General features: G+C 41.6%; 2 protein-coding genes across 2 annotated transcripts; both read left to right on the forward strand.

Annotated features, from left to right (window-relative positions):
* The first annotated feature begins 405 nt into the window (after positions 1 to 405).
* On the forward strand, positions 406 to 4,909 carry IL22 (interleukin 22). Its single transcript, XM_025926931.2, is given in 5 exon segments — positions 406 to 591; positions 1,027 to 1,092; positions 1,217 to 1,360; positions 2,263 to 2,328; positions 4,802 to 4,909. Coding segments are annotated over 5 exon segments (570 nt in total).
* Positions 4,910 to 21,733: 16,824 nt separating this feature from the next.
* On the forward strand, positions 21,734 to 38,824 carry IL26 (interleukin 26). Its single transcript, XM_025927037.2, has 5 exons — positions 21,734 to 22,117; positions 22,203 to 22,259; positions 22,438 to 22,572; positions 38,235 to 38,300; positions 38,391 to 38,824. The coding sequence occupies exons 1-5, from the start codon at positions 21,947 to 21,949 to the stop codon at positions 38,475 to 38,477; spliced, it is 516 nt and encodes a 171-aa protein (XP_025782822.1). The 5' UTR covers positions 21,734 to 21,946; the 3' UTR covers positions 38,478 to 38,824.
* Positions 38,825 to 72,089: the final 33,265 nt, after the last annotated feature.

Consider the following 72,089-nt stretch of genomic DNA (forward strand, 5'->3'; position numbering starts at 1 on the left):
GGTTTAGAAAACTTCTGGGATTTATCTGTAAAAACACCTTCTGGGCCCTAATAGTGACGTTTTAGGGAAACACTCACATTTCGGGGTGGGAGAAATAGGAGGTACCGTTTTGTGGGCTCTTCTGGTGGTTAGGTAGTTCTCAGAAGACAGTACTGGAAATTAGATAATCGCTGATGTCATCTTTTTCACAAAAAAAAAAACGTGTTCTGGGGGCTATAAAAGCAGCAGCTTTTCCCTTTCCGTCACAAGCAGAATCGTTGAAACAGGTAAGTGTTTCAGCAAGCTTGGTTTGAAATGATAACTTCTTGGTGCCTCATTGTTTTCCCTTGTAATCTTGCTTCTTGTTCTCTCCACACCAGGTTCTCCTTTTCTAGTCGCCATCTGTTTAAGTTAGAGGTGTCTGCGATGGCCGCCCTGCAGAAACCTGGGAGCTCTTCCCTTATGGGAACTCTGGCCGCTAGCTGCCTCCTTCTCATTGCCCTGTGGACGCAGGGAGGATTGGCTGTGCCCATCAGTTCACACTGCAGGCTTGATGGGTCCAACTTCCAGCAGCCCTACATCAACAATCGCACCTTCATGTTGGCTAAGGAGGTACTCATCTCAAACTCTCTCTCTCTCTTTCACATCTATCTACTTGGAACCTGAGAGTTCCAAAAATTTTCTCCAGGACACTACTAAAATCTTTAGGAACCCATCATCTATCCTCACTGGTAGACCAGAGATTATTTTCTATGTCTCTTTAGAGAATTTTTGGAGATTGGGCTTTACCAGAAGACCTTCCACTTTGGCCTTGAGGATATGTAGGTTGAGCTTTACTCCAAAAAATCCATTCATTAGCCCACCTGACTTTTGTTTTTCCCTTTACTCCTCTGTGCATTATTTTAAACTCATGCACACATCTGAATTCTTTCTTTAGTCTTCCTGGGGCTGCTCTGGGGAACGTGGATAGAATGAATGCATCTCTACTCACAGACTTTTCTCCTATCTCCCTGACGTCCAGGCACTTTGTCTTTTCTTCTCTTCCAGGCTAGTTTGGCAGATAACAACACAGATGTTCGTCTCATTGGGGAGAAACTGTTCTACGAAGTCAATGTAAGTCATAGTCATGATGAGCAAGGCAATGTGTCATCCATGGTTTTTTGGGTGGTGGTGATGATGGTTTGGATCTTCTGGATGCCCCCTACCATGACCCCTGCTGTTCCACTTTTGCCTGCAGATGGGAGAGCGCTGCTATCTGATGAAGCAGGTGCTGAACTTTACCCTTGAAGAAGTGCTGCTCCCCCAATCTGATAGGTTCCAGCCCTACATGCAGGAGGTGGTGCCCTTCCTGGCCAGGCTCAGCAACAAACTAAGCCAATGTGTGAGTTCTTCTCCTACCCTACCTCCACCCACTCCTAGCCCGCCTTCCCCCCCTTCTTCCCTTTAGAGCCCTTCCACGCCAACCCTCACTGCCCCTACCCAGGCTGGCAGCAAGAGATGCCTCAGCAACACCATTATAGGAGTGATTTGGAGTCAGAGTGTTTGTTTTTGCTTTAATTGAGTCACATTTTGAATTTATGGTGATGGGGGTATCTGAAAGACAAGAGCACAGAAGGCTCCTCTGTTCCTGGGAAAAAGCAACTTAAGTTATGTGAGAAGAGAAAGGTGTTGGGAGCTGTAGGAAAAAATGCCGAGATGTGGAAATGGTTCCTCTGTGTAGAGATGGAAGGGATGGGAAAGTGAAAGGGTAATGGAAAGATTTAACATTCGGTGCTGGGTGGGCAAACATGGTTGCCCTTTGGATGCTGCAAGAAGTGACCGAGTCAGAGGTGTATGACCTTGATGGCTCTGAATATTTACAATTTTGAAAAAAGATTGGGGTGGACTGGGTGGAGCGACGGGACTCAGTATTTATTAAGGAGGGCCTACTGTTCACCCAAGACATACTTTATGTCCGTTTCTTGTTCTGAGCGTGCATTTTTCGTGAGGGAGAGTTAGGGTTTTATTCTTCACAGAATTTGCATAAACCACTCCACTCTTTCCACACACTTAAACCTCAGTAGGATTTCCCAAAGGTGGAGAGAGGTCCCATGTAAGGGAAATGACTGGATTTGGGTGTCCAAGGGAATTCAAGAGCTGTGCAAATCTAGGTCACTGGTGAAATCTGGGTCATTGTGGGCAAAATTGCTAAGAACTTTAATTCCAGGTGCATTGTAACGCACCTCGGTTAGGGACACTCAAGTTCATAAAGCTAAAATAAGTGTTTTGGTTTTCATTTTGTAGCATGTTGACAGTGATGACCAGCATATCCAGAGAAATGTGCAAAACCTGAAGGACACAGTGAAAAAGGTACTACTAATAACTATTAATGCTAAATTATTAAAGAGGAGAGACACGTGTCACTTTCTTTTTCTTCCTTTTCTTTCTTTTTTCCCCCTATGGATAATTTTTTTACTTGATTCGCCTACCATTGGGTTGATCATTTAGGTGCATATACATAGATGTGTCTGTATATTTATAAATAAGCTTCCCAATTTTGCAAATCCTAGAATCCTAGAACCGGCTGGGAAATTAAGTCTTCTAATCTCATCACCCCATGTTCTGGGCATGGCCAGTAGCAAAGCCAGGGCTACTAGGCAGATCTCCTGAATACTCTATGCAACACTATTTCCAGCAGCAATTTGTGTTGGTTTTAGTTTTATTAATTCTTTAGGAAATTTGAGATTCCTACTAGCGTGTAATCTGAATAGGCACCTGTTCAAAAAACAGAAAAGCACCTGGGGGAAAATTTATTTGAGGTGATTTTTGAAGTCATTGATTTGATGGTTTAAGACTTGGAGAGAGAAGCCCAGAACAATCATAATAAAAGAGCTGGGCTTATGTAGGGGATGAATCTCTGGAATGACTCATGCTTATATTTAATCATCATTGTACAATACCCAACAGCTGTAGATTTTAATTTAAAAGCAAGAGTGAGCCACCCCTAATTTCTTTTATACAGTTTCAAATAGAATGAAATGTTAGTAATGGCTTTCATATAGCGAATGAAAGTCTGAACTGGGAATAATCTTTTCTTCCTCTCTCTTTCCCCCTTCCTTTCTGGTCTCCTCCTTCCCTCAACAAATTCCCAGTGAACATTTATCTTATGTAGGCTACTGTATATTCGAACAGTGAATGATACTGTCACGTGGCCTATTTGGGGAAAAGAACAATAGTAGAAAGCTGAGACTAGCAGTTGTGACTCATCCAAAAACCAGTGGAATGATTACTAGCAGCGAAAGTGATGCTTTTGCAGACAGGCACAGTTATACCTCAGAAGCACGAAAGCTCTAGCCGATGGAATTTTCACTAACAGGTGTAACCTAAATTTTCTTTTCCTTCCCACCTTGATGTTTCTTAAAAAAAGGATTTCTTCCTGATCATGATTTCACGAATGTGTCTGTTTCTTCCTTGGATAGTGGAAGGCTTTGTAGCCTTTCATTGTGAAGATCAATTCTCTTGTCATATATCGATTACCTCGATGTGGAGGGCTGGATATTAGCATGCCATTGCAAAGAAGTGCTTTGCACTTCTGGTCTGAAAAATTCCTGATGTCAGTTTACTTTGTTGGCTTTAGAAAAATGCAGGGTGGGAGAGAAACATCTGACAGTGATCCATGTGGGGAAACAAATTTTAAAGCATTTTTTTAAATGCATTTTTTAAAACAAATTTTAATCCATTTTGGGAGAATCAACTCTTGCAATGGGGTGCCACCTAGAAGAGCGGTTATGGTATTTTTGTTTTAACCCTGTAGCTCCAGAGAGCATAGGCAAGAGAGGAACATTACCCAGAGGAAGCTCAACGCCAGAGATAACTGTTCAACACTGGCTGAAATGGGAGGGCGGTCTTGGAGGTGTTATGTCCCTGCCACTGCAGGTACAAGCAGAGAGCAGGCTGTGGTAGAACGGATGATAGACAGTAGGGCAAGCTAACTTCAAACATTCTTTATAGTCTTGGCAGTCTTTGAGATATAAGAAATATCACTTGGCATTATGTCAAAGGAAGTATGGAAAGGTGGAATGATGGAAGACAAGAGGAAGAGAAAGGAGAACAAAGCAGAGAGGACAATGACGGCTTACGGGTTTCCTTGAAATACTCTAGAGCACATTTAATAGATTAGATGAATTTCAGAGGAGAATGCTTTGAACTTGAATCTGAGTTCTCTCTCTTACGGAGTTTGAAAGCCTCATTTACAGCCTACCCGGAAGGAGGAGGAGAGAAGTGGTGTTATAATGTGTATCTGACTTTCTACTAATTAAAGCAACTGGATGGGACTTATTTGGTATTTTCCCTACAGAAGTGAAAACCTGTTGTTGTTTTCCCCCTTTGTTAAGGAGGTGAGAACAGAAGAAGCTCACGTGTATTGGTAAATGTATAGTTTTGGTACAAAAGAGTGTGAGCTGAGCTGTTATAATTAGGTGGTCATAGACTGTAGTGAGGCTATGAGGGAGGGCAGAACATAGTGGGGGCATTCAGTCCTGCAGATGTCTGCACAGCTCCCATCCGCTTGCTCTGGTTAGGAAGTGGCTTTAAACAGCTTCATTAGTGTAGATACAACTGAGATTTGATGCCCGTTGGTGCCTTTAAAGTTCAGTTAACCATAATTTTAAGCTCTATGGCAAATCATGTTATATTCCGCTAAAAAGGGTATTCTTATTAGTCTTTTACAAAAGGCAAAAACTTGGTTTTTGTCTCCAGCAACCCAACCATCTTTTTCTAATTTGTTCCTCTTTAAAAAGTATGGTATGAATGCTCAAATACTCATGTGTTCTTATTTTTACAGCTTGGAGAGAGTGGAGAGATCAAAGTAATTGGAGAACTGGATTTGCTGTTTATGGCGCTGAGAAATGCCTGTAATTGAACAGAGCAAAGCTGGAAAATGGATGACTAACCCTTCTTGCCCCTTAGAAATAACAAGATCCCTTAAAGGTTTCTTTTACCAAAAGGAAAATGGGAAGCCAAACTTTTTAATCATGGGTGGATTCTAAGTAAACCGCTGCTTAGCTTAAAAAAGAGAACAATGTCACCTGTGTCCACAGGATCAGAAGGTAGACCTTCCATGCTTAATGAGAATTATTGATAAAATTTTATTGTGGTTGGTGTTTTATACCCAGAAACTTATTTTTTTTAAAACAATTGTCTACTCCCATAAAAAATATTACTTCCCATTCCTTTAGGGAAAAAAAAAGCCCTAAATAACTTCATTTCCAGAATCAATATTTATATTTATGAATTTATTTATTGTTGTAAGTACACATTTTATTTATGTCATTTTAATAATATAGATTTATTTATAGAAGTATTACATGATATTGCTACTTAAGTACAAAGCTAATATTTATGACAATAATTATGGAGCTATGTTTATTTGATCTCAATAAACACTTTGATATCCTAAATCTTGTGGCTTTGTGATTTGTTTCCCTTTAATATCATCATCATCATCATCATCATCATCATCATCATCATGTAAACATTCTCATTTGCTAAATGGGCCAAGAACCTCATATACTTTTTCTTGAATCTAAGCCAGTTCTGTAGCTGTTAGTATTATCTCTATTTTAAGGATGAGAAAATTGAATCAGAGACATGTTAAAAAAAACATTGGGTAACTTTAGTTGACCTGTATTGAGCTAGGTCTATGGGATTTCTGGGCTTTCTTTTATATTGCCTATGTAGATTTATTATGTTGATTCAGCATGTAATTCTGAAAGGAAAACAGTAAGACACAGAAAAGGATCCATTGGCATCATTACCAGTTTGTGGATAAAAGAATGGGGTGATGTTGCTCGCAGAGAAATACACATAGCCCCTGGTGCTATGGAGGAACTAGATTGAATCTATTAAGGAAGGCATTCTCCAGTTTTCCTGTAAGTCAGGAAACAAAGTAAAGGGGAAATGGACTAAGTTCGGGGACTCTCCCAAATTTGTGCAATGGTTCAAAAAACAGAAAAGAAGTAGAGCTAGTTGGATGAGCTCTATCTAGAAGAATGGACAAATGACACCAGCGTTGAGGAATATACAGTTCTTTCCACAGAAGGTGAAAGCCAGTGGTCAGGAGAGGTCAGTGTGTCAGTGGTTGACTGTTTACAGTATTTCCTCCTCTGAAAAGTCAAGAATCCCAGGTTTATTGTATAGGTCACTCACCAATCATTTGCCAAATTCTTGCAGGGTTAGGTCAAACCTGGTGGTGACTGGTGAGCACATATGTAAATTGTAAGTTCACTCACAGGTTAATTGAAGTTAATATTTTTGGGTGTGGGCTGCAAATACTAAGAGGTACCCCAGCTAAGCTTTTTAATACAATTATAGTTACTTCTGGGATAAGCTGGAGTTTTGGACTTTTTCCTCTCTCCTTCCAAATGAATCTCAGGGTAATAATTTGAGCAAAATTTGGGATTTTACGTATTTTTTTTGAGAGAGAGACAGAGAGAGAGAGAGAGAGACAGAGAGAGAGAGAGAGAATGAATGGGGGAAGAGCAGAGAGAGGGGGACAGAGGATCTGAAGTAGGCTTTGTGATGACGCAGAGAGCCTGATGTGGAGCTCAAACTCACGAGCCATGAGATCATGACCTGAGCCAAAGTTGGACACTTAACCGACTCAGCCACCCAAGAGCCCGTGATTTTACTTATTTTTGACCAATCTTCTAGGAATTAAACCATAAATGGAAGAATACCCTTAGAATTGGATTCATGAATGCTTCCATCTAGGGCAAGGAGTCTAAAATAAAGAGATTGAAAAAATTCTGAATGCTGAGGAACATAAAGCAGAAGGTACCAGGATCTTCTTCAGTTCTCAAGGGCGGTTCTGGCAAACTTTGCAGCTGCATGAGATAGTCCAAATTTCCCACAGGGAGTCTTGACATAATCCTTGGTACTTGCTGTAACAATTCTTTTGCATTTGGCTGGCACTATGAGCACTGCTCTTACTCTTGGCGTTGGCAGAGGCCATGGGTGTTTCCTCCCCCAGTAGCAGATGGCAACACCTGGGTGTTGGGGAGATTCATCTGTGAGGTTGTATGAGACACAAGCCCCCAGAGACACTAACCAGCATTCAGGACTGATGAGAAGCCACTAGAGAGTTTCAAGCGTGGGAAAAACTTGATATGACTCATAAAGATCGCTCTGGTATTGGATGGAGACTAAGTTTAACAGGGGTAAGACTAGAAACAATGCCAGCACAATAGTTTAGGGAAGAGGTAATGATTGCACTGGAGTGGATGAGAGTAGAGCCAGGGAAACTGGTGTGTGACCCTCTCTGTGACACTTAGTTTGGATTGCTTAGGAAATAAGGGCTCTGTGTAGGTCATATACATTAAGAGGAAAAGTGATCTGTTAGTTCTTTTTTCTGGCTTTTTATTTACACTATATTATTCGCTAGTATGTAGTTCTCCAGATAGGAATGGAAGTAAAGACAGACAGGTGATTTTGTTCTGAAAAGAGGTCAGGATTTTAAGATTTGAGCGAAGACACATATCAGATGAGAAGCAGTGATACCAAGGGTTGAAAGCCGAGGTCCTCTTGTCTCTGAGGCAACCACAGCTACAGTGACTTTATCTTTAAAATGTACTTTCAGGGGCGCCTGGGTGGCGCAGTCGGTTAAGCGTCCGACTTCAGCCAGGTCACGATCTCGCGGTCCGTGAGTTCGAGCCCCGCGTCAGGCTCTGGGCTGATGGCTCAGAGCCTGGAGCCTGTTTCCGATTCTGTGTCTCCCTCTCTCTCTGCCCCTCCCCCGTTCATGCTCTGTCTCTCTCTGTCCCAAAAATAAATAAACGTTGAAAAAAAAATTAAAAAAAAAATAAATAAATAAAATGTACTTTCAGTGAATGCTTATTGTTGATTCCAATTTTCCACTTTCTCTCCAGCTGCTTTTGGGGAGGGGTGATTTTCCCATATTCTCTCCTCTCCTCCCCCCCCCCCCCCGCTCCCCGCCACCATCTCCATCCTCTCTTTGCCCGCAAAAGCACCTCCCTGACTGCCTGGCTTCTCGCTCCCCAAGTTCACCCCTCCGCGCTGCGTACCTGCTGAATTCTGTGGTTCAGGTTGTGCAGATTGTTGTGTTAATCCTCCAATCAGTTTTCTAGGTGTGCAGGATGGTTTAGTGTTGGTCTGGCTGTATTTCATGGATGCAAGACACAAAAAACTTCCATGCTGTTCCGCCATCTTGGCTCCTCCCCAGGGAATGCTTATTGTTGAAATAATAGGTGGAGAAAACTGAGATGATGGATCCTTGTCAGTAAGAGAAAATCATACTGCCATTACACCACGACTGCTGGGTAGACTGTAACTGGACCAAAGGTATGGACTAGATTGTCTTGTCAATTCACTCAATAGTCTTGTCAATGGAAAACTACATCAACTGGAAAAGACAGGATCCTCAAGAACTTCATTTCCATGGCAATGAGGTTTTAAGTCACTTTACCAAGTGAAGGACCCCATCCAAGGGAGGTGCAGGCAGTGGGTAAAGGAAAAATGGAATGAGTGGTAGAAGAAGGAATTCACAATTATTAACGTAGGTCCTGTGAACAGCTATAAAAATAAGAACTATAGCAGATCTGTTTTCCATTTGTCCTTTTTTCCCCTTTTCCCTTTCCCCCACCTCTTATGTGAAGAATACGGTAGAAGTTATTCTAGTTTGCAAGTGGGAATATAACCACATTGATATTGTCCTGTAACTACACAGTGGTTGATGAGATTCTAAGGGTTTCCTGCGCTGGAGACCTACATTTTTCACCTCAGCAAATCCAAGAGTGGATGCTGAAGACAAAAGAGATGGGTTGTGCCAATCTGGCCATCCATATCCATCTTCTGTTCTCTTGCACTCTCTGCTCTGTGCTCACAGAGGCTGACGTATACGACATGCTTCATATATGTGGTTGTTCTCTGGCTTTCGATTGCATGTGGCAAGTGGGAGAAGTTAGCTGGAGATTGAAGAAGGGCGGAATACTTATTCCTCTGGGAATTCCTGCCAGATTTCTACGCAGGTTGGTTGTATACTTCTACCAAATGCCGTAGTTCCTTGCAGATAGCTCTCTTCCATGTTGCTTTCTTTCCTGGTTTTGGAAATTGCTCTCAACCCTGTTTCCCAATAGGCTTCCAGCTATTTTTAGCTTTAGGGCATTGCACTGCTTCTTACGGAGTTCCTTAAACTCTTTCTACACCTTAGAAAAATTAATCCCTTATGAAACTCTTCTCTATTACCCAGTTTGAATGCAACATGTTTTCTGCTGGGATTCTGATCTATATATTCCTTTTCTCTCTTCCATTCTCTCCCGAGTCACATAGCAGCAAGATGAAGTCTGTTAATTTAGGTATCATCCATGGACAATAAAGAAAGCCAGTTTTTGGCATATCTGAGTGGTCTGTAAATTTTGACCCTGCAACAAAGCAAAATCAGAAACAATAGTATTTTGAATTCTAAAATCAAAACACTTTCTCTAATTAAAAAAAAAAAAATCCTATTTATCCAACAGATTTCTCCATGGGGGAAGAGAGGCACTTGCGTCAACATGCAGGAACTAAAGAGCTCTCTCCTTCCCTCTGGGCCAGGAGTGCTCTTGTTCCTTTGGAGTCTTTCTCCTCTCCCCTGCTTTCATGCCAGACAAACAGGGGTATCTTTAAATCAGGCTACTACGCCAGCTAGGGGAAGGGAGAATTATTACACTTGAGTAATTTCCACGGCTCTCAACCTTGTGTTTTGGTTGTCTGTCCTGTGTGCGGCCCCTTCTCTCTCCTCTTTTGATCCAAGATATTCAGGGTGACCCTACATGCCTATTTTAGTCACAGTCTCTCCTTATTTCTATGGGGTTTAACTGTCTGGCTCATTCTCTGCATCCCATATCTTACTTTAGCGATGCGTGTGCAGGATAAGCTCAATACCATCAAGAAATCTATCTGTTGTGCCCTTACTAGCCTGTGCTGTTTCTCTTTGAAACCTGCATGCTGTGAGATGCTCTGCTGAGCTCTTGTTTCATCTATGACATTTTCCACTTGCGATTGCAGCAGATGCTATTTTTAGGCACAGTGATTGCCCAGGAACTTTATGATTCTTACATTGCTGTTTGACTCAATAACACCCTCAGACGTTTCAATTCAATTTAGTTCCGTAAGCAACTGTTGAGATCATAGGGTAGCAAGATCCTGGACTAGGGACTATGAAAATAGAAGGTTAGATATAATTTGGATGCTGTCCTCAGGGTGCTGACAGCCTCGTGAGGAAGACGAACAAATAACTGCTCAGGCACAAGTAAAGGCAAAATAGTAAATATTTTACGCTTTGGAGGCTACATATTATCTCTGTTGCATGTTTTTTCTTCACTTCCATCTTCCTCCTCCTCCTCTATTCTTTGAAAGTATAAAACCATTTCTTAGCTCCTGGGGTTTATAAAAACAGTCTGTGAGTCAGATTTGGGCTGTAATTTGACAACCCTTGGCTTAGATCATTCATAGTTCATTTTCCAGCATTAGGCACAAAAAAATTCGGCCAGCAAGATTAAAAGGGAATGGTTTCATGGGTAACTAATAAGATCTGCTCTGAGTGACAGGATGGCAAATGAATTCAGCATTGAGTATAAACCAGAGTCAACAAAAATTACACTTAAAATTAAATTTCCCTATCAACTACAAGTTGTTATAGCAAAACCATGAACTGTAATCATTACTATAATAATGTTTTATCTTGCTACCCATTGAAAAAAATAGACTTTATTTTGTTAGAGTTTAGGTTCAGAGCAAAATTGAGAGGAAGGTATAGAGATTTCAAATATAAGCATATATATCCCCCCCCCCGCCCGACATGCATCAACTTCCCCAATATTGACATCCCCAACAGAGTGATACATTTATCACAACGGATGATCTACTTTGTTGTTAGCTATTTTTGATAACAATGAATTTTTTTTTTTTTTTTACAATGGAAAGTAAATCTCTGTAAACACATCTTATGGGTCATCTCAGATTCTCTTGTTCTCTCTTGTTTTCAACTGCTACTGCAATGATCATTTCTGGCTCCTTCTGTCACTTTGAACTCAGAAAAAGTGCTGTGGGGCAGATTGTGGTGTCTGCTTCCCCTGAAGTGCTGAGGGGCCAGAGGCATGAGAAGTTAACTCTCTATTAGGCAAATCTTCAAGGGAGGATGCTGGCATATAATTTTCATCCTCTTCTTCCCTTCCTTTGGTCTGATCCCAGGCATAGTGTTTCTATACAGCCTGTTGGAGACACCCAACAGACTGGCCCTCTTCATAAAACACTGGCCAGCTTACTAGTGACCACCATGAAGGTGCTGGCCATCCTTGTTGGCCTCATTTTTCTCCCTTCATTTCACTGCTCCTAATAAAGGATCAGCACTCAAGCTTTGCTTCAAGCTCTATTTTCTGGGAAACCTGGGTTAACAAGATTCTTTTTTTTTTTTTTTTAATTTTTTTTTTTTTTTTAACGTTTATTTATTTTTGGGACAGAGAGAGACAGAGCATGAACGGGGGAGGGGCAGAGAGAGAGGGAGACACAGAATCCGAAACAGGCTCCAGGCTCTGAGCCATCAGCCCAGAGCCCGACGCGGGGCTCGAACTCACGGACCGCGAGATCGTGACCTGAGCTGAAGTCGGACGCTTAACCGACTGCGCCACCCAGGCGCCCCAACAAGATTCTTTACGAGAATCTAGGCATCATGATGTTATGGATTTTGGCTTATTCTGTTCACTGCCTACATGTTACCTGGCACATAACATGTGCTCAATATATATAAGGTACTTCTCTCTCTCTCTCTCTCTCTCTCTCTCTCTCATATGTAAGATCTGCTATGAGCAGCAGAATGGCATATACATGTATACATATACGTCATACATGCATATATGTGCCATATATAGTACGTGTGTGTGTGTGTGTGTGTGTGTGTGTGTGTGTATATATAATTCTTTCAAGACATGTTTTGAAAGAATGAATGCATTGATTCAGGGCGGAACCTCTGGAAGACACTAGCACAAAAACAAGTTTGTGGGAAGGATAGAGACCTCTTATTAGCTGATTCCTGCCTTCAGAGAGACCCAGGCCTGCAATACAAAAAGCACAGATGTGTTTAACTGCAGGCAAGTGAACAGCTGGTGTGTAGGGAGCGACAAGAAAAGATACAGAACAACAAGGAGTAGCTGGCATCACTCATCACAGAGCTGCATGAGAGGTTCCTGTCCAGCCCAGACGGGCAGCTGGTCTGATATCTTCTGTAGACTTCTGGTTTGGCCTGAAATGCAGAGGAGAGACAGGAAACAATACAGAAGGCAGGGGAGGGGATACCCACTGTGGGCTCTGCAGAGATCTTCTAGACAGCATTAGAAGATAAAGAGCTGCTTGTGGCTGCCCAACATAGCTCAGAAGTGGGTCAAGAAGAAACATTTAGAAAGGCCCTCCCAAAGCAGAGTTATTGTGCCAGCGCCCAAATCTCTTCCTCCCTCTTCCTTCGAACCCTGACTGCCCTTTGGTCTTTTCTCACCTCCCAGGGCACTCAGTGGTGATCACGTTGGGGCGTAGTATTTATTGAACACATACTCTGTGACAGTCACTGTTTAGAACAGGTGTAACAGCAGTGAGCAAGAAGACAAAAATCCCTGCTCTGATAAGAGCATAGATTTTTAGTGAAGGAGGTAGTAAACAAAATGCATAAATAAAATATGTCATATGTTAGAGAATGATAAGGGCTTTGAAAAAAATAAAACAAAAATGAAAAAGAGGAGGGGGGGGCGTGTGGTTAATTACTCTAATTTCCTGGGGCTGTGGTAACAAAGCACCACAGGCTGACTGGCTTAAATTACAGAAATTTAGGGGTGCCTGGTGGCTCGGTCGGTTGAGCGTCCAACTCTTGATTTCGGCTCAGGTCATGATGTCACAGTTCATGAGTTTGAGCCCCACATCGGGTTCTGTGCTTGACAGTGTGGAGCCTGCTTCGGATTCTCTGTCTCCTTTTCTCTCTGCCCTTACCCCACTCATGCTCTCTCTCTCTCTCTCTCTCAAAATAAATAAACATTAAAAACAAAACAAAATAAAGCAAACCAAAAAACCCCAGAAATTTATTTTCTCACAGTTCTAGAGGCTGGAAGCCTGACATCAAGGTGTCAGAAAGGCTAGTTTTTCTTGAGGCCTCCTCCTTGGCCTGCAGATGGCCACCTTTCCTCTGTGTATGTCTGTGTCCTAATCTCCCTCTTTTTATGGAGACACCAGTCATAGTGGATTAGGGCCTACCCAGAGGACTTCGTTTTAACTAATTACCTCTTTGAAGACCCTATCTCCAAATATGGTCACCCTCTAGGGGAGTGGGGATTAAGATTTCAACGTACGAATTTGGGGGGAACAACATTCAGCCCATAGCAGATATCCTGGGAAAGCCTTGCTGAGAAGGTGGTATTTGAACAAAGTCCTCAAAGATGTGAGAGAGCTGGCCATGCAGGTTTGTAGGCGGAAAGCATTGGCCCCGAGACGAATGTGTGCTTCGTGAGTTCCAAGAGCATCAGGGAAGTGTTGTGGCTAGAGCAGGAGAGCAAAGGGACAGCGGGAGGAGCTGAAGCCAGAAGTGGAAGGGGAACAGGCAAAATCAGGCAGGCCCTCAGGCCATGGAAAGGACTTTGGCTTTTACTCTGAATGTGAGAGCAAGTCCTGAAGGGGGACATCATGTTGCTGGTGGCCTGTAAGTTCAGGTTCAAATGCATTGCTCAGTCTGAGTAACTGTCTACTAGGTGTTTATGCTGATTGCCATAGGTCCCCAGGGCTGAAGAGAAGGACAGATGATTGATCCATTTTGATGGAAAAGGCACATCTATTTCTGTGACTCTCACAATCATGATTTCTAAATTCTGTCCCCAGTCTTGCTGTTATTACTGCAAACCTTATTTCTAATGCACTTAGAAAATGAGGTACAAAGGCTGTCTTGTGGTCATATGTGCTCTGACAAAACTTTGGAGGATGCTTGGATTTGTGCATCGTGTATCCTTTCTCTCTCTTCTGCTGGTCTGAGCGAAGGGGACAGCTGTGGAGATCAGTTTTCTGTTCTCCTTTGTGGTGGGTTAGTATAATCGGCTTCCGATTTTTTTAATTTTTGAAATCGTGGTTAGGGTGTCATATTTTCGGCAGGACTTATGGATGATGTGCCTTTCATTGCCAGAGAATGAATGGCCAATGTGTCTGGTACCAATGTGTCAAAGCCTACAGAGCTATGAAAAAATGGCTATACAAAAAGAGCTCTTGGGATGTATGATAATTTTTTAATAGTAGCTTTATTTTTACATTTCCCACCAGAAGATCTTGGAGTCATACATAAATCATGTTTACTTATAAACCCAGGCAAAATGGTCCAGCAGAAATGCCATTGGGTTTGTTTTCCAAAGACCCCCGGTCAAACCTAGGTTGGCCACTTCCTGGCTCCGTGCTTTCAAGGAAGTCATTTAACCTCTTTCCATCTCTGCTCTCCCACCTGCAAACTGCAAAAAAAACAAAACAAAAAAAAAAAAAACAACAAACACAAGTCCTCCTTTCCCTCTTACAGAACCTTGGGGAGACCGAGTAAAGGAGTACTTTGTGAAGTATAACGTTAGATACTTTTATAATGTATATGTAAGGGCTGTAAAATACCATAAATAATTGTTTTACTGTTCTTGAAGTGTTTTTCTTCTTTTTCCTTTTTCCTTAGGTCACCGTGCCATCTCTTATTTTCTGTAGTGTCCCTCACAACCTCAGATAGTCCCTATGTCCTGCTCTCCAGTGCGGTGGGAGGCCGCACGGGCGGTGGGAAGCACACGGGCTTTGGGGTCTTGTGAGCACGGATGGAATCCTCCGCCTTGTTGATCTAAGGGTCACCTGGGCATATGATTAAGCTTCCTTGGATTCTGTAAAATGGAGCGGTGCCAGACGCTCTGAAACTACCTAGCCTCCAGCGTAATGAGAAGCTCTCTCTCTATTTTCGGGTATGAAAGGGTTCTTCTCCCAACCAGCCCGTGGACTATTAAGTGCTCACATATGACAGTCAAGGCCTGTCTGAATTCCACCGATTCTCGGTTGCAGCAGAAAAACAAGTAGCCAGGTCATGATTTCACCTCTTAAAAAAGCATTCAAACAGATCTAAATATGTTTGAAAAGGTGGATGAGGTAGGAGTTTCTTCTTAAAAATGTTTTTCAAGAGCTACTAAAATGTTCACATAGGCAACGTAGTTAAAAAAAACAATTGTCTGGGGGTGCCTGGGTGGCTCAGTCGGTTGAGCGTCCGACTTCGGCTCAGGTCATGATCTCACAGCTTGTGAGTTCAAGCCCCGTGTCGGGCTCTGTGCTGACAGCTCAGAGCCTGGAGCCTGCTTCTGCTTCTGTGTCTCCCTCTCTCTCTGCCCCAACCCACTCGCATTCTGTCTCTGTCTCTCTCAAAAATAAATAAGCATAAAAAAATAAAAAATTAAAAAAAAAACCCAAAAATAAAAAACAATTGTCTTCTGGATTAAACAAGAAGGGAAGGGCCAGGCCCTCCCATAAAGCTCAGCAGAGCTATGCCACAGCCGTAGCTTCTTTTCTGCTGCACCAGTGGCCGGGCTCTCCTTACTTCTATCTCTCTCTCTCTCCCTTTTACCCCCTTTCCTTCTTTCTTTCCTCTCCTTCCCTCCCCTTCCTTTCCTTTCTTTTCCTTTCCTTCCTTCCTTTTTTTTTTACCCAGGTGAGATTCACATAATATAAAATTAACTACTTAAACATGAACAATCCGTCGGCATTTAGTACATTTGTAGTGTACTGAAACCCCACTTCCAACCAGTTCTGAAACATTTTCATCACTTGCAAAGGGAGGCCTGTACCCATTAAGCAGCTACTTCCCCGTTTCCCCTTCTCAGCCCTGGCGACCATGAAGCTGACCTCTGTCTCTATATTTTCCCATCTGGATGTGTCACAGAAGTGAAATCATTAATATGCGACCTTTTGCACTGAAAACAGCGTACTGTTTTCAAAGTTCTTCCGTGTTGTAGCATATGGGCATCAGCTCTACATTCCTTTTTATCACTAACATTCCACCGTATGGATGTATCACACTTGGTTTATCTGTTCATTTATTTCTGGGTATTTGGTTCCTGTTTCCTTTTTAAAGAACCTAAGTCAGACAATATAGCTCCTTTGTTCAAATATCCCACATGACCAAGGGTGGAAGCTGAGGTCCCACTGATAGCTTTAAAGGCTGTCACTTGGGGACGCCTGGGTGTCTCAGTTGGTTAAGCATGGAGCCTGCTTGGGGCTCTCTCTTTCCTTCTCTCTCTGCCCCTCCCTTGCTTGCATGCTCTCTCTCAAAGTAGATAAATAAACTTAAAAAAGAAATAAAGGCTGTGACTGTGTCCACATTTCCTCTTCTATCTCACATTTTTCTACCCTCCTCCCTTGCTCTAGGTTTGATCACACAGGCTTCCTAGGTGTATGGAACACACCGAGCGTGCACCTTCCCTAAGGACTTTGCATTGACTGTGCCTTTGGACTGAAGAGGTACCTCTGTGACTTGCTCATCGCGTTATTCTACTGTTGCTTAAATGTTCCATCGAACCTTCTGTGATCATCCTGTTTACAACCTATCCCCATCCAAGCACCAGCACCCCCCTTATTCTATTCCATTTTCTCCAAAGCTTCATTTTCCAACTGTACATAACTGGCTTGTAGCTTACATAAGTTATATCTATTATATTTACTTATTGTCTGTCCTCCCCATCCTCTACTATCACGAGGATGTTTTATGAAATCAATCATTTTCCGTTCTGTTTATTAGTGCATACTGAGCCCCAGGAAGCCTGGGAGATAACAAACGCCCAAAATACATTTGGTGAATGAATGAATGAATGATGCACGGGGAAGACATACAGAGTATAAGTCACCCAGCATAGAACCGGGAACACAGGCTAAGACGCTCAGAGGGTTTTCATGCACTTTTCCTCTTCATGCTGTTCCATGAATCCAGGTTCCAGATCCACTTTCTTCCCCCTTCAGACCGTTTAGAGCCCTCTTCATTCCTTCTCTAGCCTGTTCTCATCCATCCCTCTGATGACATAAACATAAGATAAACATGTTTCCTGGGTGGAATTGTCTGATAGAGAGGGACCTACCTTTTCTGAAAGGACAAAACCCAGATATCATTGTATTAAGTATATTTATCAATCTATGACTATTTCTTATCTCTATCTTCTGGCTCTATCCTGGAAAAAAAATATTGGGTTTCAGGGTTTTTTACAAATAGAATGACTAGTTTAAAGTAGATCCACCTACTTCTTATTTATAGCTATGTAGAGTTTAGGATTTCTGATCCTTAGGAATTATGCCAATCACTGAGGTCGTTAAACATCATATTTCAACAAATTTAAGATACCATATGATCAAAGCTGCACCATTATTTTATCACTAAGAAAGGAAATAAGTGCTTCTGATTAAGCTATGATGCAGTGCTTGCTTAACATTTAGCACTTGGTTGTTGCCTTGCAAGAAAATATGTAATTTTGGTCATTCTTCCAAAGACAAATACTTGCTTCTCTAATAGCAGATTTGCATCCCACTGCTGTTCTGTGCCTTTCTGTGAACACATTAACTTTCATTTCATTGCTGAATCATAGTGCAATCTTTCTAAAGATATTTGAACAGCAATTCAACTCAACACACGTACTAACAGCCATGCACACAGTCTGAAGTGGGTACATGACTGGCGACTGCACAGGGAAGGACAACTGTGTATGGGCTGACTTGGTGATGTAATTATAAGACGATGGATTATAAAACGGGTTGTGATTTCAGAGATATTAAGATGTGGGGGAAAGAAAAAAGCCAAACCACAAATGTGTCTTAGAGTCAACTAAATCGTTTAGCAATTAAGGAACCCGATTTAATTTTTATTAAATTAAATTAAATTAAATTAAATTAAAAAATTTTAATTTTAACTAAGGAAACCTTTAGCAATTAAGGGTGTTGTTTTTTTCCTCCTACAGAGGAGAGGTCTCGAAGTGAGCTGTGATTCTCTGCATGAAACCCATTTTGCTCATTAGATATGCTTGACCATCAGAGGGCGCTGCTAGCATTCTTTTGGGTGTGTGAGGGTGGAGCTGAATTTTAAGGAAAATGGCTGCCATACCGGCATTTGGGAATTGGGGTAGCCAGCTGTGCTTTGGGGCAGATCAGTTGTTTAAATGTTCTCCTGTACATTATGTAGGAGTAGCAGCCTTAAAATATCCACTTAATGGCCCCGGTCTGCTTTCTGGATGTGTGTGGGGGTGAATTGAATTCCTCATGCCTGCATACTCTTTGAAATATGGTCAGATCATTGTTCATCCTTTGCTTTCCTCACTTTCTTCAACCATTTCTCAACACTTTTGAAAGTTTGTGAGAGACTTAAACATTATTCAGAGTATTGCACATGCATTTTGCTGTGGTCTGAATGCTTGTGTCTTAGATTCATATGTTGAACTCTAGACCCCAAGTTGGTGGTATTAGGTGGGACCTTTGAGAGGTGGTTAGGTCATGAGGGCAGAGTCCTCATGAATGGGATTTGCGCCTTTATAAAAGAGGCTCCAGAGGGATCCCTTGCCCCTTCCACCATGTGAGGACACAGTGAGAGGCTGGCTGTTTGCAACCCAGAAGAGAGGCTTCACCAGACTGTGACCACGCGGACATGTTGATCTGGGACTTCCCGGCCTTCACGTCGGTGAGAAATTAATTTCTGTTGCTTATAAGCTATCTAGTCTGTGGTATTTTGGTATAGTACCTGGACAGATTAAGATACATTTATTATTTGAAAAATAATAATGTAATAGTTACCACTTGCAGGGTGCATCTGTAGCTGCCCTTGTGCTCAGCATTCTATTGATATTATCATATTTTTTGCTCATGACAGCCGTCTGAAGTAGGTACAATTATTGTCCCATTTTAATGACGACAAAAACTAAAGCTCAGAGAGGATTAGCAACTTCCGCATGGCTATACAACTAGTAGGGTAGTTGCATCTGAGTTTCAAAACCAAATCTCCTTGTAACCAATAGCCATTTTTATGTAGTTCTGTATAAGGAACTTATAAAAGTGACATAATAAAAATACATCCAAAATGAGAGAGACTTGTGTTTCAGCTGGTGCCCCAAGGACATCACATACTTATTCTAATGGCTCTTTTGTTACTTGGGGGCACTTTTGGAACCCCCTGTCGGAATTGTCTTTAGGACCTGGGTTTTGAGTCTCCTTTATCACTTGTCATCCTTTGGGGGCCAGATTGGACTTTTTTTTTTTTTTTTTTCAATGTTTATTTATTTTTGGGACAGAGAGAGACAGAGCATGAACAGGGGAGGGGCAGAGAGCGAGGGAGACACAGAATCGGAAACAGGCTCCAGGTTCTGAGCCATCAGCCCAGAACAGCCCAGAGCCTGATGCAGGGCTCGAACTCACAGACCGCGAGATCGTGACCTGGCTGAAGTCGGACGCTTAACCGACTGCGCCACCCAGGCGCCCCCAGATTGGACTGTTTGAAGGACCCTAATGAGGCTGATGTGCCAACTAAGATGTAGGATGACTATGGTCCACAGGGAGATACGGTTTTCAGACATAAGGAAATGGCCAGTTTTCTGGAGTTGGTTGTGAATCAAAGCGGAGGCATCCCTGGGATGTTATGATCTTCCTTGGGTCCTGATAGTTTCAGGGACATGAGACATTTATGTAAATGCAACCAGCAGGAGTTAAATTCGTCAGAACACATATTCATTTACCAATATTAGCGATTCGCGTTGCACTTAACGTTTTGTTGCCGCACACCAGGGACCCCCAAATTAGCTGCTCAAGGCAGTGTACAGCTCCTGGAAGGATTTTGTGTGGTCCTTTTAGTGCACCCACACGGTGTGTTTACAGGCTGTATAATTAGGCAGATTTTAGGTTTGGTGGCAATGTAAGCAATTTAGTTCCGACTGTCCCATATGCGTTTACCCAGGGTGTTTATGTTAATCCTACACCCTCTGAAAGCATTTGGGCTTTTGATCCCTGGTAGTTCATACTCTTTTCTATAAAGGAATTTTGAATAGTAGGCGTCACTCTTCTCGAAAACAAAACAAAACAAAACAAAAACACCACCTTGGGATATTCCATGTCCCAGTTCAAACACCTTTAAGCTACTCCTAGCTAAAAAAGAATTCTTCCTTTTCCTGAATTTTTGTAAAATTTCTGTGAACTCCCTTTGTGCTCCCAATCAGCTGTCTTCTGCTGTAGCTCTTTGTGAACATTCCCATCTCACCTCAGAGAGTGTGTCTTTCACAGCAGAGCTGGTCCTGTGGGCATAAACTTCCGGTGTTGCAAAATCTACCTACTTTTTGAAGCAGCAGGAAATATTCCCCAGTGTTTGGACCTCTCACTCCTACTTTCTCTTCGCTCCTTTGCCAGCCTGGTGGTCTTTGATTTAGACATTTGTCTTGAATTCTGAAGTCTGTAACTGACTAGTTTTGAGGAATCTCTTGCTCACAACCAGCTTCCAGTTTTGTTTTGCTCAAGTACTACGTTAACTGCGCATGCTAGGCTTTGGTGCCTTGTCTTTGCTTCTCCTTATATGATTCTAGGCCACATCCACTTCTTAGCTTGGGGCTACTCCCTCACATGGACCATACCTGTCACCACTATCAGAAGAACTGGGGCAGAATTGAGGATGGGATTCCATGGACCATCTGCCTTTATAGTCCCCCTGGTACCTAGCACAGGTCTCTGTATAGGCAGATCCTCGACAGAAATTTGTTGATGGAATAAAAAAACAACACAGTTACAGTAGCATTTTGTGACGTAGAAAGGAAAGCATTTATTCAATGAACATCGGCTGTGCTTCCTTAGATGAGGCGTCATCTGGGTAGGGGCTAAGGATTCAGAGATAGAAAGGTTGGTCTCTTTCTTTAAGAAATGTGCATGCTACTCGAAGTCCAGCGCTAGAAGCTGGGCAGTCAACTTGGACAGAGATGATAGAGAATTTACTAAACCGTGGGCCTTAACCCCAGGTCCCTATGCCAAACAATCTTGAGTATGTTAGGGGAGTTACAGTTTCTGAGCTGGAAAAATTCTTGAGAAAAATTGGAAAACTCTCTTGGGTCTTAAGGCTGGCTGGCTAAAGAAAGGTGGCTCCTGAGAGAAGAGAGGGAGCCTGGCGAAGGACTCTGCAAGGGATATGTGTAAAACCCATAGGAGATCATGAGCAAGTTTCCCAGCGCTCTCCACTCTACCTGTGGTTAATTTTGGCGGGGGGTGGGGATATTGGCTAAAAAGGAGATTTTATTTTTCATATGGACATTAAAAAAAAAAAAAATCACACGGCCTCCCGGAGATGAGTCTCCCTTACTGGCATGTCATGAACCTGTTTAAAACAATGCATCTGTGGGGCGCCTGGGTGGCGCAGTCGGTTAAGCGTCCAACTTCAGCCAGGTCACGATCTCGCGTTCCGTGAGTTCGAGCCCCGCGTCGGGCTCTGGGCTGATGGCTCAGAGCCTGGAGCCTGTTTCCGATTCTGTGTCTCCCTCTCTCTCTGCCCCTCCCCCGTTCATGCTCTGTCTCTCTCTGTCCCAAATAAATAAACGTTGAAAAAAAAATTTTAAAAAAAGCAAAAAACAATGCATCTGTTGTGATAGGCAACTGAGGTTCTGACTTGACCTTTTTTTTTTTTTTTTTTTGAAAAGGGGGCCCTAACCTTCCCAGTAAACTTGTGCTTTTTCTTAGTGCCACAGACAGTGCGGTCAAAGCTTTTTTCGGTTATGAAGCAAGCTCTAAAAAAAATAGAACAGCCGGAGTGATCTTCCTCTCTGTAAACTGTAAGTTATCTACCACAGGATCTCATTGAAGAGGTGGCCTTGAGGGCTTAAGTAAGTAGGTTATCCGATCATCGAACCAGCGCAAGAAACTGTCTGGCGAGCGACAGGTGCCCAGAGTGGGGTGGAGGGAGATGCAGGCGAATTGCATTTTGAGGTCTGGGTTGCTGTTTGCCACTCTGTCTCTTGTCATCGCCAAGCACAAGCAATCTTCCTCTGCGAAAGGTTGTTACCCAAGGGGCACACTGTCCCAAGCTGTTGACAGACTCTACGTCAAGGCGGCATGGCTCAAAGCAACAATTCCAGTAAGTATCAGGCTCTGCTTAAAATGATGACCTAACGGACATTTGTAATTCTGGATAACACTTATCTCCTTTTGTTTTATTGTAGGAAGACCGCATTAAAAATATACGATTATTAAAAAAGAAAACAAAAAAGCTATTTATGGTGAGCCAGAGGGTTTTTTAAATGTTTTTCATCTTTCTACTTGTTTGATGCTTTCCCTCTTGCATTTTAATTTTTCCAGGTGGTCATTACGTCATAATCAGGTGGGGATTGCAATGACATTTTACAAAAACTATATCCCACGGTTTACTTTATGCGATTTCTCATATCTTATTTATAGAAAAACTGCAGATTCCAAGAACAGCTTCTGTCCTTCTTCATGGACGATGTTTTTGGTCAACTCCAATTACAAGTCTGCAAGGAAAGACACTTTGTGGAAGAATTTCATAGCCTTAGGCAGCAATTGAGCCGCTGTGTAAGTATGCACAGCAAACACAGTGAGTTTGATCCTAGAAACCTACCTAGAAAACAGCATGTAGGGAGCTGTCTCCACAAGCAAGGGTGAGTAAAAGGGACTTTCTAATTGGTGGCTTGTGGTCCAAATGGAGAGTTTATCGTCGGTGAACCAGCACTGAATAACCACGAGTAACTCATAATGCCAATACTTATTGTTTCTTTTTTTAATATTTATTATTCTTAAGGAGTGGCACATACGACATCTTGGAGATCTAAAATACCACGGAATGATCCTCAATATTTGTTTATTTATTTGTTTGTTTACTTATTGTTTGCTCTGTATATGAGTCCCAAGTGATTCATTCACTTATTTAATAAATATTTCTTAAGCACCAACATGTGCCACACACTATTCTAGGCTGTTATTTCCTTCTTTTCTTTCTTTCTTTCTTTCTTTCTTTCTTTCTTTCTTTCTTTCTTTCTTCCTCTCTTTCCTTGCCATATTGATGAGAGCTTTTAGATTGCTTTTTTCTTATTTACCTAATTTTTTTTTATAGCTATACCCTTTTTAAGGCACGGTCTCAGTCCAAACTTTATAAAAACAGGGGTATGTTTTCTTTGGCCCTTAAGTTATTTGATGCTGCAGTATGGCCACTGTCACCACAAGCAATGGGGAACTAATTAAGAAGGTTAAAGTGACCACATTTCTCTATAAACATTCACAGTAAGAAAGACCGGTGCAGAACAATGAAACAAAATGAAGCAAAACAGTTAAGCTGGGATCAGTGCAATATTAGTCGACTTGCCTCTGTGGGGGATGGTAAATCTTTTCTATGATCCTGTTTGGGTTCCAAGCATGCTTTCTCAGCCTCTTATGATTGTACCTTGCAGGCGGTGTGAAGGGGGGGTAGTGATGATTATTGCAGTCCTTGGATTGCTAGATGGAAACGAATTCTCCACTCTTGGGCATTATGGTCACTGAGACTTCAATTCCGGGCAGTTGCAGGTGGAGTTTCACTTAAGAGTTAAGATGTGTTTTCCTTGGGGTCTGTCAAAGTGTTCAGGATCTCAAATTGCAGACCACAGCACAGAGGCATTATATGTGGGTGAGGTGGTCGGTAGGTAAAAAATTTCACTGAATTTATCTTCTCTTTTTCTTTGGTTAGTTTGTGTTTAAGTTATGTCCTTGTTTGAAGCTAGAGTTGCATGGTGTCTTATAAACTCTCCGATCCCATTCATGTATCTGCAACATAAAAATTACAACCTGGTGCCTCTTTATAGAAGAGAGAGAATGCCCTGGGCCAATTCCCTTGCCTAAACTAATGGAAAGATCCTCACTTCTCTTTGGCTTTTTTTGTACTTTACCTTTGAGGTCATCTTGTTAAGATAGTGAATAATATAAATAGCCTCTTAAATTTAAGTTGAATTATTATGTAGTTTTATATTTCATTCCCCCTCCCGCCAGCCTATTAGGTTATAAGTAAGAGCGTTTTCGCGCTAAAAGATTTGAGGAGGAGGAGACTACCTCTTGAAGGACTTGATATAGGGGAAATAATGAGACCTAAGGCACCCACTGTAGCCTGGGGTGGAGTTCAAACGAACAATCGAGCTGCTTCCATTTCGGTGTCTGGAGACCAGGATCCTCTTCAGCCTGTTTTTTTTTTTTTTTTCCTTTTTCTTTTTCTTTTAAATGCATCCTGTTTCTCTTCACTTTTTGTTTTAACCCCGATTCCTCTGTGTAGGTGCTATTCATTGCATTAGTCAGTCGATTTCATATCATGTTATTTCAAATGAAGTTGTTAATGGTGGTGAGGCACTAGAATAAATTCTTGCCTGATACTGTAGAGTGTATCTAGACGCCTGGAGCCCCTAAAGGTGTGTCTATTTTCCCATCAGTTGGGTTTCCTCGGCTCAAATAGCTAGAGAACTCAATGATGGCTATAACCAAGACCATGAAACGTTCTAGATGAAAAATACAATTATCTAGGAACTCTGGTTTGCCTGGATTTATTTCTGGAGAAGTTTTTTTCCCTAACGAGATCTGTCAAAAAAGATACTTCTGCCAATAGAGATGTTTCTTTCAGGGACTTGGGTCACACGGCCTGTGGGAGCAGTGGGGTACCTCCGGCGCGGGCTGTGACTGCGTACCAAAGTGGCTGGCTCCCCCTTGTGGCCAAATAGGAGCACACACGTCCACTCAACCTCCCTGAGCGCCATCTAATTCTGGGCTTTCCTTCTTACTTTCTCCCACCTGAAGTCAAGCGTTGCTAGCCCCCAGTTAATTTGTCTCACAGACTTTGGAGTTTATGCTGAGAGGTATACCAACCACCTCTGCGAAACTGAAAAAGAAAATCAGAGGATTAGCCTGAGTTTGGAAAGCCTTCGCAGACATTGTGTCGGGGAAATAGGTGCTTGCGTCTGGCTTAATCTTTTGGCCAATCATAATTTTGTATTTTTGGTAAGAGAAGCTGGTATCTGTTTAATATAAATTTACTGAGCACCTGCTCTAGTCAGTGAATGATTTCTTCTTGTGAATATAGAACTTTCCTGCAAATGGTGTTGTAAAGACAAATGAAAACCCAATCAACTGGAACTAAATGGTTAAAAGAAACAAGTCAGTTTTGTAAACTGAGTTTTTGCAAATTGGCTTACAGCAGGTGGCCTACTTCTGTATTTTCCAGGTTCTGTCCTGGGTGAGAAAGACCAGTCTGATCAAGTCCCCGGTCTCTGGTGCGTGTACTCTTCTTACCGGCAGAGAGATGTAAACAAAGAAGGCCAGTGAATCATGAAATGTGACATGTGTGATGCTGAGTTTTCTGTGTGACCCGGTCACTGTGGAAGCACAAAGGGGGGGGGGGGTAGTTAATTCTGTCCACCTTGAGGTTTGGAGGGCAGGTATTATTGAAGGAGGTGATGACTGCATTCGGTTTCCTGGGGAATGAGGGGGCAGGAATGGCGGGGGGAGAAGCTTGAATAAAGCTTGATGGTGTGAAATGACATATCATATTCAGGAAACAGCAAGTAACTGAGTATGAATGTAGAATGGCTTGGGGAATGTCTAGAGGAGGCTGGTTGTTTAGATTTTAGCCAGGAGATGCTAATAAAGGGCTGGCTAAGAGAGGCATGATAACACCGGCTAAGGATAAGGATTGTCCTGCAGAAAAATGTAAAGCCATCGAAGGGCAGGGCAAGATCACATACTCTTATGTTTCAGAGAAAGCTCTTTGGTGAAGGAGAGGGATATAGGTGGGGGGGGGGGTGAGGCTCTAGGGAGAAAAAAGTATAGAAAAAGCATTGCAATAATGTGGCTGGAGTGAACACACTCGGGTCATAGGGAAGGGTGAGGAGAGTCTGAGGAAGAGAGGAGAGTCTGGGATGAGCCTAAGGTTCTTACTTGGGGGGCTGAGTGGGAGGGGGTGTCATTCATTAAACAGAGAAGGAGAAAGCTTGGAGTAAGGTAAATGAGTTGCTGTCAGACCTGCTAGAAGTTTCAGGAGTCCCACGCATCAGAGTAACCATAAGAGTAGTATGTAAGCTTTCCATATATATTTTGGGTATGTTTAATATTTATGATGTATTTATTAACAGATTTATTGAGATATAATCAACACACGATTAACTGGACATAGTTCAAGTGTGTAATTTGGTAGTCTTGACATGCGTATACCCTTGTGAAGCCATCGCCACAATTAAGATAATGGACATATCCATCACCCCCAAAAGTTTCTTGGTGCCCCTTTGTGATCTGTCTCTGTCCCCAGGGAATCACTGATCTGCCTTTTGTCACTGTAGATTTTTTTGCATTTCCTAGAATTTAATGTAAATGGCCTATATGTTACACTCTTTTATGTCTGACTTTTTCCACCCAGCATAATTATTTTGAGATTCACTCGTGTTACTGAGTGTATCGGTCATTTATTCCTTTTTTATTGCCATGTAGTATTCTATGATAATGATGTAGTACAATTTGTGTGTTTGCCTACTGATGGGTTCTTTTTCCCCCCAGCTTTCAAGCTATCACAAGTAAAGCTGCTATGAATATTTGTATGCAAGTCTTTGGACAGGTATTTTCATTTCTCTTGGGTAAATACCTAGGAGTGGCATAGTTGGATCATAAGTTAGGTGTATGTTTTGTGAGAGATGGCCAAACTGTTTTCCAAAGTGACTATCCCATTTTGCGTTCTCACCAGTAGTGTGTGAGAGTTCACTACTCAGGATCCTTGCTATCGCTTAGTATGGTCAATGTTTACACATGCCAGCCAGTGTAGTTGTGGTATCACATTGTGTTTTCAATTTACATTTCCCCAGTCATTAATGATGTTGAGTATCTCTTGATTTGCCTATTTATCATCAATATAACCTTGGTGAAGCGTCTGTTTGGATATTTTGCCCATTAAAAAAAGAGGTTGGTCATTTTCTCACTGGGTTTTGCGTATGTTTGTTTTCAAGTATATTCTGCATGCAAATCTTTTATCAGATACATAATTTGCAAATATTTTTCTCTTGGTCTGTGACATCTTTTCATTATCTTAACAGTGTCTTTTGAAGAGAAGACATTTTACATTTTGATGGTGTCTAACTTATCAATTTTTTTCTTCAATGAATCATGCCTTTTGTGCCACATTTAAGAAATCTTTATTTAACACAAGGTCACAAAGAACTTTTACTATGTTTTCATTTACAATTTTTTCTACTTTTAGGTTTCACATCTAGGTCAATGCCTTTTCACCTGTTGAGATGACCATGTGATTTTTATTTTTTAGACGATTGATACCAATTTCATTGGTTTTCAAAGTTATGCCAACTTTGCATTTCCAGGATGTACTCTATTTGGTAATAATGCGTTATCCCTATCATGTATTGTTAGGTTCAACTTGCTAAAATTTTATTAATAAGTTTTGTATCTATGTTTATGAGGGACATTTGTATCCTTTCCTTTAATATCTTTGTCTCATTTTTGGAATTAGTATAATGCTGATCTCATTCAGTAAGTTGGAAAGTATTCTCCCCTCTTTCATTTTCTGGAAGGGCTTGCATAGAATTGATCCTTTGAAGCCATTTTTTGAAGCCAATGATCCAGTGAAGCCATTTTTGCCTAGAGTTTTGTGTATGGGAAGATTTTAAACTAAGTATTTTAGTTTTTAATAGCTGCATAGCTATTGATGTTCTTAATTTCTCCTTGAGTGAGCTTTGATAATTTGTGTTTTTCAATTTTATTATTCATTTCATCAAATCTACCAAATTTTAGCCACAAAATTGTTCATGTTATTTCTTTAGTATCCTTTTAAAAATTTTTTTTAAATTTAATGTTTATTTATTTTGAAAGAGAGAGAGACAGACAGAGTGTGAGCAGGGGAGGGGCAGAGAGAGAAGGAGACACAGAATCTGAAGCAGGCTCCAGGCTCTGAGCTGTCAGCACAGAGCCCGAGGCGAGGCTCAAACTCAAGAGCCGTGAGATCATGACGTGAGCAGAAGTCAGACGCTTAATCGACTGAGCCACCCAGGCAACCCACTTTAATATCCTTTTAATGTTTGTAATAGTATGGGATGATGTCATTTCTCTCATTGTGGATATTGGTATTTTTTGTCTTCACCCTTTTTTCCCCTGAAATTTTATTGAAATTCATCAATTTTATTGACTTCTCAAAGAATCAGTTTTTAGTTTGATTTCCTCTATTGATTTTCAGTTTTGATTTCACTGATTTTCATTCTGAGTTTTATTATTCCTTTCTTCTGTTACATTTGAGTTTACTCTTTTTTTTCTGGTTTCTTTTTTTTTTTTTTTTTTTAATTTTTTTTAACGTTTATTTATTTTTGAGACAGAGAGAGACAGAGCATGAATGGGGGAGGGTCAGAGAGAGGGAGACACAGAATCTGAAACAGGCTCCAGGCTCTGAGCGGTCAGCACAGAGCCCGACGCGGGGCTTGAACTCACGGAGTGTGAGATCGTGACCTGAGCCGAAGTCGGCCGCTTAACCGACTGAGCCGCCCAGGCGCCCCTTTTTTCTGTTTTCTTAAGTTGAAAGATTGGGTCACTAATTTGAGATCTTTCAGTGTTTTCTTAAGGTGAAAGCTGAAGTTATTAGTTTGAGGTTTTGTTAATCTTTTCAGTATAGGAATTCAGTGTTTTGAATTTCCCTTTTGGTACAAAGTACTTTAGCTACATCCCACAATCTTTGATATGTTGTGCTATTTTCATTAACTTGAAGTACTTTCTAGTTTCCTTTTTGATTTCTTCTTAGATCCATTTGTTATTTGGAAGGGAATCCTTTAGTTTCTGTATATTTGGGGATTTTTCCAGATGCCTTTTTGATTTTGATTCCTAATTTGATTTCATTTTCGTCAAAGAGCATCCTTTATGTGACTCAAAGCCTTTGATATTTGTTGAGCCATGTTTTATGGCCCAGAATTTGGTTAATTTTGATAAACGTTCTATGTGTATTTGAAAAGAATTGATATCTTGCTGTTGGGTGGGGTGTTCTATAAATATCACTTAGATCTAATTGTTACTATTTTCCAATTTTTCTATATCTTTACTGATTTTTTTTTACTTATTTTATCATTTATGGACATCTCTGGCATTAATTGTGAATTTTTCTATTTCTCTATCAGTATTCATGGTATAGTAGCTCATGTGTTTTGAAGTTCTGCTATCAGGTGCGTAAGTATTTATGACTACAATATCGTCTTGATGAATTGACCCCTTTATTTTATAAAAGTACCCTATGGTCCTTCATAATATTCTTTGTTCTGAAATCCACTTTTTCTGATAAAAATAGAACCACTTCAGCTTTCCTTTGATTAGTGTTAGCATGATATATCTTTCTCTGCCCTTTCACTGTTAACTTGTTTGTGCCTTTTATTTAAAGTGGATTTCTTTTAGGCAGCATATATTTAGGGTCTGTGTGTTTTTATCCATGCCGACAATCTTTTTATTGGTAGGTTTAGATCATTTACCTTAAATGTGATGGGGTTTTAATATGGTTGGGGTTAAATCTACCACCCTGTTGTTTCTCTTCTATTTATCCAGTTATCCTTTGTTCCATTTTCTTCTTTTTCTGACTTCTTTTCGATTGATTTTTTAAATGATTCCATTTTATCCCTTTTATTAACTTATTAATTAAACTCCGTGTTTTGCCGTTTTTGAGACTCTTCATTCTTTTGCGTAGACCCAGGTTCCTATCTGGTAATATCTTCTTTTTCTCTGAAGGATTTCCTTTAGCATATCTTGTGGTACAGTTCTATTAGGGATGAAGTCTTTCAGATTTTTTCTTTTCTCCTCTTCTTGTTCTTCTTCCAATTTATTTGTTAAAGATATAGCGTTGTTTGCCTTACAAAGTTTCTCATAGTCTGCAGTTTGAGGATTGAATCTTCATTGTCATTTAATTTGTTTTTCTTTATTTTCCATACATTGGTAATTACACATAGATACTTGATCAGATTCAGCTTGATGTTTTGGCTGAATCACTTTATATGTAGGGTTGTGTACTTTTCATCAGAGACACATAGTATATGGCTTTTATGTTTATGATATTAGCAATCGTTAATTATTGTCTAGATATATTTATTCATAAGGCATTGCAAAATGATACTTTAAAAATTCTATTATACCTTCTTTATTTATAAATGGGGGTAATTTCACAAACAGAACCTACCCTTACTACTTGGCTCTCCTGAGAAATTTATCATATAAGAAAGGCAGAACAAATACTTAATTCTTTTTCTTTCTTTACTAGTTTTCAATATAAGGAATTGATTTTCTAACATTCTTCCCAGGTGATCAGTGAGTTGTTATTTTCTCCTAGAGTTATTATTAACTCATGGACTTAAATTATTTTTCATTTCTGAGGACTCTTTCTGGCTTCTACAAGCTTCCTGCCTTCCATTTTTTAAGTCCACCAAGACTGGCGTGTTATTAAACCGCTCCTAAGAGACAGAACCATGACAATTATCATGATAAGCTATTTGGTCGGGAATTCTGGTACCACTGTATTTGAATGTCATCTCCTTGTTTTTTGTAACATTCTAGGTATTTTGCAGCACCTAATAAAATATTGTATTTTAAAATTAGTCTGATTTGGGCAATTCAGATTGTATAATTATTCAAAGGAAATAAGTTATGGGGAATGTAAACATTTTTATTTTTATAATCTTTGCTAGCCATAGTATTTGGCTAAATGGTATTTGGAAAGCTGACCTATGCATATGTGAAAAAACACATGAAAGATTTTTTTTTAGAAAAAAATTGTTAATGTTTATTTATTTATTTATTTTTTTTGAGAGAGAGAGAGAGAGAGAGAGAGAGAGAATGAGTGGGGAAGGGGCAGAGAGAGACAGAGACACAGAATCCAAAGCAAGCTCCAGGCTCTGAGCTGTCAGCACAAGAGTCCGACGCAGGGCTCGAACTCACGAACTGTGAGACCATGACCTGAGCCAAAGTCAGACACTTAACTGACTGAACCACCCAGGTGCCCCTAAAGATTCTCATGATGCTCAAATACTCTCAGACTTAAAAAGGAACTTACGAGTTGCTCAGTTGAATTCATGAAAAATTTGCCTAATCGCTAGTGATCAAAGTTGAAACTGAAACTGAAAAAAAAACTCCACTAGTTTTTAAGATTTCATTATCTCCTTTAATTGACATTCCATTAAATACATTTCTTTATATTTATTATATGTACTTAATTTTAAAGTCTGGTAAGTCTTGGCTAAGAGAATATTTGTGTCTCCACATCTTGTAGTGTATTCAACAGGTAATTTGTGTCATTAATTGCAACTAGCTTATCAACTTACAAAACATGCCTGTTACTTATCCTGGCAGTTTCAAGTTGTTTTCATTGCAACCGATTGAACTGATAAAACCAGAAGTAGAAAGTGAGACCAGCCCTGTGTTATTCTCTCATTAAGCGCAAAGTCCAGTCCAAAACCTGTCTTCAGCAATACCAATAATCTCATCTTGTGGTTGTTGGAAGACTTAAATGCACATGCTAGTGTCTATTAGCATATAACGGTGCTGTCAAATTCTTAGTGTCTTTCCTTATTGCTTTCCTTACACACAACACTAATTTTCTTCCAATTACATTTTGGCGACAATTTCCAAAGGAATGGGTCACCTAAACAACAAATTCCTTTTCAGTGCCCATGTTAGTGTTAACTTGCATAATGTGTACAATTTATAGTAGTTCTTTTTTTTTTTTTTTTTAATTTTTTTTTTCAACGTTTATTTATTTTTGGGACAGAGAGAGACAGAGCATGAACAGGGGAGGGTCAGAGAGAGAGGGAGACACAGAATCAGAAACAGGCTCCAGGCTCTGAGCCATCAGCCCAGAGCCCGACGCGGGGCTCGAACTCACGGACCGCGAGATCGTGACCTGGCTGAAGTCGGACGCTTAACCGACTGCGCCACCCAGGTGCCCCTATAGTAGTTCTTTAAACATAAAGAGATCATTTTTGAGTAACCGGTTTAAATCTTGGTGTATATATATTTTCTAATGATATTACAGAATCTCTTTGTTGCCAAATTCGCTCCTTAGTTAGCGGTATATAAGTTCTCTGTCAGAATTATGGGGCACAGCTCTATCTTTCCATGGGCTACGTTATGTGGAATTATTCTTTTTTTTTTCTTGATATATAATTGGCATACAACATTATATTAGTTTTCAGGTGTGCAACATAATGATCCAATATTTGTATCAATTATGAAACGATCACCATAATAAGTCTAGTTAACAGGCATGCATGGACTCATTCTGATAAAGTTACATTGAGAGCGTTTAAGAGTTTGTAGTGAAGGTATTTGGAAACTCTTTCTAGTTTTTTCTATGGAACATGGAGAAATGTTGTGTGAAAAAAAAAAAGATGGTGCAATCCAGTCTGAAGTCGTATGATGAGGTAAACATAGGGGCTTATGTACGATTTTACATTCCTCCAGTGGTTGTGAAAATGCTGCATTTGTTGATGATAGGATATAAGCTAATCAAACTCTTCATAGAAAGAATTTGAGGTCGTTCTTTGGAGAATACACTATGTACAGTTAGTTCTCTGCAGGAATACAGCATGTGTAGCTGTCTAGTCCTTGACCCATGTATTTCATTTCCACAGCATTATCAGTGGAGAGGGATTTTCCATTTGTGTTTTAGCGGTCATACATAATCTAAATTTGTATAATTATTCAAAATGTGAGGAGATTGGGGACACAAAATTACGGATTGTATTTGTTCATCCCGTTGTTTTTAAGAAACCAAAATGCTCACTGATGCCCGGGACATGCTTCATTCTGTTGTTAAACCAGAGGCCCTGTGAACCTCAAAGCTGTAAGCTGGTGCTTGCGTTGTGTTCATTGACCCCTTCACTCAACAAACATTTATTGAGCATCTAATACTTGTTGAACACTATTCCAGATGCTGGAACAACCAAAATTGACATATAATATCTCCGTCCTTTTAGAACTCCTTGAAAATGCTGCCAGCCAGTTTCAGTGGGTCTCAGCTAGGGCTGGGTGCTGTGCAGGGAGCTGGCGGCAGGAGGCGCTGCGGCGGGGCTGGAAGCTGGGGGCCAGACAGCAGCTCATTGAATCTGGGCATTTTAGCTGAGACCTGAAGGGTGTCCAGATCATCTCTGCGCTCTTCAGTCTGGAGCACTGAGTTTCTTCTGCCCACTTGGCCCTTCTCCCTGCCTCTGCACTCCACCACACTCACCCTTCAAGGTGCAGCTAACTGGAGTTTTTCTTCTGGAAGTCTTATGGAATCCCACAGTCAGGCTGCCTCTACTTCTTGGAGCAATTGTATTTTTTTTTAAATCACAATATTTATCACACAGTGTTGTAATTTTGCGTCACCATTTGTCTGAGCAGACTGTGAGCCATCGCTTGTGCGCCAAGGCCATTTTTCATCTTGCAGGCTACTTTTATTTTATTTTGTTTTATTTTATTTTACTGTATTTTATTTTTAAAAGTGTATTTATTTATTTTGAGAGAAAGAGAGAGAGCGTGCATGCATGAAAGCAGGGGGAGGGGCAGAGAGAGAGGAGAGAGAACGTTCCTTTAAAAAAAAAAAACTTTTTAAGTCAAAAAATTGTTTTATTCTCAAGTTAGTTAACATACAGTGTAGTCTTGGCTTCACGAACAGAACCCAGTGATTCATCTCTTACATATGGCACCCAGTGCTTTTCCGGAAAAGTGCCCTCCTTAATGCCCGTCACCCATTTAATACCCCCTGCAATGCCCATGAACTCTCAGTTTGTTCTCTGTATTTAACAGTGTCTTGTGGTTTGTCTCTCTCTCTCTGTTTTTATCTTCTTTTTCCTTCCCTTCCCCATGTTCATCTGTGAGTTTCTCAAATTCCACGTATGAGTGAAATCATATGAAATCTGTCTCTCTCTGACTGACTTATTTCAAGAGAGAACATCCTAAGCAGACTCTGTTGTCAGCACAGAGCCCGAGGAGGGGCTCAGTCTCACAAAGCAAACCGTGAGATCATGACCTGGGCTGAAATCAAGAGTTGGACACTTAACCATCTGAGTCACTCAGGTGCCCCTATCTTGCAGGCTACTTTTTTAAAAAACTTTTTTGTTTGTTTATTTATTTATTTTGAGAGAGAGCAAGCAGGGGAGGCGCAGAGAGAGAGAGAGAGAGAGAGAGAGAGAGAGAGAATTCCAGGCAGGCTCCATGCTGTCAGCACAGAGCCCGAGGTGAGACTCGAACCCACAAACCATGAGATCATGCCTGAGCTGAAACCAAGAGTCAGACACTCAACCTACTGAGCCACCCAGGTGCCCCTGGCAGGCTACTTTTAAAAATTAAATTAATCAATGTGATATGGGTGGAGGCACTATTGTATGCTTAGTGTATAATAACTATGCAATAAAAATGTATTAACTTAATGATGCATGACTAGGCTGTTGCCTTCTGACATCTCATACTTTTCTTTGAGCCCTAGTTATTCTAGCTCTACTAACAAATGGCCTCCAGTCTGATCACATCTGCTTTGGTTGAGTTTGTCAAATCATGCATCCGTTCCTACAGTAATGTCGCTGACCCTTTGTTGTGCATTGTTTTCAGCAAATGCAACTATACACGGAAATATAAGATAGAGGAGATCATTGCATTAGAAATTTCTCTAATTGCATATTAGATGGCAAAGCCATCTGACTTGTGACCGTAAAACCTGGCTGCTCTGCTGGGTCTGTAGACATGTTGACAGCAGTGAGGAAAACGAGAACCTTCTGCATCAGATCTTTACTAGGAGGCCACATATAGTGAATGGATCTCAAGGCACCAGAAAGCATCCCATAAACCAGCACGCTCCCGTGGCAACATTGGCACTATTAAGTGTTTCTTGCTATTGCTGTTGGTGGTGGAGGTGGTTCTTGTTGTTGTTTTTTGCCAAACCTTATATTTTTCTCCTTTTTTCCTCTCCTCGTCCTTCTTAGGTGGAGTGAAGGCAGAAGTCCTTCTTGTCCTTCCCACCCTGTTCTGGGATGTGCTGCGGGCTGGAGTTTTCTGGGCAGAGACACAGTCAGAAGGAATGCCTTAATGATATTTAACTTCTGTAAGGTCCAGAATTTGGTTGGTTTTTTTGGCTTCCCACTTTTGGTGTTAAATCTTTACATCCTAGCACAGGCATACTGGATATTGTGCCGTGTAACTTGGTTCTGTACTTTGTGGTCGATCCTTGCACCTAAGAACTTTGCTACAGTGCCTTGGATTTAGGCAGATGTTGATTCTCTTATGAAGTTCTCTTTCGTCCCATTGCAAGATTTGGACCAACTACTTTTCTATTAGATAATTTCAGGTCAGAAGGAATCAGCATCTAATCAAACTGTCTATTTATACGATAATGGGCAGACCTGTCTGAATTTCTTTCCATAGCTACTCTCTTGGCTGGACCTAGACTTTGTTATTTCTCGAATTTACTCTTGTAGTTCCAGTCTGAAAAACAAAATGAACAAAGAAACACACACACACACACACACACGCACGCACACACACACACACCCCCCACAGTATTTCTTCTTCTGCTTATTATCACATCGCCCATTTTCACGTAGAAATCGTCTCTGTCTCTGCCGATCAGCTTCGTCCTCTAAAGCCATTTCCAGCATTTCCCTTCTATAATGCAGAACAGAGATCTTTGAACTAATCTCTCTTTGGAACTGGATTTTGAAGGTTTTCAACAAGAGTTTGGCTGAATTGGAATATCTTTTCCAAGTTATGCTGATTGTTTTTTTTTTTTTTTTTTTTTGGTATAATAGAGTGGTTTCAAATACAGACTCTGGAGTCAGAATATTTGGGTTTGGATCTCAGTTCTTCCACTTACTGTGTGTACACAAGCATACTATTGACTTCTGTGCTTCCGCTTATGAATCTGCAAAATGAGGATAACAATAGCACCTACCTCACAGGGTTATTGTGAGGACCGAATGCGGTAGTATAATCAAAGCCTTCGGATTAGTGCCTGATACATAATACTAACATAATACCTGTTGACTGTTATTATTTTTACGTAGCAATCTTCTCAGTGTTTCTGTCTTCAGTTGCAGGGGGATTGAGACAAAGTAGAGAGCTCCTGGAGCTGCTGAATTTTTACCTAATAATATTCATCTGGTGTTCTTTGTTTTTTGTTTTTTTTTTAATTTCCTGTCCGCAGCTCTTTATTTACTCTTTTGGTTCATCATTATGTCTTCAGGGTCCAGCACTGAAGTTTGACACATAGTGAGCACTTCATCATTTGCATAATGAATGAATGGATTCTTTCTGACTGTACTCTCTGGGATGGCCTACTACTGTCCAGGATCTGTCACGCATTGTTTTGGCCTCACTGGATCTGGTCTGGGTTGAAATGTCCTCTTCTTCTAAATATTTATTTAGAGAGAGAGAGAGAGAGAGAACGAGCGAGCAAGCCAGAGAGGGGGAGAGAGAGAGAGGGAGAGAGAAATCCCAAGCAGGCTCTAACTGTCAAGGAGCCTGACGCAGGGCTCGAACTCACAAACCGTGAGATCACGACCTGAGCCGAAACCAAGAATCAGATGTTCAACTGACTGGGCCACCCAGATGCCCCTGAAGTGTCCTCTTCTTAATTCAGGGTTCTTACCACAGGAAAATCCAATGTCGTGGCGTGAGTCCTGTAAACTATACCTTAACCCGAACATTCTGTGTCTGCAAGCTCTTCTGTGCCTAATCGGGGAGGCCCCTTGCACAAGAGGGGTCTCTTCCTTCTACACAGCGTATACTTGAAAGTAGAGTCCCCACTTGGGCAGTCATGACACCATCACCACCATTAGGCCCGGTAACAGCATTCAGGATATAACTGTCAAATCATTTCAGCTATTTTTGCTTGGTAAGAAAAGGAGCCTGAATGCTTCCCATTGTCCCCACTTTTCTCTTTGTGTTCTGGCCTAAAGGGACCTGCTGATTGACATTGGCCATGTCTTATTGGTTGCAAAAGTGCTGTCTTTTAGCCGTTTCCATTCATGAGTTTTCTTTTTTTTTTTTGAGTTTTTGTTTATTTTTGACAGAGAGAGCGAGCGAGCGCAAGCTGGGGAGGGGCAGAAGGAGAGGAAGACGCAGAATCTGAAGGAGGCTCCCGGCTGTCAGCACACAGCCCGATGCGGGGCTCAAACTCACAAACCATGAGATCGTGACCTGAGCCAAAGTCGGATGCTTAACCAACTGAGCCACCCAGGAGCCCCTCCATTTCATGAGTTTTAACTGTTACCTTTACTGATGTGCCCAGCACGATTTTATCACTAGGACAGGACCTTTGGCAAGCAACTTAGCCATTTGGGACTTGGCTTTCTTTTCTGTAAATCGAGAAGAATTGGCCTATACCACCTCCTTGGTCTGTTCTAGCACTGAGTTTCCACAAGTAAAAACTAAAGTCATGGGCAAGCAAAAGACAATGTTAACGACCTCCTACTTGACTACTAAGTGATTTCTGTGCTCAGAAAGGGTTTGAAAATTCACCTCCTCAAAGGAGATTGGCAGTTTCTCCTAGCCTGGTTACAAGCCATCTTCTCAAAACATTGAACGCTCCTTCTCCTGCTTTAGAAACTAATATTTCCTGATGTTTTCTCCTGGCAATTAGTGCCTGAATACCGTACTGTGCGATGTACGTAGTGGACAGGATGGTTTTCCAAAAAGGGAATTTGTTCTTGTAAGTTCCCACATCTCCCATGCTTCCTTTGTCTCTCTGATTGGATTACTCTAGTCTTGTTGCCTTCCTGCCTCTGGGCCTTTACACACCCTCCCCTGTGCCTGAATTATTCTCTCCTGTGCATCTTCCCCAAATGCCCTTTATCCTTTCTTCATGCTCCCATACCACTGGTTCCTTCTCATTTTTCAGATTTTAATTTAAACGTCATTCTTCAAAAGAGCCTTCCCTGACCATCCAGTTGAAAGTAGGCCATTCCTGTAAATTCTTTATCATAGAGTCCCCGGCATTACAAACACAGATTTACTCGTACCTTGTAATTTGTAACTTTATGTTAGTTTCTTTATTTATCATCTGCGTCTCCTATGGAACTGTAAGCTCTGTGATGACAGAGACCAACTATTATTTATTTGCCAGTGCACATCTATGCCCAGAACATTATACCTGCTCAATAAATGTTTATTGAATGGGTAGAAAAGTATTATTACAGCCTCTTCAATAATATAACCTGTATTTTCTGTTGATTTATTAGATTTCATGTGCTTCATCAGCTAGAGAGATGAAAACGATTACCCGGATGAAAAGAACATTTTATGGGGTAAGTATTTCAAATCATTGTTTTTGAATACTGTACTTTGTTTTTTAAAATGTGAAAATTTCTGCTTTTATATCTCTATTTTATCTGCAGATTGGAAACAAAGGAATCTACAAAGCTGTCAGTGAACTGGATATTCTTCTTTCCTGGATTAAACAATTCCTGGAAAGCATCAAGTAATGCAAGAAGCCAAGTGCGTGGATTTGATTGTTATTTTGGAATATAATGAGAACCACTGGAAATAAATTTATAAGACTGTATTGCTTTTAAAAAACTTTTGTACATGGTACTGATACCAAGTTAGATGACTAGGTAAATTTAACATGATAAAGTTTTGGAGATCCATAAATTATCTCTAATATGTACATTTTCTATATATTCAAAGAATACTTTCATCCTGAACATGTTTTATTATCCCCAAGTACACTTAAGTTAAAGCTGCATAATCAGAATTAACTCATGTAATATTTGTAGAGGAAAAATGACAGCTTTCTGGAATACGATATAATGTTATCGAGACTTCCATAGATGCTATTGTGATTATTATCTACTTAAGGGTTTTTATGACTTTTAATTATGTCTGGTGTGAACTTAGCTCCCAACAGATCTTCATGTTAATAAGTAAACTGTGCTTCCTTCTCCTGGATGTCCTTTCTATGACAGCGTGCTGGAATTTTATTGAGTACAGTGGGTAACAACCAGATCAGATCAGATGGGACAGACATGTAAACTAACTGCTCGGAATGGTTTAACGGGAAGGCCTTTGACAGATAACTCAAGCCTCAAAGACCACAAGCTACCAACCTGAGATGCTGTCAGAGATTGATCATGCTCCTTCCAGGTGCTGTACAGTTAGGAAAGTCGATGGAGGTCAAATAAAAGCCTCAATGCAGCTGAAATTCCTCTACAGGAAACTTTTCAGGGCTTAAAAGCCTCACTTGCCCAGCTAGCCCTTCAGTTAAATGAATAATATGGCTGGGCCTTTGTTTTTGCATTACATGGACTTGGCTTCTCACCTAGAGGCCTGCAAGACCCGGGCCATTTCAGCGAGCAGTTTGTGCGATGGCCGGTTCACTTCTGCAAAGTGTTCCTCGTGCCACCGAGGCACACAGACAACACTGTGACTTGGTGTTTTGTGATATGAATAGGCAGGGCCTCCTCCAGGTCCATATGGATTTGGTCCTTGGCCCCTCTTCTCTTTATTGCTTTCCCACCATCCAGTTCTTCTTTTCAATCATATGCTGATTATTCTATTCGCTAGGGACTAGCCTCTCTCGATCTAGCTCATTTTCCAAAATCACTTCTTTGTCCCCTGCCACTCCTCCTCTCTGCTTTCCCCATCCACACCCTGTGGTCCCATGTTTTATCTCTATTAAGACCCCCTAGAGAGGGCAAGTTGTGGAGAGAAGGAAATGGAAAGGGGGAGCCTGGAGGACTCTCTTCATCTTGCGCTGTTGACCTAGGGCTTCCCGTTACCTGTCACCACACAACACTATTACAATACCGTTGGCTATAGGCCCTATGCTGTACCTTTCATTCCTCTGACTTATTTGTTCCACACCTGGAAGCCTGTACCTCCCCACTCCCCTTCCTCCTTTTTGCCCCACCCCACAACCTTGGCAACCATCAGTTTGTACTCCGTATTTAGTTATGGGTCTGTTTTGGGCACCCTACTTTCTTTGAGGAACGTTTGGAAGAGATGGGATCCTGGCGATGAGGAATATGCCCCCTGGCTTTGCCATGGACTTGAGAGGAGGTGGTGTACCCATGGCCTGTCATTACCCCACTTTTAGAAGCTGCCCCTCGTGCCTCAGTTTGACCACGCTGTCCTTCCACAGAGCCCAGGGTCTCCAGTCTTGGTTGCAAACCATGCCTAACCTGCCGCATTGCTTATGGACTCCAGACATCAGCGGGGCTATGAAATATTCATTTGCTGGTCAGCAAACCCGAGGTCCTGAAGGAAACAATTTCACTCGTGCTCCCCAATATTTTTGGTGATTGAATTCAATGTGTTTGTTTATTTCCCAAAATCATTCATTTGCCCAGAATAGTCAAAAGGCTGCTAAACTCAGTCAGAAGCACTATAGGACTCTAAAGGTCATCACCCAGTAAGAAACCAATATCCATGTCTCAATGCCTATTCACAAGCAAACTTTCTCAAATGCTAAGGAAAAAGCATGGTTTTAGTGTGTTTGAGTAGAGACTGGACTATTGAAAAGGCAAGAAGAGAGAAGCTGGTGTCCCGAGGCACAGTGAGAAAAAGTGTTTGGTGAGGCCACTGGGCTTTGGATGAAGCCTTCCCTTTGGTTTATAGGTCCTACTCTGGACTTTATCAGAACCAGAGATGGTTACATTTTGGGAAATGGACACATACCCCCAAACACCCACAAAGTGCTCAATGAACCCTAAAGCCATTTAGCATTTATAGATGGAGATTCCTTCTGAGAGATCCCTCCTATATTATACCCAGGAAACTAAATTTCCTATGAAGACGTTGTGTAGGTCAGCATATCATTAGAGCTGAAGGAGCTGAGCCTGCTCTTAGCACAGGTAGAACAGAAGGAGCCCGAAGACCGGTGAACAGCATGGAGTGGTAGGAAGAGGCCACAGTGGGGTTAAGAGACCTGACTAGTCTTGGGGCACCTGGGTGTCTCAGTCGGTTAAGCGTCCGACTTCAGCTCAGGTCATGATCTCTGTTTGTGAGTTCGAGCTCTGCGTTGGCCTGTATGCTGACAGATCAGAGCCTAGAGCCTGCTTTGGATTCTGTCTCCTTCTCTCTCTGCCCCTCCCCACTTGTGCTCTCTCTGTCTCCCTTCAGGCCTCTGCCCACATCATCAGAGGGTCACTCATACAAAGTATCAACCCCTTCCAGAGCCACCCTTTCACCCCTCATCACCCCACTGACAGACACACTTACATTGACTTGTTTATTGGCTGTCTCCACCATATCAGAATAGAAGCTGTGTGGGGCAAGGTTTTGTCTGTTTTGGTCCCTGTAGAATCGCCAGCACCCAGTACAGGGCCCGAATATAGGACGCTACCTAAGCATGTGGTAAATGTATGGACCCAGGAGGGAATAGATTGAGGCTTTGGTCCTGCTGCTCTTAGGATGTGTGGCCAATGTCAGGTCACTTCACTGTTGGGCCTCCATTTCTGGATTGGTCCTGATTGAAATTAACTGCCACAGGTGATCTATACAGATATTTGCATACTGAGGGGCTGGATTGTCCCTTAGTCCAGGTACACTGCTCTGTCTGGGTCTCACACACCCTCCTCTCTTCCCACCGCCTGCCTTCAGTACCACCTGCAAGCTCGGGTTGCCTGGTTAACTCCTTCTGATCCTTTAAGATTTCATTCAAACATTATTCTACTGTTGATGGTTTCATATATGCTTTACTTCTTCACAGAACCTATCATAATTATAATTCCTCTGTATATTTCATATCTGTTTCACTCATTAGACTATCTCTGGTTCGCTGTAGTTCTTCTGCCCAAACCCTAATAAACAGTAAGTGCCCAATAAATATTTGTTGAATGAATAAGTGAATAAAGTATTGAATTGAATTAGATAGCCTCCAAGGTTTCTTCTGGCTCTGGCACATCTCCTGCCGTAATTTTTACTGGTCGGTATGAATCTTGAGGAATGTAATGTAACAGTGGTTCTCCTCTAAGAATACCTGTGCTATTATTTGCATAACAATCGATTTAAATCCACATATACGTTTACTTGCCCCCAGTAAAAGGTAACTGTTAATACATATATGGCTCTTAAAATAGGTTGCTAAACTTAAACAGATAAATTCTTTAAAAAAAAATTTTTTTTTAATGTTTATTTATATTTGAGACAGAGAGAGACAGAGCATGAACGGGGGAGGGTCACAGAGAGAGGGAGACACAGAATCTGAAACAGGCTCCAGGCTCTGAGCTGTCGGCACAGAGCCCGATGCGGGGCTCGAATCCATGGACCGTGAGATCATGACCTGATCCGAAGTCGGACGCTTAACCGACCGAGCCACCCAGGTGCCCCTTAAACAGATAAATTCTTAACTAAAACACGTTCATTTGCGTACCACATAGAATCATCTTGCAAACCCTGGGTGGAATGTGTCTTACACATTGGGAAACACTGCATTATAATGAATTTCCACTACCTCATTCTGGTCCAGCTTAGAAAATAGAACTTGATCATTTTAACCTGCCCACAGATAACATGCAAAAAAAAAGTCAAGCCACGATGTTCAGGTTTCAAACTGGTTTCAGACCTCTTGTCATTGTTTCCAGAGATGAAGGTACGGAAGCACATGCACCCAGTCAGTCATTCCACGGTACTTATGACTGACGCTCTTGACAGAGGATCCTGGGATGGCAGTGTGGCCCTTGTCCTTCCTTCGGCAGCCCTCTGGGAGAACACTGTCTTCCCAGGTAGGCCATGGTTGATGCAGCTTCCCAGGGAAGAAGGCTGTGAGAGTCACTGTCCTCCCTGTTAGGGAGTCTTCTGGAACGGTCAGATGTATACACGATGGTAGTAACAAAAAGTGAAAGTTCAGTCAGGCTGAGCAGAAAGTCTCAAAGGTTGATGTGGAACTGTGCCGTGAATTACTACACATGAGAAGGATTCATAAAAATGGAGTCCTTCACCAGGGCTGTGAGTTATTAGCTAAAATGAAAACCAATCAATTCTATGGATATTGATTGAATGTGTACTATGTGCTTGTCATGCAGTCATGGCTAAGCTAATAATGATAAATAAAACTCACAGTTTCTCTAGCAAGTTAGGACCTAGGAAGGGAGATAGGAAGATAAATATACGGTGAAATGTAAGCAAAATGGAGAAATATACAGAGTGCATGGGGTGGAGGGCAAGACTCACTCCACCGAGGAGGCAATATTTGGGGAGATTTTCTTCGAGACTCAGCTCAGCTGTGTCACCCCTTCCAGAAAGCCTTCCTTGCTTGATTCCCTCTTCCCAGGCTGTACCCCTTGCACAGCATATTTTCAGAATAGCATTTAGCACATCAGATTGTAATTTTTTGTTTGCTTGCTTATCTCTTTCTTAAAGGCACAGACAGTGTCTTGTTCAGCATTGTGTCCTCAGTGCTTAACATGGTGCTTGTCGTGCAACAGATATTCAGGAAATGTTTTTGGAGTGAAACAATGGGGAAGCAAAATAGTGACAGTGAAGCTGGAAGAGAGGAAATGGATTTGGGAGATATTTAGGAGGTCAAACAGAAAGAACTTGGAGACCAACTGGTTGAGGGGGGATCAGTATTGAGGAAGCAGTCTAGGATGACTCTGGAGTTTTACATTTTCCACTGATGTGTAGTAAATGTGGCCTCAGAAAAATGCACTGTAATGAACTTCCGTCATCTTTTTTTAGCCTGACACAGAAATGCTTTGAAATTTGGACTTCACAGGAACATAGAACCTCCTAACTTGAAAGGACCAATCCAACTGTATTGTCCAATTTTGCATCTTATACCAGAATCTTCTTTATAACACTGCTCTCATACAGCACTTGCACTTAAAAGAGACAAAATACTTCCCGGAAAAGCCCTTTCTATCTCTAATTCTGCCTATTAGAAATTTGTTTGGATCGGCCTGAAATCTATCCTCTTGAAATTCATCATCTGTTTTCCTAGTTCCAAAATTTGAGGTTCAGAGTACTTGTGACACATCCTCCATGGGACAGGTGGATTAGTTGGGAGGTACGTTGGGGAAGAAGAGGCTCTGTCCTTTCCCTTTAAAGGTTCAGGCTGGAAGTTAACATGCACCCTGTGTGTGTGCACAGAGCAGGGCCGGAACTTGGTTACAGAGTCACGCCTGGCCCCAAGCTAGGTAGAAAATGCAGTCTGTATTTGGGGAGGCATGCATTCAGTTAAAAATCAAGGGTTCTGTCCTGTGAGAGAGAGGGGGAGAATGGGCATTGGGTGACACATCCACATGTTAAACATTTGCAAACATTTGCAAACAGCGTTTCACTCATTTCCGTCTCAGCTCCGTCATTTCTTCCCCTCATCTCTCTTCTGGATGAGATGGTCCCACGTTTCCCCGCTTGTTTTCCAATGGCATGGTTTTGGGCGCTTTCAATGTCAGGGGATTATTCTCTTCCAAATGCATTCCCAACGGTTAGTGAATCCTTGTTGGGCTCTTGGGCCATATTTTCTCACAGTCATTGTTTTGCTTTTCTCTTTTATAATTTATTACTTCAAAAAATATATATATGTTGCTGTAGAATCAAAATAATATCAAGACATATAAAGAAAATCGTCATCTCTCTCTGTCTCTTTACCTCCACCTTCCATGAGCCAGTGATGATGGTTTGCTAGTTCTTGCCATAATTTTTGTTTTTATCAACAACAATAAAAGAGATATGTACACATATCTTTCTCTTTTTATTAGAGACACAAACAGCATCACATTTATTCTACCTTTCAACTTTACAACTCAACACATCAGGGGCATCTTTCCAAATATATGTATGTTCATTTTAATAGCTGCAAAATAGTCCATGGAATGAGGACAGCATAATTTATTCAACTATTTTAGTTTGTTGTTTTCGCTTTATAGTCCCTACAAAACAGGCTGTAATAAGTGTGTGTGTGTGTGTGTGTGTGTGTCTCCTCATCTGTATTTTCATTTTTATAGGGATGTTTTCTAGAAGCAGGATTGTAGGGTCACCAGATGCGCTAAATACTGCCGAATTATTTCTTATAATTCTTATATTGCTAATTTCCCCCAAATTCTTGCTAGCATTAGATATTGTCAATATTTTTCCATTTTGCCAGCCTGATGACCGAAAATGGCATCACATTGTTATAGCTTTTGCATTTCCCTGGCGACTTGTCAAATTGATCATCTTTTCACATGTATACTTCTTTTATCTTTTCTTTGTCTGAGGGACATACCCTCAAATGTCCTATGGGCCACTTATTTCACAATAAGTTTGAAATCTTAGCCAAGCCTAACTACAAGTGGTAGTTGATTTTAATGTTTCACATAATTGTAATAGAAGCATGCCCTGGATAATACATGTGCTTCTTCTCTACCCGCACAGAGTCCACTCTGCTCAGCCAGAGATTGCCCGACAACGGCTTCTCCCTATGTCCCCCGAGATTGGAGGGTGCCACACCCCAGCTCTCTGCCGCTTTGGGTGTAGGAGGCAGAGGGAGAACCCCAGCCATAAACTCAGGTGTTTGCATCTGCTGTGGGGAGTAGGGATGGGACTGAAAATTCTCCAGGGGGAAGGAGGCCCCACTTGCCTATTCAGCTCCTGTCCAAAGCTTCCTCCAACTCCTCACTCCCACCCTTCAGAACTAGACAAGCCATAATTCCAGGATTTAGGATAAGTCATGCTTGGCCCACCCTCCCAAGAATAAACTCTGACCCACAGCCTCTGAGGACCAGGGATGGTCCACTGATGTCCTCTGGAGCCCACTCCTCCCCTTCCATTAAATGTCTTCATGCATCACTGATTTTAAGCTTTTAACTAATCAGGAAAAAAATTTTCTATACGTAAAGATAGTTATGGGGCGCCTGGGTGGCTCAGTCGGTCAAACGTCCAACTTCAGCCTAGGTCATGATCTCACCATTCCCGAGTTCGAGCCCCGCATCAGGCTCTGGGTTGACGGCTCAGAGCCTGGAGCCTGTTTCAGATTCTGTGCCTCCCACTCTCTCTCTCTGCCCCTTTCCCACTCACACTCTGTCTGTCTCTCTCAAAAATAAACATTAAGAAAAATAATAATAATTTCAAAAAAAAAAGATAGTTGGCACAGAAAAATTACTTAAGAGAAGCGGCCATCCTCTTTAAAATTGCACATCTCCTGTCATGGCACTCCACATCCTTTTTTTTTTTTTTGCCCTCTCGATAGTATATATCACCCCTAACACACTGTGTAAATTACTTACATATTATTTTAATTTAGTGTCATCTGTCTCCCTCTATTAGAATTTAAATTTCATGGGGCGCCTGGGTGGCGCAGTCGGTTAAGCGTCCGACTTCAGCCAGGTCACGATCTCGCGGTCCGTGAGTTCAAGCCCCGCATCGGGCTCTGGGCTGATGGCTCAGAGCCTGGAGCCTGTTTCACATTCTGTGTCTCCCTCTCTCTCTCTGCCCCTCCCCCGTTCATGCTCTGTCTCTCTCTGTCCCAAAAATAAATAAACGTTGAAAAAAAAAAAAAATAAATAAAAAAAAAAAGAATTTAAATTTCATGATGGGAGGGGTTTTGTTGGATTCTTTTACTACTCTGTCTCCAGGACCTAACCAGTGCCTTATCCAGTAGGTACTCAATAAACTGCTGTTGAATGAATAAATGAGTGAGTGAATGTCAAGGGGATAAGGAGAAGAGATAAGGGGAAAGGGTCAAAGGACCTCTGTAGCCAAGAATGTCACATGCAAATTCTAAGCATGGCCGGTTACTGACCTTACCCTCTATGACAGGATAGAAACTCCTACAAGAGAGTGGGTGAAATGGCTTCCCAATCATGTGGTTACATTTCTTTTAACCAGAACTGTTTTCAGAGCAGTTGATCTGAAATGAAGCTCTGGTGACTTTGTATTTTCCATTTACTTGTACCATTTAGATGAGGCGTAGAGTAGCTGAGACAGAGAAGGCATATTTGGAGCTTAGATATGGACAGCCATGAGTGCCAGCAGCCTTGGCATGGTAAGTTAATCTTTTGGCTCTTGGATACTGGCGAGAAAGCATTCTCTTCATAGAAATCGTGTCTCTGTATACTTTCTAGCCATGGTGGTTTTGAAATTCTGGTGATAATGTCACGCAAAGTATAAACTATAGTGGATAGTGCCGTTCCATATGTTGTGGGTGGGATCCTACACTAGGGCTCCCTAGTCACAGTGATTGGTACAGAATTCTGGAATAAGCCCAAGAAGGTCCAGTCAGAGTGAGTTCTAGGATGTTCTCCCTGGGAGGAGAGTCTCTCTCTTCTTTATGAGCCTTAAGCTTGAAAGGATATAAGCTGAACTTATATAGGATATAAGCTGAACTGCAACCCAGCTGCCACCATGAAGACAGAGCCTGGCAGGGAATCAAGCCAACATTTCAATCTCATAGGTTCTAGAAATCCAGGGTCCTCCGGGGTTCTTTCTACCTCACCTGGATACTGCTTCTCAGGCTCTCAAGTGAGTTCCTATCTAAAAATGACAAGCTGGAGGACCCCAGGGCTTGGCTTTGGGCCTCTTCTGAACCTTGTTAGAGATTGCTGTTAGATATATCCAGTTCAACCCCATGACTCTAAACACTATCTGTCATGTGCTGATGACTCCATCGGTATCTCCAGGCTGACCTAGCCCCTGAATTCCATACTCACACATCCAGCTGTGTAGTTGACATTGCCCCACGAGGCGTTGCATACAGAATGTCAAAAGCAAAAGTTTTGTTTCGCCTTCTATGATCAGTTCATCCTCTAGTGTGCAGCAACTTGGAAATGCTGGACAGGATAATATCATGGCAAGCACACAGACTCTGGAGCCAGCAGATCCTGGGTTCAAATATTGGCTGGAATTTAAAAGCTGAGTGAGCTTTTTTTTTTTTTTTTTTTTGGTAAGTTTATTTATTTACGTTGAGAGAGACAGACAGCATGTGAGCAGGGGAGGGGCAGAGAGAAAGGGAGAGAGAGAATCCCAAGCAGGCTTCGCGCTGTCAGTGCAGAGCCTGATGCGGGGCTCAAAACTCATGAAACTGTGAGATCATATCTGAGCCCAAACCAAGAGTCAGACGCTTAACTGACTGAGCCACCCAGGCGCCCCAGTAGTTGAGTGAGCTTAATCTTTCCATCCCTCCCTCCCCTTCTCTGTACAATAAGGGTGATGGAAATGGTACCCATTTTGTGGTGGTGTCAGTGGGGATTAAATGAAGTAATATATGTGAAGTAGTTAGAGCCATGACGGGGCCATAATAAAAACTATAAAGTGTGAGTTATTATCATTATGTGATAAATCGTCACCTACTCAATTGCTAAAGCCAACAATCTAAGGTTATCCTTGACTTCTTCTCTTTCCTCATACCCCAAACCAAATTTATCAGCATGCCCCAAATATACCCTAAATCCTGCTTTAGTATTCCCCAGCCTGTGTCGCTGGCATCTCTGCGAAAGCCTCCCATCTGACTAGTCTCATTGTCTCCACTCGCCTCCTGCCTCCAAATCCAGCCTTGTCACAGCTTCCAGAGAGAACTTTTTTTTTTGTTTTTTACATTTTATTTATTTTTGATAGACAGAGAGAGACAGAGCACAAGTGGGGGTGGGGCGGAGAGAGATGGAGACACAGAATCTGAAGCATCTCCAGGCTCCGAGCTGTCAGCACAGAGCCCGACGCGGGGCTCGAACCCACGGACTGTGAGATCATGACCTGAGCTGAAGTCGGATGCTTAACCGACTGAGCCACCCAGGCGTCCCTCCAGTGAGGACTTTAAAAGTGTAAGCGAAAGCGTATTCCTTCCTGTGTGATACCTTTCAGTGGTCTCCTTAGCATTGGGAACGAACAGTCTTATCTGGCCTAGAAGTTCCTGCATGAGTTGCCTGGCCTTTCTCAGTGACCTCATCTCTTTGCCAACCTTTCTGTTTCTGAAGCATTCAAGGTCACTCTCTGGGGCCTTCTTCTTGCTACTTCCTCTCCCTAGAATGTCCTCCTCCTGTTTGCACAGCTGGCTCCTTCCATTCAGGTCTCAGCTCCAGTGTCCCTTCTTTCCAGATTTGTTCCTGACTATCTCCACAAGATCATAAGTCTTGTCCAAGTAGTTTAGAGCTCTACTTATCTATTCATTGGTGGCCCCTCTCTTATTTTAACACTCAGTGCAGGCCTAGTGAGATTCCTCCTCTGGATTCTTCTTGCTGCCACGAAGCCTGAAAAATGCTTACACTGTGCCACTTAACACACTATATTGTGACCTGTGACTCCTTTGTCCAGCTCTCTTGTCCCACCAAGAGCTCAGCAAGAGCAGGCGTTAGAACCGATGACAACAACACAATGAAAACACAAAACAAAATGAAAAGAGTAGGGATTATGCCTCGCTGGTCATTGTACTGCAAACATCTAATGAGAGCCTAGAACCTAGTAGGGGCTCAAAAAGTCATAGGAATGAATGAATGAAGCATTATTTATTTAAAAAATTTTTTTTTTAATGTTTATTTATTTTTGAGACAGAGAGAGAGCATGAACAGGGGAGGGTCAGACAGAGAGGGAGACACAGAATCCGAATCAGGCTCCAGGCTCCGAGCTGTCAGCACAGAGCCCGACGCGGGGCTCGAACTCATGGACTGCGAGATCATGACGTGAGCCGAAGTCGGATGCCTAACCGACTGAGCCACCCAGGTGCCCCAAAGCATTATTTATTACAAAGGGCAAAATGTTTTGACAAGTATGTCAGGATGGAAAGAGGCACGGGTCAGTTCTCTGAGGATAAAAGTAATAATTCTCATAGTAAAACAATGTTTTAAGGAAAATGATTCTTGCTGTTCAACCAGTCCGTTGGTGGAGAAGACTGTGCTGAGGATCACAGATGCAGGACATAGGTTTTCTCTGTCTATATTTTCCGAGTAGATGGCGGATCTTTTCTTGGACAGCTATCTATTGTCTTCAGCCACTCAGCGACTTCCAAATGAGGTCACAGAAGAATGTTTTATTAGTTTCAGAGCGGATTATTTTTTCTTTTGGAAGTCTGGGTCCAATTTGGGAAAGACTGTCACTTACTTCTAGCAGTTTCTGTTCGTCAAGTATGAAACAGGTCTGTTTCTTGATGGCACCTGACCTATTTTATGGCTTTTCTCCTTTCCCCACAACCGTGCTTTCTAAATTCCGACACACTGGGTGATCTTCAAAAGTATATTATGTGTGGCCACCTGGTTAGATGCATGGTCTAACATGAAACTTTCACCAGGTCAATCGGCAGCTGGGGAAGGATACAGACGTATATCATCGTGGAGCATAGTGGCTTACAGAGCACTCTGAGTGCGGTAGTCTGTTAATCCTGAAACTACCCCATGGCACAGCACGGGCATCTTCCAGATTGTTAGCCTGATATGCAGAGTCCGTCGTCAGGCCCTCTTCGGTCACCAGTCCAGATGCTGAGTCCAGCACATGGCATGTGCTCAACAGGCATTTGTGGAACAGGTGACTGAATGAGTTTACAAACCCATCTCCCGCTAGCCCTTGACATGTACACTTTCCTTGAGATTGGTTCATTTTTCAAAAAAGCCCCCCACATAAGACAAGCTTTTTCTGCTTTCATGATCTTGTATATGCTGTTTTGTCCATCTGCTGTGCCCTCTTTATTCTTCCATTTTCAGCCAAATTCTATGTTTCTTCCTGATCCTCTCTGGCCTACAAAGTCTTCTGCAGGTACATCAGCTCACGGTGACTGTTCTCTACCAGTTAATTTCCCAACGTAATCAATGATTGGCTGTATGTATTGACTTTTCATATGTACTTGATTTTATTATTTCCAATTCTGTCAATGTATTCTAATATCACTTTTCAAGTGTTCACATAAATTTGACTTGGCTGCTTTTTTTTTTTTTTAATTCCTACAAGGATTGATTTGTTTTACTTGTTAAATGTCAGGTTCTGTTTTACAAATTAAAGAGGTGAAAATACCATCCTAGTTGGGGGGATCTGAACAACAAACAAAGAAAGAAAGAAATATAAAGGTAACTTATAGAGTGGGAGAAGATATTTGCCAAGAACATATATGATAAGGGGTTAAAATTGAAAATATATAAAGAATTTACGCATCTCAGTAGAAAAAAAAACGGTTAACCGATTTAAAAATTGGCAAAGTGGGGCGCCTGGGTGGCGCAGTCGGTTGAGCGTCCGACTTCGGCTCAGGTCACGATCTCGCGGTCCGTGAGTTCAAGCCCCGCATCGGGCTCTGGGCTGATGGCTCAGAGCCTGAAGCCTGTTTCCGATTCTGTGTCTCCCTCTCTCTCTGCCCCTCCCCCGTTCATGCTCTGTCTCTCTCTGTCTCTCTCTGTCCCAAAAATAAATAAACGTTGAAAAAAAAATTAAAAAAAAAAATTGGCAAAGTGGAAGAGATATTTTTCCAAAGAAGACATACAAGTGGTCAATAAGTACATGAAAAGGTGCTCAACATCAGCAATCATCAGGAAAATGCAAACCAAAACCTCAATGAGATCTGACCTTGCACCTGTGAGGATTGTCATTATATATATATATGTATATATATATATATGTGTGTGTGTGTATATATATGTATATATATATATATATACGTATACGTATATATATATATATATATAAGTGCTGGTGAGGATGTGGAGAAATTGGAACCTTGTACCCTGCTGGGAATGCAAAATGGTGTAACTGCTATAGAAAACAGTATGAGAACTCCTCAGAAAATTATACACAGGACTACCATATGATGTAGCAATCGTCTTTCTGGGTATGTACCCACAAGAACTTAAATAAGGATCTCAAAGAGATAGCACTCTTATATTCATTGCTGCATTGTTCACAATAGCTACGACATGGAAACAATCTAAATGCCCATCAGCACATGAATGGATAAAAGAAAATGTGGCATATACATACAATGTCACATTATTCAGCCATGAGATGGAAGAAAAACCTGCCATATGCAAAAACGTGGATGAATGTGGAGGACGTTATGCTAAGTGAAATAAGCCAGTAACAGAAGGAGAAATATTGCATGATTCCACTTACATGAGATATCTAAAATAGTCAAATTTATAGTAGCAGAAGTATAATGGTGGTTGCCAGGGGCTGAAGGAAGGGAGAAAGTGGGAAGTCGCTATCCTGTGCGTGTGAAGTTTCAATTATACAAGATGAATAAATTCTAGAGATCTGCCATACAACATTGTGCTTAGAGTTTACAATATTGTGACCTTCAAATTTATCGAGGGTGAATCTCATGTTAAATATTCTTGCTACAAAAAAGCTAAATATAGAGTATGTCAGATGACAAGTATTAAGAGCAATCAAGGTGGGAAGGGGATCAGGAATGGGGGCAAAGGAGGGAGGTTGGCTCTTTAAGAGTTTGGTCAGGAAAAGGCTCACCGATGAGCTACCGTTTTTGCACAGACTTGAAGGATCCTCACCAAGACTGAGAAGTAACAGCAAATGTATTACCGATTTTGCGTTTCTGTGGGTATAGTAATGGAGGCTTAGAGAGACTAAATATTTTCAGTAAGATCACATGTTATCTTGAGGTAGACTAAAACCGTAACCTGCAAGACACTTCTCTGATCTGTCATTTGTGCCTTAGTTTCTCTCAGGTAGGTATGTCAGTTATCTAAGACGTGGTAATAAACAGCAGAGGCAATTTCTTAACTATAGAAACCATGTTGTCTTGATTGACCAAACTATTTTTCTATGTACGTAGTGAATGCATTTTCTGAATCAAAAATTGGGAAGCAAATTCTGGAAAGTCCTAAAATTCTTAGAGGGACCATGTGACCAGATTACTGAAGTTGACACCAAATCAAGAATATGTGGCCACCATAATAGTACAGATCCTTTGGACCTAACAGTATTAAACACAAACAAAGGTGTTCTTGCTACCAAGAAAAGAGCAAATATGACAGACACCAGTCTGAATATTAGCATTTCTTCAACATGTTAATGTATACCTTTTTTTTTTTTTTTTTACCTTACAAAAGTGTTTTCTTACTTAGCAAGTTTGGGGAAATGATGAAAACTATATTTTCCATCTTGGGAATTATACTTTACATGGGAATATTAAAGGCTTGGAGGGATTCTACACTGAAACAGCTTCTTAATTTTGTTTCACTGGATTCCAGAAGTTTTTTGATCCAAGAATATGTTAGCTTTATCATTCAGTAACATTGTGTCTTTGTTTCATAGAAAATAATTTGAGAAACACTGATCCACACAAATGATAATCTTGAGATGAAGCAGAGCTAGAAAAGATTTAGTACTTCTGATCTAACTCTAGATGTCACTCAAGGAAAACAAGATAAGAGTTAAAACTGATTTGCTTTGTTTCTTAAATAACAGATAGAAGCCAATTTGTTTTTCTAGTTACATTATACTAAGAAAAGAGTATGTCTTTCACACTTCAAACTCTCTCTCTCTCTGGATCTCTTTCCTCAGCATACAATTATGTAGAGATCTCTCATCTTACAAAAAGAAACCTTGACCCAAGCTCACTGTCAACCTCAAACCACAGTCCTATCATTCTTTTTTCCATTGATACCTAATTTTCCTGAAGAACCAGTCTATGGCTGTCCTCTGCTTCTTCCGTAGCCATTCACTACTCACACTACTACAAACATCCATCATCCATCCGCCCACCCATCCACCCATCCATCCAACAAATAGTTATTTGTGCCAGACACAGTTCTAGGCACAAGAAACAAAGCAGAGTCTCTACCTTCACGGGGCTTACATTCTTTTAATGGGAAATAGACAACAAATAAACACAAGTATATAATAAGTTGAATGATGAAATCTATAGAGTAAAAATAAAGCAAGGTAAGGAGGATGGGGAGTGAGGAAGGATGGAGATAAATGCTGGTTAATGTCTTTGCCACAGTGAATGGTCTAGTCAACGCAGGACCAGTGGAATTAACCAGGCTATGGAGATTCATTCAGAGAGTCCTGTCATTTTGAAGCTCAGAGATTGTGATCAGTAATCGAAAGGAAGAATATTATCTCTTCCTGATGTGAATGTTCAAGATGTTTACACTAGTTACTGCTGTAGGCATCTTGTTACCACGAAGAAATTTAGTCCAAGAATGAAACCAGTATGAGGAGGCCAAAGTTTAGAGATTCAGAAAGAAATGGAGCTGGCTTATAAATTAAATAATGCCCCAAACCTGCCCTATGTTTTAGTCAAGTGCTATAATTAATCCCTTCCATTGTTTTAGGCCAATTTGAATAGAATATTTTGTTACTCATAACCAAAATCCTCCTAACTCTACAGTTCAGATTTCAACCCTCACAGACATGGGAACTATGGGTCTGGGTACAATTTTGGGGATTCTAAATTATTCCTAGAGATTCCTTTGTTGTCCTTACTTCAATATTACTGTCCTCTCTTTTGACAGTGATGTTGTCCCATCAATGTCCACGTGCTGGGACTAGTTTCTAAGACCCTCTGGCTTCTTAACAACTATTCTAGGCTTAGCTTCTAGGCCCCAGTAGCCATGGATCCTGGGCTACATATGTCCCAGGAGACAGCTTTTGAAGCCTGAATGGGCTGTAAGGGCTAGCTGTGGGGTAGCATGGTAGCATATTTGGGCAAATTGTTCCTGAGAGCACATATCACCTTGGTTACACTCTATAATCCTCTGGGGGCAGCGAATGATCTGGATTTCCAACCAGGCACTGCTTCTAATCATCTGCTGCCCACACTGGATCTTCCTGGCTGGCTTCTTCCTTGACTGGATAGCCAGGGAGAACTTTTCAAAGAACACGTCCACCTGGCTCACCCTTTAAAAGCCTTTAATGGCTTTTCCTTGCCCTGTCATAAGAAGCAAGCTCTAAAAAATCGTCCCCAGCAAGGCTTGTAACAAGATGAGGCCAGTGGGACACCTGGCATACAAATCTGAAGGAGAAACTCACTTTCAGCATTGTGCAAATGGTACCTGCTTGATCCTGAGTGTGAGTGTCTTCTTACATTTTATCCCCTGTCTCCCTACTTTCCACACCCTCGTTCTGGCTCTGGCTTCCAGGGTATTGTCTGTTCTCATTCAACCTCATCTTGCCACACCTTTCTTCTAACTGTCTTTGCTCTTTGAGCTTTAGTCCCTTAGACTCTCAACTCCCTTTTGTCAGGAATGTTTGCAAGATTCAGAGTTGAAATCCAGAAAATGGGTGTCAGCCAATCAAAATGGGAGGTGTCTTGAAAACAACTGGCAGGCCAGTATTAATGTGCACAAGCATTAGCCCTGGACATTCTGTCCCCTCTCTGTGGAACACATTTCTTTCTCCTTTATACTTCTATTTTTTTTATTTCAATTAATTAATTATTAATTTATTTATTTTTGGTAAAAATCATTCTATGGGCCAGGCACTATTTTAAACACTTTACAAGTTATCAACCTATATAATCTACATAATAGTATCACTGTATACTTATTTTGCAGATGAAGAAACTGAGGCACAGAGAGCATAAGTGAAGTATACAAGGTCACAGAGTGGCTGACCAGTAACACTTACTGGTATCTTGGCATTCTAGCTTCACATACATGCTCTTGATCCCCCCACTAAGCCTTTGCAACCTCTCGCTTTGATCAGATTTGTTTGTTATATTTTCTCAAATGGCTGTTTTCTTCCTAAAATGTTATTATTTTAAGAAAAAGTGGATCATAATATTAACCTTCTAGGTAAGGCCTTTGTCCTTTAAGAAGTAATGTCAGTAGAAAGGCCCAAACAGAAACATGATGAATGAAAAGGGAAATTCATGTAATTTCACAAATAATAATTTTCATTTGTTCTCAGGACTCCTGATTCAAAATTTCTGACACCTAATCTTGTAATCTGTTAATATCTTAGCTGGATAGAATGTGACTCATGGATTACACCTCTGTGTCCTCAAATACAAGACCTAGGAAATATAAATATTCCAAAAGAAGACCTTCTCTGTTCTTTTGGAACAGTAGCAACATGCAAAGACATAACTGCAGAAAACTTTTCAATTTTATGTGAAGGACCTGAGTATGTAAATAAATATATTCCCATCAAAATGGAAGTGGTTAACTGATCTGAGGTTGATGACCAATTTTATAAATACTAAAGGTAGGCAACTTCATCAAGAATAGATCAAGGGGTCTCATTAAATTAAAATGTTAAAGTTTTACTCAAAAAACTACTTTTAGCAAATTTAAAAGATAAAAAACATATTGGAAAAAGCTTCTTTTAGAAACGATGGCAAAGATTTAATATCATTAATACATAAAGAGCTCTTCTCGACAAGTAGGTATAAACAGTGGTGTAGAGAGATGACATGACCCTAAAAGGATTTTCTTTTCTAAGAATAGAAGGTTGGAGTGCATATCCATTTTTAATGGTCACAAAACCCTGTGTAATAAACATCCACCATATCTCATCATCATACATAAACACTCATTTGGATCTTAAGTCAACAGGCCATCTGGGGTCCATTGACCAAGGTTTGACTTCTCTAGATGGCATAGCTGATGTGGGCTTGACGCTGCTTTCAGTATCTCTCTCTTCCTCTGAGGATTTAAGACTGTGAGTGTAAAAATGTAAGGTCTCTTAAAGTTTAAGCTCTTAAGGTTCAGGCTCAGAACTGCCAAATTGGCATGTCCTCCTCATGTGATTAACCATTGCAAGTTGAATCCAAAGACAAGTAGCAGGAAAATATTTCTGCCCCTTTAGTGGGAAGGATGGTCAAGTCCCATGACAAAGGGTGTTGGTGAAAGGTAGGATGATGAATTAGGGCCAATAGCATTATCTACAATAAGAAGTAACTGGAAGCTACTTCTAAGGAGTAATCTGTGAACTAGGAGTAGGTATCAATGACTTGCCTCCATTTGCAAGGGCTGTAGGAACAGTGTGCTGGACAAGAGTACTGGAGAAGGTAGATGGAATGGATGGCTTGCATTCTGAGTACTAGTCAAATTTGACATGGATACAAAGTGTCAACTCCCTATAAGGTTCTTAAAAGAACTTTAATGCAACATATATCAGGAGAACTTGTTCTGAGGCTATCAAAATAAATTCTTGATCAGGTGAACTGGGGATAGGATAGGTTAATTTTTCAGACCCTTCCCTCATGTGAATATAGTAGTAACTCCCAAAGGAAAAAGGACACAAGTATATCTTGACCGAGTTTTATAATCTGCATTAGTTATACTTTGGATAATTGGGGAATTTTCATTGACTGAGCTCTGGTGCATCACATCATGGGCTGCTGGCATGACTGAAACCTTCCTCAACGGAGCAAATAACAATGACAAGTTCACTGATGAAGAGGACAGAGAGCATCATTTCACTGAGCTTTGAGTCTTCAAGTTCCATGTGAAGATTGTCTTGTGATAATGCTACATAACGGCATCCAAATCTCAATGTCTTAAAACATTGCCTTGCTCATAGGTCTCTGGGCCAGGTACAGGCTGCTGGCCTAGTTTCAGATGTACTCCACACATTTCATTCTGCAACCAATGAGCATGTCTTTCACATGGCAGATGATGGAAATTCAGGAGGCCAAGGCCAAATCATGCAAACATATTTTAAGATTCTCTTTGCATAATATCTGTTAAGGTTCTAAGTCAGTTACATGGCCAATCCCAACATCACTGGGGCAGGGACACAACTTCCATCTGATCTGGCAGTCATGATATGGCAACGAGGCATAGATGAATAGTTCTAATGTAATGACAAAGTTAAGAATTGAAGTAATAATCTAACCCACTTTAAGGGCTTTACTGAGCTGCTAGAGTTTATATCCACTTACTCTCATATTATCTGATGAGACCAGCCTATGATGCGTGATGCTTTGGCGACTTGGGTGGTATTGTTTTAACTTTGTACCAGCACCATCTGTGAACCTGGCTACAATTGTCCTCCTGTCTGCCATGAATGTGCCAGAATTGTCCAGCCAGTTGCGATCTTGGGGAAGGCGTTCTTGGAGTAGAAAGACAGAAAATTACTGTCTTATCAAGACTGTGACTATGTCATCACCCTCAAGTCAGGAATCCAGGTCCCAGGTAAGAAGATATACTCAATGTGAGAACAGAGGCCAGTTTTTTTGGGAACGAATCAATAAGAAGCTGTAGTTCATCTTCCCTTAAATGCCCCCCAGTAGTATTTGCAAGGAGAAAATAACAGGAATTATTGCCATGGTAATGTGTTGATACTTTCTCTTGTACCTTCTGATGCTGATGCTCAATTTACATTGAGGAGTGGTGTCTGTGAACGGTAATCTCTTAGAGACCTGCAATTTACTCACCTCTGAGAGAAGAAGAACTTTGGGAATGGAGAACTAATGTGAGCTTAGCTATGCTCTGGCTCCTGCAGCACCTTTCGAAGTGGCGAAGCGATGGGTTCAGTATTTATGTGTTTAGATACCATCTCCTGCTCAGATCTAGCCACATGATGACTCCAGTATTCTGGAAATTCTGGATTTCACTAGACAACAATCATCTCTGAGCCAACCGAGAGGAGTATCTTTGAAGGCTCTGAGGTTGTCTTCCTGCATCATTTCCATGTAGGGAATCTGGGTCATACTCCATGTGTGACTGTCTAGATTTTTAGTTTGAAGAGATACTCAATTGATTAGCTGACTCAAGGTCTCTGGTAGTGGCTCTTTCCCCCAGTTTGTTCATTTTTAATGCACCATTTGTGTATTCAGCATGTATTTATTGAGTGCCCATTGCATGCGAGGTATTGTTCTAATACTGGGGAACAGCCACGCAAAGAGATAATACCCCTTCCTCAGGTGCTTGCAATCTACTGGGGAAGCAGAAAACAAACAAGTAAACAACAACAAAAACGGCACAACAGATTATTTCAGAATGTGATAAGTGCTTGGAAAAAAAATAGCAGAGGAATATGATAAACATAACTGGCTGGGGTGGGTTGGTATGCAGGGGGTCATTTTTAGAAAGGGTGCTCAGGGCACATTTCTGACATGAAACAATATTTAAGCTGATATTGAAGCTGAGACTTGGAAGATCAAAGTTGAGAGAGCCATGTGAGTTGCAGGCACAGAGACTCCGGGCAGAAGAAACAGCAAGAGCAAGGACCTTGAAGTGGGAAAGACTGTGGAGTGTTCAGGAAGTGGAAAAGGGACCAGGGCAGCTGGAGCATAATAAGCAGCAAGAATGGGACGAAATGGGGTCGGAGAAGCCTGTGGGAACGAGATCGTGTAGGACTAGCAGGTCAGCCAGAGGAGTTTAAATTTTACTCCGAGAGTAAAAAGACAGCTCCAAATGGTTTTCTATCTACGAATATTTTCACCTCTTTGTCATAAAATCTCGAAACTTAAAAAAAGTAGAGAGACGATTGTAAAAAAAAAAATATATGTAAAACCAGACAGGGGCACCTGGGTGGCTCAGTCAGTTGAGCGTCCGACTTCGGCTCAGGGCATGATCTCACAGTTTGTGGGTTCGAGCCCCGCATCAGGCTCTGTGCTGACCACTTGCTCAGAGCCTGGAGCCTGCTTCAGATTCTGTGTCTGCTTCTCTCTCTGCCCCTCCCCTGCTCACGCTTTGTCTCATTCTGTTTCTCAAAAATAAATACATGTAAAAAAAAAAAATTAAAAAAAACACAAACTTTAATATGCTTAGCATTCAGCTTAAAAAAGTCTCAACATCTGACAATCTTGGTTCACCTACATATCCCACTCTCCACTCCAGATCATTTTAAAGAAAATTCCAGATAGCGTAGTTTAATCCATAAATGTAGACTGAAGTCTGTCTGAGAAATAAGGACTCAAAAAAAAAAAAAAAAAACCCACACAGCTAGAATATCACTATCACACGGAAAAAATTGACAACAATTTATTAATATTGTCAAAATTGAAAATCTCACCAATGTCTTCTTGATAGCTGGATTGTTTGACTCAGAATCCAAACCAAATGGATAGATAGATTTCCTAGATCTATAACGGTACACAGACTCTTGTCTCTTAACATTTATATGTTGAAGAAACCAGATCATTTGTCCTACAGAATTTTCCACCTTTCCACTTTGGGGCTGGTATCCCCCTGTGACATTTAACTGTCAATCTTCCCCAGGATTTCCTGTAAACTGGTAATTAGATGTAGAGGCATAATCAGCTTCAGTTTCAGGTTTTGGGCAAGGATACGTGGTGCTGCGAACTGCCTATTGTATCATTTGGAAAGCACGTAGTACCTGATTGTTTCTCTCTCTTGATGTTAAGTTAGATCAGTGGTTTCAGGTATAGTCAGCCAGCTAAAATCATTATGATCAGAGGAGTGGAAAGCCATGATTTATGCTGTAGAGATCATACTGGCTATTCTGAGGCAAAGGATTGTGGGCAGGGATGGTAATACAAATATTTAACAAACTGTATGCCGTGGGTTTTGACCAACCACAGTGGCCTGCAGACATGCTCGCCGCCCTCCTTGTAGGAGTGGAATCTTGGGAAGCAATTAAAAGTCCCTGCAGTGGTGCATGTGAAAGATGATGGCAATTGGAACAGAGGAGAAAGTGAAGATGGAGAGAAGAGTGGACTCAGAGAGCTTTGGGAAGATGTAGGCGTGCCCAATGTGGGGGCTGTCATTTAGCAACCATGTACTTACGGGACTCCTGATTTGACCCTCATGTCACTTAACTGGTACTGAGTTCTCCTATCACTGCCCTAGAGCAAAGCCTGTTTCCCAAAATACAGATGTGCATCCTCATAGTCTTTTTGAGATAGATACCAACTGAGTATGAAAACAGAAGAATCGGTGTGCCGCTGACGGGGAGAAAAAAAATTGATTGGCTTTCTCTTCAAAGAAAAGCAAAACACTTAAGAAAGCAAAACATTAATATGCCGTGTGTTGTTTTGAGGAGATTAGAAGGAGAAAATTTAATAAGATATAGACACCCACTTTTATGGCTGCTATCTGTATTATTAATGCAAAGCGAACGTCATAAGCGTAAAATTCACTTATGACATGTCTCAGGTCGCTGCTTCCCGCTTAGCTCATCTCCTAATGAAAAAATGGTATGTGATGCCACAGTGACTTTAACCACAAGTGAAGAACTCAGTTTTATTTCCTAGACAAAAGTCTAAGAGCCAATATCATTCACTTTTTTTTTTTTTTTTCTGTTCATGTGTAACATCTTGGGAATGACCGGTGACACTTTCCTACTGGGAAAGAAAATTTTCACGGCAGTGGTAACCACAGGTTCGGATTACTCACATTACTACATTAGTAACATCTTTTGTTCTACACGCCACACAAGGGGAAAAAGTGCTGAAAGCAAAACCACAAACTCAGCTGTCGGTGGAAATGATAGTTAATGGCACCTTGCCGCTGCATCAGAGGGCCAATTCTTGGTAGAGAAGGTTCTCTTGAATGAGGTTTCCAAATCAATGGATAAGAGTGAGTTGTGGCAAAAGTTAAGTGATCCCATTGCTTACCACACTTTAAGCGTAGATTGATTGGGGAGGGTATGTAGGAGAAATCTGGTTATAAAGAAGCATATACATATAAATTATAGAAATAAACACGTATGACAATTTAAAAAAACTCAAAAAAGCCCTAGGTATGGAATAAATTGTGCATTCCACAAATTATTTCAAAATCCCCCCACCCCCCTTTTTTTTCCGGTGGGGCATTCTCTCTTTATATATTTACGTGTGGTCCAAGCTTTTCCCAGGAAAACGGTGAGTTTGCCATCAGCTCAGGGAAGCATGCCTGTGTTCCTGGCACGTGGTTCTCGGGATGGACATAGAGCCAGTGCTGGGCCTGGTGTGATCTGGCCAAGAACACCTAACTGAGTCACACCTGGGGTAAACAAGTTATGGTGGAAACAATTTGGGGCCTCCAAATATCAGTTTGGAAATCTAAAAGGCTGTATCAGAGAGTTAGGGTTCATCAAAGTAGCCAAATCAAGTCCTAAGAAGTAATAATAACGTTGGGGCACCTTGGTGGCTCAGTGGGTTAAGTGTCTGACTTTGGCTCGGGTCACACGATCTCACAGCTGGTGAGTTTGAGCCCCACATCAGGCTCTGTGCTGACAGCTCAGAGCCTGGAACCTGCTTCTGATTCTGTGTCTCCCTCTCTCTCTACCCCTCCCCCACTCGTGCTCTGTTTCTCAGTCTCTCAAAAATAAATAAACCTTAAAAATTAAAAAAAAAAGAAATTATAAGATGTAGTTAAAAGCCTTCAAGGGAATCTAAATTTATCGAATAGTTTGTCAAATTTCACAAACATCACTGAAACAAAATACATTTAAGAATAATATACATATTCTGTAACTATTTTTATACTGGTAAAGTACAAATTCTTAAAATTTTAGGATACTATGTTTTGGGATTTTTTTTTTTTTCTGAAGCATCGCTAAAACAAAGCTTTTAGGCATACAATCCACTTGGATTTTTAATTTCCCGGTAGTTTTTCAAAGAATATTCTCTGAGAATGTTGTCATGGTAAATCCCAAAATTTATTATTTTAAATTTGTCATGTAACAAGACCTTTTACTTCAGGGCCTATAATTGGTAACTCTAATATCAAATGTACAAGAAAAATCAATCGCTGCTCTCCTGTAATGAGACTTTATTTGTGGTACCGCTGAAGCAGCTACCAATAATAGTGTTGTCAACAGAAATTTTAAGTGGATTATGAGAAACATTTTTAAACAAGTTATGCCTATTTGCAATGAACAGATTTCCCCCCGAATAGATCAATGCTCCATTATGTCTTTTTGGATAGTTGTTTTTGAAGAGAGCTTCCTAAGATATATTGCATAGGTCCCTACTTACAGTGGGTTTGCTCTTCTTCTCTGAGCTCATTTCCTCCTCACTGAAATGAAAACATTCAATGTAGACACTCCGAAGTTCCCTCATAGTTCCAATACCTCCTACTGGCTCCACGCACTCTGACCTTCCTTCCTGCATATCTGTCCTTAGGTGGTCTCTTTTTCTTCCTCCTACGACTTCATCTGTAGGTATTAATGAGATGTGATATCCTCTTCCCCAGGTGGTCCAGAAGGAGCCTAGAGCTCTTATGTCTCTGGGAAATAGGACCATTGCTACCTCAACTTCCATATAACCATTGGCAGGAGTGAAGCGGGGACCCATATCTCTGTGTTCTTGGTAGACTCCTCAATGTTCCCAGCCTCCCCACCACTCTGGGCTATGAGACCACCAGGGATAATCCATGGTGTTCTTTATCCCTATTTAAGAACGATGTCACAAGAAGCTGGGACTCCCTGGTCACCTTTCATCCTCAGACTTTCATCTCCATAATGGCTCTTACTTCCTTTTCTCTGACCTCATCTCCTTTGAAACCCTTCCATTGTGTCCTCTGAACTCACTGTCATTCTTGCCAGCACAATCCCTTGTATTTTTAATACTATCCCTGAACTTCACCTTCTTGCTATAGCTAACTCGACTCTTCCCTGGTGATCTGGCTTCCTTGCAGCCCTCTCTAGATGTGGCTGTTTTCTCTCCTTTTCCTCTCAAAGGCTGAGGCATGGAGGCGGAGGGAGTTTACGTGCCCTTTTATGTTTCATCCCACCATTCTCCCTCTCTTCATCCTAAAATCATTAGCTTCTTCTTGTTTTAAATATCGTATCATCAGACTACATCACCCACTAGTCACTCGTGGTCATCATACACTGATCTTTCAGTCACTTCTCCTCATTCCAGAAAGATTTTCCCTACATTTCACTGTCATTGTCTCCAGCACCCCTCTTAACACAAACTTCAATGTCCATGTAGATGGTACTTCAAACATGCTGGTGTCTCAATTCCATGAACAGCCTTCCATGTAGATGTTACCTTTTATCCTACTTTAGCCAACTGTTTCCCATGGGCAGATCCTATAGCTACATTATAATAACAACAGCCCCCACTCCCACATTATCTCAACTTCATGAATCCTACTCTATGACTTCCCAGCTTGTCCCCTCTAGTACCCACTTCAGCCATTACTCAACTTTAATGAGATTGAAAACCCATTAGTACTAACATCTTTTCACTTCATTTTCAACCTTCACCCCCTTTATGTCTTCTCTCAAATTTCTTGGTCTGTCATTTGCCCTTCTCTTCCTTCATCATATTCTCCCAGCAAAACCTCAAGTTCCAGGGGAAGTATTCATCTTCTTGTGAAACTTCATTAGAGACTAAAGTGATCCAGTTGGCAAGTGACACTAATAATGATCATGACCATCATCATCAACATCTTTGCTCTCATTCTGTGCCTGGCAGGGCTCTACATACTTTAAAAACATCAACATGTTTGTTCTTCATAATAACTCATATAATGACATAGGTACTATTATCTTCCCTATTTTTAAATTGAAGAAATTAAGGTCCTGAGAGGTTAAGCAACTTACCCAAATTCGCATAATGAATTAGTAGTGAAGTTAAGACCTAAACCACTGTTCACTGGTTGTAATGTGTGGGCTCTTAATTTCTATCCCATACCGCCTCCCATCTTAGGATTCACTCAGTAAAAACATAAATCAAGCCAAAAAAAAAAAAAGTAGATGTGTTTATGTAGTAATGTTAACTGCAATCCACATAGGGAGTCAGCACTCCAAGTTCTAGCAAGCTCCCTGAAGGTGGCTTTTTGGAGTTACCTTTATGTGTAAACATCGTGAAATGCTCTACAAACTCACTGTGCAGATCTCAATGATGATTTTTCTAATTCCCTATTTTCCCCCTCATTATTGGGATAGAAAATTTCTTCCCACACTTGTTGGGGGAGCTCCATGAGCATAACACTCTTGCTCTCTCTCTGCCCTCTCACTCTGCCCTGGGGTGGTGGAGTGTCTCATCTGGTTCTCATGTTTGGGAGAACAAAAAGGACAAACATCCCAAATCCTATCTCTTCTCTCTTCTTTTCCTCCTGGGAGTGACCTCCTGTGGGGAGCACAGGTTCTGTTCTGCTCCCACAGGGGCTTGGATAGGGTGTCCATCCTGTGTACTGGGTAAGTCTTTATCTCTGAGGTTCAGTTTTAGGATTCCCACTTGCCTAGTGATTTAAGCCACCTTCACTATGATTGGCTCAATTAGCAGAAAGATAATATTTTGTTTTTCATTTGTTCCCTCTTTTGTCTTATTTTTTAACTGGCACAGAACAAGGAAGAAAAGAGGGATGCTATTAGTTGGGTGTTTTTGAACTCTAAAATTCATTCACCTTTACAACCAGAAATCTAGCATTTCCTTCTTACGGGTTCTTCAAACTTCCCTTTACAAAAACCCTAGGGGCTTATAAATCCAAAAGTGTAGTTGCACAACGAAGTGGTTCTGAATAACTATTTCCTCTGCTGACATTTGGTGTTATTGATGAAGAGTGACCCTACACTGCATGAAGGGCAAGGCCACTGAAGCTGTCTAAGGCAGGTGATTTCAGTCTCTGTAATGAACTGCCCAAGGTGCTCCAACTTCGGCCCCCAACGTTGCTGCTCTTAAAGCTCAGGTCTTTCAGTCTCCACACCAGGCCACCTCTCAGGTGCCCCCTGGCCCAGGAGCGCTTCCTCAGAACTGGTTCCAGCATCCATGCCTTCATGCACTCAGCCACCCTCCTCTGCCCTAAGATCCATTTCAGGGCTCTGGAAGCTTTCCCCCATTAAGTTATCAACTTACAAAGGGTCTGCTGTTCTCTTAATTTGTTTCTTTCTGTGTAATGGCGATGTTTGGTGGGGGTGGGGAGGGGAGTTATTTGCTGGCCATGACACTGTCCTGGGATATAAGAGAGTGGTGGGGAAAGTGGCACCAAGCCAGAAATCTGAGCATACTCGGACATTGATGCTGATGTGACCATGCTTGGGATATCCCTACAGCCAAGTTGATTCCTAAGTTGATTCTCTGTGATGGTTTGATCATCTGCAAAATGGGAATGACTGTCAAGCTTCCCCTCAAGTGGTCCAGGATGCTGCTCTGTGTAGGCAAGATTGAAGTCATCTCATCAAGAGAAATAGAGATGAGAGCCAAAGAGACAAGTCCTGCAAACCAGTAGGGTCCCTGGTTCTAGCTTGGAGTTGCTCCCTCTGTTAGCCGTGATAAACACTCCTCTGGTATAATAATCGTGTAGCTGGGGTTTCCATTACTTGCCATGCAGACAACCCTGACAAATGCAATGTGGCCGTGTACCGTCACTATTACCCCAAAAATAAAGAACATAATGGAAATGGGGAAAAAAAGCTATTAGGTAATAAATTAAAGGAGTGTTAACAGAATTTATCATTGTAAATGCTGCCAGTGCCTTACCTATGTCTTCTCAGGAGGCTCCCTTCCTGTCCTTACTCACTGCATTGAATTGTAACAGCTTCCTACTCCTGAGGGCTTCTTTGGAAGTTCTAGGAGGGCAGTGTCCCCGGGAAAGAGGAAGAGAGTTGTAAAATAAATACCCCAGCTTTCTTGCTCCTTGGCTCGGACATCTTTGAGGTGTATTCTATGCCATTGCCCAGAGGTCTTTTGTGGGTTGAGTCCCAATTGCCCCCAGTGGCTCCTGTTTGTGAAACCCCCTCCATGACTCCCTCCTGACCCCGAGTCCCCCTGCTGATCCCCACCCTGCTTCCAGGCATCAGGGCTCAAATGATCCTTGGCTCAGCTCTGCGTCTGATATAACCCAACCAAAGGTAGTTTTCTGTATATAAAAATTTCCATTGACTATGAATAAATAAATAAATGTATAAATACAACTATTATAAATTAGTTTACAAATGAAAAGACTTGAACCTCAAATAAAAACAGTGAACACACATAGTTCTTACTATATGCCAGGCGTTCCAAGAATTTCACGTGTATATAACTTTTTGATTCTCACGGCAACCCTGTGAGCTGGATGCCATTACTATCAGCTAAATTCAGAGACTTTTTTTTTTTTAACGTTCATTTATTTTTGAGACAGAGAGAGACAGAGCATGAATGGGGGAGGGTCAGAGAGAGGGAGACGCAGAATCCGAAACAGGCTCCAGGCTCTGAGCTGTCAGCACAGAGCCCGACGCGGGGCTCGAACTCACGGACTGTGAGATCATGACCTGAGCTGAAGTCGGCCGCTTAACCGACTGAGCCACCCAGGCGCCCCAAATTCAGAGACTTTTAAGGAACTTTCCCACCTTTACAACAGCTGGCAAAAGATGGAGCCAGGACTCACGCACCGTCCGGCTTTTATGTCTGTGCTGCTCGCCATGATACTATATTGAAGAAGTAATTTTTAAAAATTAATGTTCGTGAATGCCATGCTAGCATGCGAATATTGTATACACTTAAATTGCTTAAATATAGTATATATAAGTAGCATAGAAAACTAAGGACATTTGAGATCACTGTGATCTCAAGGAAGAGGGGTCTTCATATAAATGGGAGCAGTTGTAACATGAACACTTTCCTTAAATCCCATGTTAGTCAATCAGTTGTTTATGAGAGTGATGTGTCATCAGCATGTAACTATGAATGACCATTGGCTGCTGGCAACCTCTGTGATCGGGGCAATGCAGCTCTTAGGGAAACAGTGGGTGGGCCTGGTGTGAAGCTAAAATCAACGTGCGTAAGGAGGTACCACCCTGTCACCCGTATGGATTTGGTACTGAACTGCAGCTAAAAGCTCGAGAGGTCTTCAGACTTGCAGCCCTGCCCAAGTGGCCTTGCTGGCTGCGTCCTCCAGGCTTGATGGTCAAGAGCCACTCGTGCAAAGCGCCGAGGGGACGCTCTGAGGTAGACAAGGAGGCTAAGATGCTCAGTATACCCTCTAGGACCTTAACCTCTAGTGAGTGAGACAGACCTGTAAGGATAGCTTGGAGGTTTTTCCTTTTTTAGGAGAAAAACCTCAAGTGAGGTCATCCAGAGATTCCACTTCATCTGGATTTACACACGTTTGCACAGCATCTCTTCCTTGGCTTCAGCTGTTGCGGCCCTGGTCGTGGGTGTAACTACCTCAGAAGAGGGGAGATGCAAAACAAACTGTTGAAGCCCCGAGAGCTCTGCGGGTGTTAACATTCTCCAAATAAGAGGAAGTCAAACAGCCTCTTGACTCGGTGGCAGAAAACTCTGCCCTTGCCACGCTGTCACTAAAAGCCTTTGCCCTCTTGCAGAAGCTGAAGCGTCTGTGAGTGGTCTGGACAACGTGCTGAAGAGACAGGAAGTCGAGGGGATTAAGAGCAATTTCCTTCTTTCTCAGGCGACCCACAGGAAACAGAGGGGAAGTCGGGTCAAACTGGCTTAACACCTCTGTCCTGGGAAATCCTATCAGGTGACTGAAAAGAAAACTTAACTCGCCAAGTCACTGCTTATTGCCAAGAGATGGAAGGCACCTTGGGGGAAACCCCCCGACCACAGGCCTAGAGAACCGAGCGACGCTGGTGTTGCTGAAGAAAGACTAGAAAAGTACTTCTTCAAATTCAACCTGGAGTGACAAATATTTCCGTCTTGAGTCTTTTCACTTTCCTAATGGAAGCATAGACTGAATGGTTTGTAATATGCCATTTAGATTTCCCCTCCTGTGATCGAACGGTTTTTTTCTTTTTCGCTTTAGGAAGAAGATAATCTGAGAGAAGGCAGGGCATGCCTGTGTGTATGTGTGTTTAGAAGGTTTCCTAACAAAAGCACAAATGGGACCAGCAGGTAAGTCATGATCAATGACTCTAATTAGCACATGATGTCTCTAATTTTCAAGAAGGGCAAATCATCTGTCATTAAGTTTGAGGATGTTGAACCTTAATTAAATACACTGATGTATGCTTAGAGCTGTCTGGAGTAATAAATCTGCTGTGATCAGAAAAGAAGCAAAATTATCTGACGAAGAAAAAAGATGAGAACTTTAGTTTTCTTATTGGACATTTCTTTTTAAAATGAAAAGAGTGGGCAAAACCTTCAAATGTCAGTCACCTCAAGTCCTTTGTGGAATTAGGGGAATTATAGTTAAAATAAGCAAGCAAACAAAGAAAAGCAAGAAAACAAGAAAAATGTAGAAAGTGAAGACACAAAATGAAAAAGTTCAATGAGTAGCAAATAAATAGAATGGCCTTGCAGACTTTTCCAACTGAAAAAGTCTTCAGAAGGTAACCCTCACAGGAAGGTGTATGAACAAACATACTTCAATGATCACGGTAAATATGAAGAGAATGGGTCATAAGAACAGAATAAGTCTGAGTTGGCACTGACAGTATTTGCTTTAAGGCCTTTAAAATGAGGGGCGCCTGGCTGGCGCAGTCGGTTAAGCGTCCGACTTCAGCCAGGTCACGATCTCGCGGTACGTGAGTTCGAGCCCCGCGTCGGGCTCTGGGCTGATGGCTCGGAGCCTGGAGCCTGTTTCACATTCTGTGTCTCCCTCTCTCTCTGCCCCTCCCCCATTCATGCTCTGTCTCTCTCTGTCCCAAAAATAAATAAACGTTGAAAAAAAAAATTTTAAATGCATTTACAATTCTATCTTAAAGGTATTTTCTTTTTAGTTTATTTATTTATTTTGAAAGAGGGAGAACGTGCACGCACGTGATCTGGGGAGGGGCAGAGAGAGAGAGGGGGAGAGAGAAAGAATCCCAAGCAGTCTCCACGCTGTCAGCGCAGAGCCTGACGTGGGGCTTGAGCCCATGAACTGTGAGATCATGACCTGAACCAAAACCAAGAGTTGGACACTTAACCGACTGAGCCACTCTGGTGCCCCTAAAGTTTTATTTTAAACTATGAAATACACATATGCCTTTAGTTAGGTAAAAGCTGGAGTCAAGATATGGGGCTTCAGTGGCTATATTAATGAAAGTAATGCGAATGCCTCCACAACGCATTAATGGCCAAAACCTAAGAGAAGTTTATTTGTTTGTTGTGCAAAGTCCAAAATGGGTGTATCGGAGCAGCAGGTCTCTTCCCTTTTAGGAGCATCAGGACCCTTTCATTCTGTGGTTCCACCGTCTTCAGTGCTTGGACCATGAGGTTACTGTGCACATTTGTAACAAGTCGGGAAACAGAGAAGGAACAAGGAAGACTGCACATGGATGGTGGCAAACGTCACCTGCACTCACACTCCAGGGGCTAGAACCGTCATACGTCTACACAGAACCGGAAGGAAAGCTGGAAAATGTGAGCTGTGTGCCAGGAAGAAGAAACAGGCTTGGTGCATGTCGAATCAGTCTCTGTCCCCAAAGTCTTCCCAAATGGAAGGTACATAAGCTGATTCAGTACTGAGCAGTTACTACAGTGAGGAGCTTCTTCGCTCTGTTCATTCAAGTGTTAAAATGTTCAAGGATTGTCCTAGAACGTTAAATAGGAAGACATCTCAAAATTCCACTGACGGTTCTGTCATTCCATGAGGTTCTCTGAAAGTCCCTGTAGAGGTCATTTTTCCTCTTTTGGCATCCAAACATCTTTGCCCTTCCTGCTGGAACTCTTGTTTCCTTTTGGAGAATCTCATCACCTCCAATATGCTAGACTGGTAAATCTGCCTTTCCTACACTCTCATCATGAAATCCAAGGGAGTATCAGTACATCCTTCTATCAGATTTCCGCCCCCCTCGTCACCATAGGATTAACTGTCAAGGGGCAGACAACTGACCCGAAATGAGCCAATGTGGCTCACTTCCTTAGGGTTTGATGCAAAGATAGGAACAAAAGCATTGGAGTTTACTGATTCAGTCCTTCACGGTGCCCTGAAGAAGGATTGCGTAGATTCCGGGGCTGGGGCCTGGGCTTGCCAGATACAGCTTATTTGTTTTACGCATGGTTCTTCAGCTTTGTTACCCACGTTATGAGCTCCTCCATATACGTTCAAACAGTGCTGTCTTTTAACTAACATTAGTCAGATTCGTCTTTTAATATATGTAAACAAAGAACACTAAATGATACAATATTGAATGCGTCAAGCTTTCAGGACCAACCGAGGAAGCAGAAGGCATTCTATGATTAAATGGCAGCTTGGTTGTTGGAGAGTGGTTAACAGCAAAGCAGAGGATTCAGCCCCACTCAGCTTTGTCACTTACTAGCTCAGTGACCTTGGACAAGTTGCTTCACCTCTCTAAAAGCCTCATTTTTCTCCTCAATAGAATGAAAAGAAATTTATCTTTCTTAGATGGTTGTCATAATTAAATGAGATCAGGCACATAAAGCACTTACCATGGGTAGCTATTATTTACTTGTAGGCACCATTATTTTAACGGGCAGAAGTATCTGGCAGCACAAACTTCTCTGTGAGCTTCATTGCCCTGAGGTTAAATGTAGATTTATTGAGATTTTCTTGCACTTTGCTGTCCTCCCACGGAGGTTAGAAACCTTCAGTTGATAAACTGTGTTGACCTAGAATGGCCTCAGCTGATTTGAGAAATTGTAACATATAGGTGAGGCTTTCCCGAAGTAACCACAACAAAGTAGTGATGGTCACTACATATATCACTTAAACAATATTTTAAAAATAATTTCTACTTTTATCAAAGGAATAACACGTACAAGCACTGCTGTCGTCGCATGTCATATTTCAAAAACCTCGTGTTCTGCAAAATCTCTAACAATAACAAGGTTTAGGGGGATAAGTAGGTTTGGGACAGTCTATTTAATACCTCTCAAGCTTTACAATGAGAGCACCAACAAAACAACCAAAATTCTAATCAAAACACAACGATTGTTAAATCTCTAGAGAAGTTACCGCCTGTCATCACAGTGAATCAATCCTTTGTAGCCTGAAAATCTGGCTGCAGCTTCCTCTTTTGAGATTTGCCTTAAATTCCTATTAAAAACCCATCTGGGCTGCAGCCACTTAAATTAATCCACTGGTTGTAAGTAGGAGGAAAAATCTTTTCGGTTTCCTCATCTGCACTTGCTGCTTCCCCTTGACTGGAAAGTTAACAATTCTTGAATACATGACCAATCACCACTGGCCCTAACATGAAACACTTCTGTAACTTTTTGACTTTTTCCTTAAGGTCTTCAAATGTTGCAAAGGCTTTCTTATCATGGTGAGAAAACTTGTACTTAATTGCCTTTTACTGGGGCGCCTGGGTGGCGCAGTCGGTTGGGCGTCCGGCTTCAGCCGGGTCACGATCTCGCGGTCCGTGAGTTCGAGCCCCGCGTCGGGCTCTGGGCTGATGGCTCGGAGCCTGGAGCCTGTTTCACATTCTGTGTCTCCCTCTCTCTCTGCCCCTCCCCCGTTCATGCTCTGTCTCTCTCTGTCCCAAAAATAAAAATAAAAAAAAATAAA

Source organism: Puma concolor, chromosome B4, assembly GCF_028749965.1.
Source record: "Puma concolor isolate L17-30 chromosome B4, mPumCon1.1.hap2, whole genome shotgun sequence".
Classification (NCBI taxonomy): domain Eukaryota; kingdom Metazoa; phylum Chordata; class Mammalia; order Carnivora; family Felidae; genus Puma; species Puma concolor.

What these genes read in the sequence shown, in the direction of transcription:
- IL26 (XM_025927037.2), top strand. Translation starts at nt 21,947, where the DNA reads ATGCAGGCGAATTGCATTTTGAGGTCTGGGTTGCTGTTTGCCACTCTG. An exon ending in GGCTCAAAGCAACAATTCCA is followed by an intron (nt 22,118 to 22,202) that starts GTAAGTATCAGG and finishes GTTTTATTGTAG; the next exon opens with GAAGACCGCATTAAAAATAT. An exon ending in TGAAAAGAACATTTTATGGG is followed by an intron (nt 38,301 to 38,390) that starts GTAAGTATTTCA and finishes TTTTATCTGCAG; the next exon opens with ATTGGAAACAAAGGAATCTA.